This window comes from Phodopus roborovskii, unplaced genomic scaffold (genome assembly GCF_943737965.1).
Source record: "Phodopus roborovskii unplaced genomic scaffold, PHOROB, whole genome shotgun sequence".
Classification (NCBI taxonomy): Eukaryota; Metazoa; Chordata; class Mammalia; order Rodentia; family Cricetidae; genus Phodopus; species Phodopus roborovskii.
Window position 1 is genome coordinate 48707045 of NW_026126517.1, and position 63328 is coordinate 48770372.

Below are 63328 nucleotides of genomic sequence, written 5' to 3' on the forward strand. Positions count from 1 at the left end.
GTAAAAGCGGAGGCTGGCAAGATGGCCCAGTGGTTAAAAGCACACCTGATGTGATAACTAACGGCCTGAGTTTGATCCCTGGAATGCACACGGTAGAAGAAAATAGTTGCTCTCTGTTTGGCCCTGATCTCCACATGTTCACCATGGCATGTGTGTACCCGCACATATAATAAAATAAAAAACAAAATGTTGTAAGGAAAAGCAAGGACTGGAAAAAAATGACTTAGGGATTTAAAAGGTGATAACTGTTCTTCTAGAGAACTCAAGTTTCATCCCTAGCACCCACATTGGGAGGCTCTCAAATGTTTGTAACTCCAGTTCCAGGGGCATACACACAGAGAGACAAATGTACACAAGATAACAAAAATAAATTTTAGAAAATCAAAGTCAATGGCTGGAGAGATGGCTCAGAGCTTAAGAGCACTGGCTGTTCCTTCTAAGGACCAGGGTCCAATTCCCAGCACCCACGTGACAGTTCACAGCTGTCTGTAACTCCTGTTCCAGAGGATTTGATTCCTGCACATAGACATACTTGCAGGCAAAACACCAATGTAAGAATAAATAATTTTTAAAAACCAAAACAATCAAAGTCAAAGGAAGAGTTGTGTCATTTTAATCCTCGAGTCTCAGGAGTCTGACTTTTGGCAGACAATCTGTAAGTGTTCTCCTGACAGCTGGGAGCCTTTTCTCCGTCAGCCAGCCAGGCTCCTGGTCCCTACTCCGTCTCTTGTGACTAATAGTCCTAATAGGTGAGCTTGTGGGAGAGAATGGATTGGGAAGGAAGGTGAGACCCAGAGCCAGCAGAAAGACACTGGCTAAATCTCATCAGTGTGTCAGGACCTTTTTGACTAGAAGTTGACTCCTTAGAACAGATGAGTCATATTTGTATGGCTGGGGATGACAGTCACTTTCATACAAGCTCGTGCTCCAGATTGGAATTGTTACTAACCAAAACATGTAGGGGGCCAGTACCATGGCTCAAAGCAGAAAGGTGCTTGCCATCCAAATCTGGAGACCTATGTTTGAGCTCCAGAGTCCCCACAAAGGTGGATAGCACTGATCCCACAAAGTTGTTCTCTGGCCTCCACATGCATTCCATGGCACACATGTGTACCCGCAAACATCCTGGGGCACATACACATACATAAACTTTTTTTAGTTAAAAAACATTTAGGATTAAATGTACATTAAATTGAACTATTTGAGCTTTTTGGCCTTGACACAATATTTTTATACATTTCCAACTTTTAAAGCATTTTAAAAGGTATTTAATTTTATTTTTAACTCTGTGTGTGTGTGTGTGTGTGTGTGTGTGTGTGTGTGTGTGTGTATGTATGTATGCCCTGTGTATGTATGCAGTTACCTATGGTGGCCAGAAGAGGGTCGCAGAGGAGGAGCTGGAGGGTTTTATTTGTCTTTGTTTGCTTGTTTGTTTTCTTTCTGAGATAGGGTTTCTGTGGGTAAGCCTTGGCTGTCTTGAAACTTGCTTTGCAGACCACGTTGGCTTTAAACTCATAGATCTTCTGCCTTCTCTGGTAGTGGGACTCTGCACCACCACACCCCACAGAGCCGAAGTTCTATAAAGGTGGTTGTAGCCACCCGATGTGGGTGCTAAGAACTGAACTTCTCTGCAAGAGCACGAAGCATGCTTAGGCATCGAGCTGTCTCTCCTGACCCCTTTAAAGCAAATTTAACCCAAAGTTCAAATGCTACCTCTTTGCACCATTCTGGTGACTCATGCCTGTTAGTTATTCCAACTGCTTGAGAGGCTGAGGTATAAAGATGGTGAGTTCAAGGCCAGTCTGATCAACATAGGGGGCTCCACAGCTACACAGAGAAACCCTGTCTTGAAAACCCAAAAAAAAGAAAAGGAAGAGAGAAAGAGGGGGGAGGGAGGGAAGAAGGAAGGAAGGAAGAAAGAAAGAAAGAAAGAACAAAAGAAAGATGGAAAGGAAAATATAAAAGTATCTTGTGTTGAGTTTTGGGAACTGGTGTTAATTCTTTCTGTCCTGCCTCCTCTCTTCCTCCCTTCCTGAGAAAGCCTACACTGTCCTTTGTGGCTGTTCTAGCTCTGCTGCTTCGCCTCAAACCACATTGCCTTAGTTTGCTGAGTGTCATGAGATAAAGCACTGTGCATGTGGCAATACTTAACTCCAGCAGGGCTGTGTTAGCCTAAGGAGCTTTTTCCACGAAGCGTTCTAGTGTGGATCCTGTTCTCTGCTTCACCATCCGAGCCGAAGCCTGCAGAACTCAGGTTTAGAACTCCCATTATTTTGTTCAGTTTAGTCTCTGTGTTTTTGCCTATTGTTTCAAATGTTGGTTCTACATGCTTAACTTATTAGTTTGTTCCCTTCCTTCTACTAATGATGTAGCTTTATGTTTCCCTCCTTTGTGTGTGTGTGTGTGTGTGTGTGTGTGTGTGTGTGTGTGTGTGTGTGTGTATGTGTGTGTGATATGTATGTTGAGTTAGAGGCTGCCTTCTTCTGTTGCTTTCCATTTTGTGTTTTGAGACAGGGTGTCTTGCTGAACCTGGAATCCACTGAATGGGTTAGCTGGTTGGCCAACAAGCTTCAGGAATCCTGACTCTGCCTTCCCCGTACTGGGAATACAGGCTCAGTTGGTAAAATGTTTACCATGCAAGAATGATGACCAGAGTTAGGATCCCCAACACCCACAAAGAAGCCAGAAGTGGACTAATTCAAGTGGATCCCTGGAGCTCACTGACCAGCCATCCTAGCTGAATCAGTAAGCTCTAGGTTCTGTGAGAGCCCCTGCCTCAAAAATAACATGGAGAGGTAACTCAGGAAGGTACCCAGTGTCAACCTCTGGCCCCATAACTTCATACAAGACACATATTTGTGCATACTCAAATGCATGTATACACACACCATCCCAGAGATCAGAGAAATGAACTCTCCACTCATTCTAACACCCTCCTTAGGCAATATTCTATGAGAATGCCTATGCTGTGTTGGGCTCTGAAGCAAGTCTGCCTCATATTCTCTTTTCTGTGTCTACCTGTCCCTGGAATGGCATGCTACCATCAGCAGATGGTCCCAAAGACCCAGCCCCTGATTACAGAAAGATTTGCCAACATTGCCCTCTGAATTCATGGGAATCTAGTGCAGTGTTCCACTAGTCACAACACAGAGTACCTGCAGGGTGGAACCAGGAATTCAATTGATTGATAGATTCAATAGAAGGATGGGAAAGAAAGATGAAAATAGATCCAAATTTGAATAGTCATTAACCTGAACCAAAAATTGTAAATTATTTGGGTCATGAAATTCAAGTGCTCTTGAATAAAGTAATTCTGGTAATTACTTTATAAAATATTTGTCTGGGGCTGGAGAGATGGCTCAGTGGTTAAGATGGCTCAGTGGTTCTTCCAGAGGACCCAGGTTCAATTCCTAGCACCCACATGGCAGCTCATACCTGCCTGTAACTTCAGTTTCAAGGGATCTGACACTTTCACGAAAACATGCAAGCAGGTAAAGCATGAATGCAAATGAAATAAAAATATAAATTATTTTAAAAATATTTGTCTAATAGCTCTCAGTTGTGTGTGTGTGTTCTATTTTGAAATTGTTTGGAACAGACAAACTTTTTCTGATGTAGGAATGTGTATTTGTGCAAATGTAGAGGCCCTGTGCTTTGTCATAAATTTGTAGTCCAGGCTGGAGTGGTAGTACATGCCTTTAAACACTGCACTTGGGGTCTGGGATAGGAGAATTGTGAGTTCAAGGCCAGGCTGGGCTTCCTAATTTGGCTGCCTCCAAAAGGAACAGAGGAGAACATATGTATCTGTCGGTAAGTTCCCAGTTCTCAGTTAGCTTTGTATGGCCCTGAGCCTTCTTCTTATCCTCTCTAAAGTCGGTTTTTAGGTGGGGAATGTCTTTTGAATATTTTGGTTGGTTATGTTTGTTGTGGCTTTCTTTTGTTGTTGTTTTCTGGTTTCTTGAGACAAGGTCTCTCTGTGTAGTTCTGGCTGCCCTGGGTCTCCCTGTGTGAACTGGTTGGCTTTGAACTTACAGAGGTGTTTTGTTTTTTGAGGCATTGTTTCCTTTCCTACTGTGTGTGTCCTACCTTGAAGTTAGGTAGTCAGGCTTTACCTGTTGGGCCTTCTTGCCTACCCAGGATATTTTATAATATGATGTTCTGCCTACATGTATGCCTTTGGGCCAGAAGAGATGGTTGTGAGCCACCATGTGGTTGCTGGGAATTGAACTCAGGACCTCTGGAAGAGCAGCCGGTGCTCTTAACCACTGAGCCATCTCTCTAGCCCTTTTAAATATATTTTAACATAAAGAATTAATATATTTATAAATTTCTAATGTAGAAATTATAAATCTTAAAAATTACTTTGGAGAATTTCACAAATGTATTTTCATGTTTTAAATGAATTCACTATAGGGTTACTTTTGTTATTTTTAATATATGTGTGTGCCCTTAGGTCAGCTGTGAATTAATTCCTCAACTGTTCTATGAATGAGAGTATTTTTCATTTGCTTAAGGAAAAATGATTTGAATACCTATTCATATACATTGAAAAAACTGCATGGGATGGGTTCCTTTTTTTTGTGCTGTGATAGCTAACAGGCACCAGTAGAGGGCGCTCCAGCCCACCAGTCTTGAATTATATATGAGCTTGAAAATGGAGGTTTCTTGGAAAGAGACCCACTTAGAAATAAATACTCAGAGGTTCTACTGAAGGGTGTTTGTCCTAATTCTCCCTAACTGAGGGAGAAAATACTACTCTCGAATTTAATTGCCACAGCAAAACACATCTGTATAAAATAACCTTTGGGGACCCATCATGGAGAGGAGGCTGAGTCAGGAGAGGGTACAATTCCAAGCCAGTCTGGACTGTATGGGGAATTTAAGCCTAGCTTGAGTACATAGGCAATTGGAAGGCAGCCTGGGCAAGACCCTGTCCTTAAAAACACTGAGCCCTGATAGAAGTGATTTCCAGAACTCAGAGTGGAAAGAAAAACTGACCCAGAGTTGTCCTCTTCCCTCCATGTGTGGCAGCATGGACACACGAACATTCAAAATGAAGGAATAAAATGTAATTTATAATGAAAATAAAAATTTGGCCATTTGAAATGGAGTGTTTGTGGTGGTTTGAAATTGGGTTAAACACATCAACTTTAAAGATAACCAGTAATCCCAGTGGCAGTGTCACAGCAGATAGTGACAGCAAGAGAGTCTAGATTAGGAAAAAGGAAGGGGCATTGCTCTTAGAACCGTCCTACGTTCAGAAAGTGCCCATGCCAAACCTGCACCTCTGCCAGGGCTTCTGCCCGTAGCGGAGGGCTGGTCCCCATGAGTGATGCTGTGGAGGGCTGGTCCCCATGAGTGATGCTGTGGAGGGCTGGTCCCCATGAGTGATGCTGTGGAGGGCTGGTCCCCATGAGTGCTGGGCTGGTCCCCATGAGTGATGCTGTGGAGGGCTGGTCCCCATGAGTGATGCTGTGGAGGCCTGGTCCCCATGAGTGCTGTGGAGGGCTGGTCCCCATGAGTGCTGTGGAGGCCTGGTCCCCATGAGTGATGCTGGAGGGCTGGTCCCCATGAGTGATGCTGTGGAGGCCTGGTCCCCATGAGTGATGCTGTGGAGGGCTGGTCCCCATGAGTGATGCTGTGGAGGCCTGGTCCCCATGAGTGCTGTGGAGGGCTGGTCCCCATGAGTGCTGTGGAGGCCTGGTCCCCATGAGTGATGCTGGAGGGCTGGTCCCCATGAGTGATGCTGTGGAGGGCTGGTCCCCATGAGTGCTGTGGAGACCTGGTCCCCATGAGTGATGCTGTGGAGGGTTGGTCTCCATGAGTGATGCTGGTCTCCTTTCTAGATCCAAGAAGAAAATACCATGTGAGGCTGCTGGCTTACAACAACATGGAAGACGGCTACCAGGCAGACCAAACTGTCAGCACTCCTGGATGCGTGTGTGAGTGACAGCCACACAGCTTTGTGCTGTGGCTCAGATATACCCCCTACCCCACCCCACCCCCTGTTTGAAATTCAGCTTCCTTACTACTTGAAAGACTGGATGGGGCGGGAGTAATTTCTTTATATGCTCCAGCTGCTGGGCACGTCTTGTATAAGTGGGGACTCAGTAAAAGTGGGATGTTTCAGTTCTAAGTACCTGTTTTAATTTTGCCTGCAGAAGACTGTTAGAAGCTAACTGGGGGAAACACATAGGTTACCTACACACTGAATTTCCTCTTGTCTGCTTTTGCCTGGAGGCCAGTTTTTTCTTCAATTGTTTCTGTGTCTTGTTCTTCTAGCTCTGGCTTTCTCTACCTTTGGCTAGTACTTTGCTTTTCCATATATGGTCCCATACAGGGTCTTACTGTATATAGCCCAGGCTGTCCTGAACTTGTTATATAGACCAGGCTGGCCTTGAACTCAGAGATCTTCCAGGTGTTGGTGGTGCATGCTTTTAGTTCCAGCACTTGGGAAGCAGAGGCAGACGGATCTCAATGAGCTGGGGCCCAGCCTGGTCTACAAAGTGAGTTCCAGAACAGCCAGGATTGTTACACAGCGAAACCCTGTCTCAAAAGAAAAGAAAATGAACTGAACTCAGAGATCTGTCTCCTAAGATTAAAGGCATCTGCTATGATACTAGAGTATTTGTTTGGTTTTTTTTTTTTTTTTTTCCTTTTTTGCAGGGGAGTGGGGGAACATTTGGGTTTTTGTTTTTCCATTCTTTCTTTTTTTTTTTTTTTTTCAAGACAGGACCTCACTGTGTAGCTCTGGATTTTCTGGAACTCACTGTATAGACCAGGCTGGTCTTGAACTCACAGAGTTCTTCTTGTCTCTGAATGCCGGGGTTAAAGTCATGCGCTACTAAAACTGTCTAGAGCTATTGTTTTTCAGACAGTTAAGCGTTTGAGTCTTCATCTAACTCACAGAAGAGTTTGCTAGCTTGAGTAGTCAGGGATAGGCCATTATGATACCGGTGGGAGAAAGACCTCAGACCCACCGGCCTTGCAGTTTTCTCCTTTTCCGTTATACCGCTCTCTACAACACCCAACCCTTGCAGTGAATCCGTGTTGCATTTCTCAATAGCTGTTCGAGATCGCATGGTCCCTCCGCCACCGCCACCCCACCATCTCTATGCGAAGGCTAACACCTCCTCTTCCATCTTCCTGCACTGGAGGAGGCCTGCATTCACCACGGCCCAAGTCATTAACTACACTATCCGCTGTAACCCTGTCGGCCTGCAGAACGCCTCTCTGGTTCTCTACCTGCAAACGTATGTAACTCGCCTTCATGGTTGTTTCCTTTGCGATCCTGGCCGCTCACACTTCCGACTGCTGTCTTGGGCTCAGCTTGGGCTTCATTGAGGACTCTTTCAGAGCTGATAATCTAAAATGTCTGGAAGATTCGGTTCCCGTTGTTTGTTCGGTTCTGAAAACTGTGCTTCCTTGACATGAATTGATACACCGACTATTGCAAATATGTCACCGGTGCTAACAACCCCCTTACTCTTTAACACAGATCAGAAACGCACATGTTGGTCCAAGGACTAGAACCAAACACCAAGTATGAGTTTGCTGTCCGTCTGCATGTGGATCAGCTCTCCAGTCCCTGGAGCCCCGTGGTCTACCACTCCACACTGCCAGAAGGTAGGACCTGAAGCCACCCCGTGCATCCATCTTTTATTTGTTACATGATTGGGTGTTTGGGCTGCATTGTGTCTGTGCAGCACATGCATACAGTGTCTACAGAAGCCAGAAGACGGCATCAGATTCTCTGGTATAGGTACAGATGGTTGGACTGGGACTGCACGATAGCAGCAGATGGTACTCTTAACCACTGAGCCATCTCTCTAGTTCCACTATGGATTTTATATATATATATATATATATGTGTGTGTGTGTGTGTGTGTGTGTGTGTGTGTGTGTATTTATATTTTACATTTTTATTTTTGTTTTGTTTGTTTTTTGTTATTGTTGTTTCAAGACAAGGTTTCTCTGTATAACAGTCCTGGCTGTCCTGAAACTTGCTGTGTAGTCCAGGCTGCCTCGAACTTACAGAGATCCAGCTGCCTCTGCTTATATATTTTTTAAAAACTGGCTTTTGTTATTGTTGTTGTTTGGGTTTTTGTTTTGTTTTTTGAGACAGAATCAAAATGGCTATCATAGAACTCAGTCTGCAGACTAGACTGACCTCAAACTCAGAGAGGTTTGTTGTTTTTCAGGGGAGGGGGGCGTTGAGACAAGGTTTCTCTGTAGCCCTGGCTGTCCTATCTGTCACTCTGTAGACTAGGTTGACTTCAAATGTACAGAGATCCATTTGCCTCTGCTTCCTGGGATTAAAGGTGAGCACCACCACCAGGGGATAGATTCAGGAGGCTTAGAAATTGAAGGTTCTCCTCATCTACATAGTGAGTTCAAGGACAAGCCTAGATTAGAAGAATGGAAGTCTATCCGCCACTTCCCCTCATCTCCCCCAACTGATATCTGCTACTTAATTTTTTTCCCTTTTGAATTTTTCCCTATTATATTTAAGCACATCCCTCTCCGCCGCCCCCCCCTCCCCCGAACTAAAGCCGGTAAACTTTAGTTTCTGTCCCTTTGCGGACTCCTTTTTAATTTTTTTCCCCAGTTAGTCATGATGTTTGAGCCTCAGCATCAGCTCACTGAGAGCAGAAGAAGCTTATTAAGCCGCTTAGGACCCCACCCCAAACCGCACTTCCCTACATCAGCCTGGTGGTGCACCCAGTGCCACATGAATAGCTGGCTGTGCACCGACTATGACATCTGTGGCTCTGGTTACAGTGCTTTGTGTCCCTAGATCTGTGGTTTAGATGACATCCATAAAACACAGCATGAAAGCCTGTCTCTTCATACTCTGAGCTCTCGTTAAATGTGGAGTCAGCTGATACTCCATGTTACTGGCGTTCACACACACACACAGGCATTCTTATTCGAGTCTGATCTATAAACACAGATTCTGGCGTCTTGGGAAGTAACTAAATGCTTTAGTCTCTGGAGCATTTGCTTCAGGCTTTCTGGATCAGGTTATTGTTCTGAACGTTTTAGTAGTAGCTACAGTTTGGAGTCAGTACCAATAGGGCCTTTCTCTGGTGAATAGATGAAACAATAAACTGTACACCCTCCCTTCCCTTTCCGCTCTGTGCCAGGAAGTGTTCCAATGGCCTGGCTCATGCTCATCAGTTCCCTGCTTCCATGAGCCTTTCTGATCGGTACTTTTTTGTTTTGTTTCTTTGTTTTTTTTCGAGACAGGGTTTCTCTGTGTAGCTTTGGAGGCTGTCCTGGAACTCACTCTGTAGACCAGGCTGGCCTCGAACTCACAGAGATTCCCCCTGCCTCTGCTTCCCTAGTGCTAGGATTAAAGGTGTGCGCCACTGATGCCCGGCTTCTGATTGGTACTTTAACAATAACATTTTAAAAGTCCTGAAAATCCTGTCCCTCGGATCTAGGACATTTCTATGTAGAGTCTACCCTCTTCTTTATGTTTTGTTTTGCTTTTTAATGTAAAAAATTTTAATGTAATGCTTTTTAATTCTACCTGAAGGTAGAATTAAGATTGGGGAAATAGCTCAGTGGGTAAGGTAAGTGCTGGGCGATTGCCTAGCATGCACGGAGCCCTCGGTTTTACCCAACCAGATATGGTAGTACCTGCCTGTTCCGGGCTCTGGGGAGGTATTGGAGGCCAGCCTCAGCTCTTTCCTGTTATTGCAATGAATCTCAAAAGCTGTGATGTTTAGATTTCTTATAGTAGTTTCTGGTTGAGCAGACTTGTCCATGGTTCTCCGTCTCTCAGCCATCATTTGAGTGCTTGTAACTCCTCTAACCCTGCTCATACAGTATCATTCTCATGTCCCCACAGCACCCACAGGCCCCCCAGTGGGGGTGAAGGTGACACTGATAGAGGATGACACTGCTCTTGTTTCCTGGAAACCCCCAGATGGCCCAGAAACAGTGGTGACACGCTACACCATCTTATATGCTTCCAGGAAGGCCTGGATTGCGGGCGAGTGGCAGGTCCTACACAGAGAAGGTGAGTGTGATCAAGGAGGATGCCAATAAGGTATGTCAGTGTCACAGGGAGACCAAGGAAGTGATACAGAACTGGCATTGAGTTTACGTTCTTATGTAGGAAGTAACTGATTACTAAGGTTTCTGGTTTTGCTCAAAGACCATTCATTGGCAAGCCATCTGCCAGTTCCACTCAGTTAGTCAATGGTACGTGTGAGTACAGACATGCACGTGTCTCGCCTTCCACCTTGTTCAGGCAGGGTCTTATTTGTCTCTGCCTCTGATAGCTGACCCAGGAGCCCCTGGTCACTTCTCTTTGCACCTCCCATCTCACCATAGGGGTGCTGGGATTACAGATGTGTGCCACCACTTCTGGCCTTTGCAGTGGGTTCCAGTTAGGGTTGCTCAGCAAGCCCGCTGCCTTTGGAGCCATCTTGCTGGCCCCAGTTTTTTTAAGTATAGAGAAAACCTGGTCAGGACTTAATAACACTGTTAAAGGTCTCAAACAGTAGTCTGTTTTTATCTGAGGAATAATGAATTATCAAATTCTTAATATTCTCACTGCGTGCTTTTAACATTACATTCTTTTTAAAATTTTAAATCCCCCATTTGGACATGTTCCATATAGCAGTTTAGATGGGGAATTTAAAGTGTTATTCTGGCATGCCCTTAATTCACATGTGCTGGGAAAAGGAAGGTTTGCCAAGCAATTATAAGTTTAAGGATTTGGGGGTGGTGGTCCACATCTGTAAATCCTAGCACTTTTGAGATTTAAAAAAAAATTCCAATCTTATGGCCAGCACAAGCCTATCTCATGGAAGAAAACACAAAAAGCTTAAGGATTATAATAATCCCCCCCCCCTTTTTTTTTTTTTTTTTGGTTCCTTAAAAAAAACTACACAGGGTTTCTCTGGGTAGCCCTAGCTGTCCTGGAACTCGCTCTGTAGACCAGGCTGGCCTTGAACTTACAGAGATCCATCTGCATCTGCCTCCTGAGTGCTGAGATTTAAGGTGTGCACCACCATTGGCTGGAGAGTTTTCTTTTCTTTACAGATTTAAAATTTATTTTTAATTCTGTGTGACTGAGTTTGTGCGTATGAATGCAATTCCTCACATAGGCTGGAAGAGGACATCAGATTTCTCAGAATAGGCATTTTGAGCCACCATGTAGGAGCTAAGAAATGAACCTGAGTCCTTTGCAAGGGCAGCTAGTGCCCTTAGCTGTGGCTCATTCTCTCTAGCCATGTACCTGCAGTTTTTATGGCTGTAGATCCATGTTTTCTGTTCTCATGAGCCCCACTCAGGAGTAACTGGCTTCTGAGGACATTTGAAGGTAATTAAGAGTTGACAGTTATGTGTCTTGTTTGTCAGTGTCCCTTGCAGCTTCAAAGACCCCTCTAGAGCTTCAAGCAATTACTGCATTTTCTTACTGATTCCATGAACTGTGATTCTGATAGGGATGAGGAGTCTAGGGACAGTCGGGAGAGGTGTTTAGAGTCTGGATGGAAAGATAAAGCTGTGGAAACAAAGTGTCTCCAACCTTGGCTGTGTTGTTACATGTACTGATGTCCTGTTAGACCCCCCCTGTTAGGGGGGCTCAGAGAACAACATGGAGGGGTTGGTTGTCTCCACTATGTGGGTCTTGGGGATCTGACTTGGTTTGTCATACCTTTAAAACCTCTTTGCCTTTTTTGGGGGCCCTACCATGTGTCTCGTTTTAGATTTATTTTTGCCTTTGTTTGTCCTTGTCACATGTGTGCAGTGCCTGCAGAGGCTAGAGGAGGATGCTGAGTTTCCTAGAGCATGAGTGACTTGGGGTCCTCCAGAAGAGCAACATTTTTCACCCATGAGCCATCTCCCCACCCCCTACTGCAGTTCAGTTCCAGCCTCCTTTCCAAGATGGTTTATTGACACAATACTTAACCAAATGACAAATCTGATTTAATGAGGTGTCATAAATATTAATAAGGACCCACTTGAGCTCGTTGCTCTGAATTCCTCTTTCTTGCCTTCCTAAAAGGAAACAATAATTTCCTTTGCCTGTTTTCAAATTGACCCATTCTGGAGTTTGGGAAAGAGCTCAGAAATGAATATCTTACCTCATTTCTGGCTCCATGGAGACTCGGACAGTAATTGCAGGCTTTGCATCTCTGTGAACCTTCCTAACTACATAATTGTGTGCGGGAAAACATGATCTGTACGCTGCTTGGTGAGGTTTTCAGGAACATTCTTGTGAAAAGCTTTTGTCGTCTGTTAAATGGAGAGAGCTTTCTTTATGGTTAATGCTGTGGCTCAGAAAGAACAAGTAAATAATATAAGAAAAAGCCATCTAGTCCCAGTTTTGAGAGAGAAAACATAAAGGAGTCAACCTATAATCACTTAAGAAGCAAGAACACAGCCTAGCATAGAGAAAAACTCAAAGTGGAAAAGTGTCTTTTGTGTCTGATCGTAACAGTTTTGGAAAGGAGAGTATAGGAAAAGACGGGGAAGTAAGGGTTTTGTCAGATCTGATATATTTTTTCCCTTTTTTTTGAAAAACAAAGTTTGTCTGTGTAGCCCTGGCTGTCCTGGAACTCGATCTGTAGACCAGGCTGGCCTTGAAATTAGAGATCTGCCTTCCTCTGCCCCCATCCCGCACCTCCAGTGCTGGGATTGGCGCACACCACCACCACTGCCTGGCTGATAATCTTTAATGTGTGTAAATTGAACATATATATGTTCCTATTTAATACCAGATAGATCAAGAATTTATTTATTTATTTGTTTTGAGGATCAAAACACTTGTGGTAGTGGGCTGGCAAGATGGACCATCAGGCGAAGATGCTTGCTCCTGGGTTTGATCCCTGGGACCCACACGGTGGAAGCAGAGAACTGATGCCCGCAAGTTGGTGCCTGATCTCCACACACAAGCCTCATGTGTTCATGGGAGGCCAGAGTGTTACACCTTTTTCTTTTTCTTTCCTTTTTTTTTTTTTTTTTTTTTTTTTTTTGTAGCTGAAATCATTTTTGCTGGGTAGAGGAATTGTGTTTACATACACTGCTGACTCACAAAACTTAAATTAATTGGGCTGGGGGTGTAGTTCAGCTTGTAGGGTACTTGCTTAGCATGCATGAAAGCCTGGGTTTAGTCCCCAGCACTGGAAAAAACTGACCATGTTAGTGCATGCCCATATCTCAGCACTTGGGATGTAGAGGCAGGAGGATCAGGAGCTCGGGTACATAAAACAAAAGAAAAATTTCCCCTGAGACAGGATTTCTCTATGTAGCTCTGGCTGTCCTGAAAGTTGCTTTGTAGACCATGCTGTCCTCGAACTCACTGCATCTGCCTCCTGAATGCTGGGATTAAAGGGGTTCCCATCACTGCCCAGCCAAAGCTTTGGTAGTGGTAAGTTTTTGCCAAGCATTTTGAAATTTTAAATGTATTTAATGCTAAAGCAGGAGCATTATTTTCATCTCTACTTGTGAAGAAGTTGGAATGGCCCGTTAGCTAATTTTAACTTGTCACGGTACATCTTTGTTTTGTAATGCCTCTGCCTGTGTCCAAGGTACACAGTACAGACTCTTCCTGCTTCTAAATAGGGCTTCTTGTGTTTATTTAGCAGCTGGGTTATTCAAGTAACTCACACTCTCTTCAGGCCAAGTTGAAACCGGAGAACATGAAAACAAGTCCTGTTGGGCTCCTGGTACCTCACAGTGTGTGACCTGCAGAATGGCCGTGGTGTCAGGGCTTCAGCCATAGGATTGCCCACACTTCCCTGCTGATGAGGTGCACCCTAGTGAGTGCTCCAGAAAAGCCAGCCCTGGCTTTGCAGTTGACTAGAGTGAGCTCTTGTAAGCTTTCTGAAGTTGTTGTAGGCCCCTGTGCATCATGGGAAGAGGAGAATGCTCCCTCCCCATACCAGGAAAGCTAGGTGTCCCTGTTATGACAGCTGTATGGCTGACTCTCTTGAAGAGAAATTCTTTAAATGCAGAAACAAATAGTAAGGTTCAAACAGGAATCCTCAGTGACCATCGAAGAGAAAACACCCACAGATGCTAAACACCTGGATTCAAGTGATGGTTGCCTTCAGGCAGATGTATTCTTTTACAAAGAAGCATGGGCATCGTTTTAAAGCATTTTTTATTTATTTCCTGTGTGTGTTGGGTTGGTAATATGGAAATCAGGGGACAACCTGTGGGGAGTCAGTTCTCCTTCTATCCTGTGGGTTCCAGGGATCAAAGTCAGACTCTCAGGCTCAATGGCAAGCGTTTCTAGCCCTTAAGCCATCTTGCCGGCCATGGTCTGGTCACCTTGCAGGGTACAGGTTAACGTGGGGTTGAGAAGATGGCTCAGTGGGTAAAAGCACTCCCCAACAAGCTGGAAGAGTTCCAACCCCCGTGTTGGAAGAAGATAGCTGATTGCAGCACACCAGTGTGCACACAACCACACACATACAGCATACACTCAAACAGAAATGTAATAAAATGCTCTCAGAAGAGTTAACCTGTGAGGGGTCATCAGCCTCTGTGGTTCCCATGGAAACCTGTATTTTTAGAAACAAGATAATCTGTTGCTGAAAGATTCATTCAACATTTGGAAAATATTTGTCTTTCTCAATGAAATATGTCTTTTTATTGTTTAATATTTTTACTTTCATTTTTAAGTGTATGGGTGTTTGCCTGCATGCATATCTATATACCACTTGCATGCTTGATGCCTCTCTGTGGAAGCCAAAGAGGGTATTGGATCTCCTAGAATTGGAGTTAATAGACAGTTGTGAGCTACCATGTGGGTGCTGGGAATTGAACCCAAATCCTGGTAGAGCAGCCAATGCTCTTAACTACTGAGCTATCTCTCTAGCCCCATTTATTTTTATTTTTATTTTTATTTATTTATTTGTAATTTTTGTTTGTTTGTTTTTGTTTTTTGAGACAGGGTTTCTCTGTGTGGTCCTGGTACTGGCATTATAGACCAGGCTTGTCTCAAACTCAATTAGATCTGCCTGCCTCTGCCTCTGTCTCTAGGGTGCTAGGACTAAAGGTGTGTGCCACTATGCCCAGCTAATTGTTTTTAAGTAAGTGTGTGTAGTGTGTCTTTGTGGGGAGATGTGCTTGTGAATGCAAGTGTCTGCAGAGACCAGAGGCCCTGATCCCTTGTGCTGGACTAATAGGCAGTTGTGAGCCACTTGCCATGGGTGCTGGGGATTTAACGTAAGTCCTTTGCATGAGCAGTACATACTCTTAACTGCTGAGCCATTTCTCCGGCTCCTATTCTTGCGTCAGAAGGAAGAACAAGCTCATCTAAAACAGCTGTTACCTTAAGTAGTTGAAACGAAAGACTGGTCTTATGCTGGAATTGCTTTTTTTTTTTTTTTTTCTTACACTAGATTTTTAAAGTCTAATTCTAACTGTTGATCCAGGCTCATTACATTTGCCATTCTTTCTGTACAGGTTGAAATGGCCATAATTATGTGTCCTAAATGTCATGTGTATAGAAGGAGTAAAACATTATACAGGCATATACATTATAAGTAAACAGTATAAATTAAACTGATATACATTTTAAATACTCATATACACTGAAACAAAAGTATATGCTCTGTGTAAAGAGTTCCCTCTAAAGGGTTAGAGAGATGGCTTGATGGTTAAGAAAGCATACTGCTCTTCAGAAGACCCAAGCTCAGTGTTCAGAACCTGAATCAGGGCTGCTCATAACCACCTGTAACTCCAGCTTTGAGGTATGTGTAGGGGTGGATCTGATGCCCCTTCAGATGTCTATGTATACCACAGGCACATACCCCTTCCCCAAACATACATACACATCATTAAAAAGAAAACAGATCTTTAAAAAACCAACCAAACAAAAAACCTCCACCTGGGGTCTTTGTGGGTTGACTGCATATGCATAGTACAGTGTTAAGTGAAAACATTAAGCTGTGAAAGTGCATAAGGTGAGTATGTATTCGGGCTGTGGATGTAGCTCCATAGCAGAGCGCTTGCTTAGCAAGCACAAGGACCTGGGTTCAATCCTAGCACCATACCAAACCAAAAAAAAAAATTGTTTTTGAAAAAGCAAACGAACAGGAAAATCTGTGTCCCTTCATTAGTACACATGGAAATAATTTAAATGTCTGCAGTGGAATAATCAGTGTATCTATATTTAAATCTGTTTTCCAGGTGACAGTAATGAAAAAGTCACTTCTACAATTAGGGAAAAGATTTTTTTTAGATTTACTTCTATTTTTATTTATGTTTTTGTGCATGGCACATATATCTGGGGAATCCAGAATTGGACATTAGAATCCTTGGAGCTGGAGTTACAAGTGTTGTAAGCTGTGTGATGTGGGTGCTGGGAATTGAACTCAGGTCTTCTGCATGATCAGCAAACACTATTTGTTTTGTTTTTGTTTGTATGTTTGTTTTCCAAAACCAGGTTTCTCTATGTATCTTTGGAGTCTGTCCTGGAACTTGACTTGTAGACCAGGCTGGCCTCGAACTCCTGAGTGCTGGGATCAAAGGTGTGCGCCGCAACCACCAGGCCAGCAAACATGCTTAATTGCTGAGCCATCATCTCTCCAGACCCCTCAGAATAAATACTTTTTAAGTGCTGGTCCATGTTTGTATGGCTGTAAATGTTTACTTAATTTGTATGTCTCTAGGGGCAATGACCATGGCTTTACTGGAAAACCTGGTGGCAGGGAACGTGTACATTGTCAAGATATCTGCATCCAACGAGGTGGGAGAAGGCCCCTTCTCCAATTCTGTGGAGCTGGTTGTCCTCCCCAAGGGCACTTCGGAATCGAACCAGAGGCCCAAGCGATTGGATTCTTCTGATGCCAAAGGTCTGGATGCTGCCACAGTCACTGGGTTTTCATCCCTAATACTTGACTTCAGCTGCCACAATTGCCACACTCCTAACCCTACATTTGGTTTGCTGAATTGTTGCTTGTGGAGTTCTGGGTTTTCTGTAATGCATGGCTATCTGTGATCCTAGACACACCTCAGAACGAACTTTCAGCTCCCAGACTGCTGTGCTCCCAGACTGCTGTGCTCCCAAACCTCTGTGCTCTCAGACTGCTGTGCTCTCAGACCTCTGTGCTCCCAGACTGCTATGCTCCCAAACCTCTGTGCTCCCAGACTGCTATGCTCCCAAACCTCTGTGCCCCCAGACTGCTGTGCTCCCATACCACTATGTTCCAGACCACAGTGCTCCCAGACCAATATGCTCCCAGTTGCTTACCCAGCTGTGCAGCCACTGGGCTGGATGAGTTACACACTGGTGGGTGTGAGCATCCTGGAAGGTTCTGAGGAAATCAGCAGCAGAGGTGGTTGTGGTACCAAGGCTGGGAAGAGCCTGGATTTCATTAAGAAAAACAGCTTTCCCAGCCAGAAGTTTGATTTTACCCAGAAAAACAGCTGGGAGCGGGGGAAATGTGGCTTAGCCCCCACCTTTACTCAGGACTCTCAATTGTCCGCTGGTCTACAGGGAGCCAGTGCCTCCTTGGGGTCCAGGACTAGACACCTCACTCTGGTTTCTATAGAGAAACAGAATGGCTGTAAACAGAAACTGCCTGCTGAACAGAAAGGGTCCAGGTGTAGTGGTGGCCACGTTTTAGTCCCAGCATTCTGGAGGCAGAGGCAGGCAGATCTATGCAAGTACAAGGCCAGCTTTATCTACAAAGTGAATTCTAGGACAGCCACAGCTACACAAAGAATCCTTGTCTTGAAAAACAAACAAACAAAAACAGGCAGGGGGTCCTGCACGACTTTAATCCCAGCACTTGGGGGGCAGAGGCAGGCAGATATCTGAGTTCAAGGCCAGCCTGGTCTACAGAGTTTATTCCTGGGCAGCCAGGGCTGTTACACAGAGAAACCCTATCTCAAAAAACACAAATAAATAACTCAATAAAATTCTAGATTGATGCTCATTGTTTGATATAATAGTATGCTGTCTAAATGTGGCCTGGCCTCAATCTTCATACTAGAAGATAAATTGACTTCTGTAATCACTGGCAAGAATCAATTCATGACTTTTCTGCTTAGAAGGAATGTCTAAACTGTTCCTGTGAGGTGAAGGCAAGTTACAGAAAAGCAACTGTGTGAGCAATGATGGTGCGGATGTGGTTGTTTCTTCTGATTGAATAAACGTCTTCCCTCTCTAGCTTATTCAGGCTATTACCATCTGGACCAGAAGTCAATGACGGGTATTGCAGTAGGCGTTGGCATAGCCTTGACCTGCATCCTCATCTGTGTTCTAATCTTGATATACCGAAGCAAAGCCAGGTATGCTTCTCTTGCTCAAGATGCTAATGTAGGGCCTGGAGTGATGGACTCACAGGTAAAATGCCAAGTGTGAGAACCAAAGGTCCCAGAACCCACAGAGATGCTAGGTGGGTGTGGTGCCTGCCTATCATCCCAGCTTTCAAGAGGCAAAGGCAGGACAACCCCCTGCAGCTCCACAGCAACGTGGTAGAAATGGCGAGCTCCAGTTTCAGTGAGAGATTCAACCTCAAACGTAATGTGGGAAGTGATTGACACCTAGGTCAACCTCAGCGCTCCACGCACACACTGTTCGTATGTAGGCGTGCAAAGGAGAGATGCTGTAATGGTTATAAATATTTAAATAACAGCAGCTGCAGGAAACACATTGAAATCAAGCGCCTTGTGGAATCAACTGAGTAATTTTCCTCCTTAAAAGGAGTATTATGTTGTGGGGTTTACAGCTCAGAGTGTGCTGGATTTATACTGAGATCATTTTCCTGCCATTGGAGAGAAAAAAACTGCTGTGCCAATAAAAATCCCTAGATGGGGGTTTGATTTCTGCATTTCTGTATCATTTTGAGAAAATGGGCGATTGACTTTTCCTTCTGTGTCTCTTTTCATGGCACACCCCTTTCCCCCAGAGGATCCCTTATGATCTCATATCTAAGTATTGGTAGCAGACATGCATTAGGCACTAAGAGAAATAAAGAACAAGGGGCCGGAATCACAGGCTAGTGAAGTAAACAGATGTGTTAGCCATCAGCTATCTGGCAAATTGCAAACACTACAGCAGTGAGTAGAGCTAAAGATCTAATATTTAGGGACTGGAGAAATGACTCAATGGCTAAGAACCCTAACTGGTCTTCCAGAAGTTCTGAGTTCAAGTCCCAGCAACCACATGATGGCTCACAGCCATCTGTAATGAGATCTGGTGCCCTCTTCTGGGCTGCAGGGATACATGCAGGCAAAATACTGCATACATAATAAATAAAGAAATAAATCTTTAAAAAAATGTAACATTTATATTCCAAAGATATTTGAGACATAACCATTGAAGAAACCCTCTGTTTCCAAATCTGTGGGCTTGAGGAGCTGGCCCAGTTAGTAGTGTGCTTAGCATCACGTACGTCCTGGGTTCATTCCCCAGCACTACTTTAAGCCAGTGTGGTGATTCTCACCTCTCATGGTGGCACCAGAAGGACCAAGTTCAAGGTCAAGGGGCCGTCATACGTGTGATGGTTCTGGGTGGCTCAGTAGATACAGGAGCTTGGTCACAAGCCTGACTACCAAACTCCACCTGGTAGGAGCACACTGGATCTTGCAAATTGTTCCTTACCTTCACACGTACATATGCATGCATGTGAGGGAATGCACGCATTGGCACATTCAGTAAACAAATAAATGTAAAAATTTTAAGAGGAAAATGTAAATGCAAAGTCATTATCTTCTACAAGTTTGAGGCCAGTTTGGGATAGCTCAAAAAAAAAAAAAAAAAAAAAAAAAGTAAGAAAAAAGCTGGGCGGTAGTGGCTCACGCCTTTAATTCCAGCACTTGGGAGGCAGAGGCAGGTGGATCTCTGTGAATTAGAGGCCAGCCTGCTCTACAAAGATACACAGAGAAACCTTGTCACAAAAAAAGAAAAAGAGAGAGAAAGTTATGATTAAATGCCAAATTTGGTGCACTTGCCCATATGTTCTATGAGATGAGAAGACTTTTCTTTTTTTTTTTTTTTTAACCAATATTTCAGGAAGTCATCTGCCTCCAAAACAGCACAGAGTGGAACCCAGCCGTTATCCCGAGCCAGTACCTCTGTAGCTGCAGGGAGCGACAGGGGGAAGAACCTGGAGAGAGCTACCGAGAATGAAGAGTCCTTGGTCCCCATGATGCCAAGCAACTTCATTGATGCAAAGGTTTGATATGTAATGCTTCTCCTTGAGTGAAATGAGCGTAACAGGGAAGTGTGTTGAGTGTGTCCTGTTAAGTATAATTATATACTCCGCCCACAGTTTTGGGGGAAGAAGTCGAGGACACATGAGAAACAACAAAGAATGGAAGATACAGAAGAGGTGGGGACACAGATATTAGGCAGGGTTATGGGAGCTAGGATACACCATCATTAGCTATTATTTAGTATAATTGGGCTCCCCTGCACTTCTGGTGTAAGCACTTCTATTACATTATTTTACACTGAGTTTCACGGTTGCCTGAATCCATTCTCAGTGCACAGCAGTTACAGAGGTTTTAAGATTTACTTTTAAATAAATCTTTTACATGTATGTTTTGCCTGCATGTATATCTCTGCAACATGTGTGTGCCCAGTACCCAAGGATGGAAGAAGAGGGCACCAGATCCTCTGGAACTGGAGTTACAGATGATTGTGAGATGACATATGGATCCTGGGATCTTGTCCCTGGTTCTCTGAAAAAATAGCTTGTGCTTTTTTTTTTTAAGTACTTGTTTTTTGTTTTTTGTTTTTAGCTTATTTATTTTTACTTTATGTGCATGTTTGTTGGGTCCCCAGGAATTAAAATTACAGACAGTTGTGAGCTGCCATGTGGGTGCAGGGAACTGAACCCAGGTCCTCTGGAAGAGTAGTCAGTGCTCATAACCAATGAGCCACCTCTCTGTGATCATAATCATTGAGCCATCTCTGTTGCCTTCAAAGAATAGTTTTCTTTTTTGTTTTTTAAGATAAAAAAGATATGGGCTGGAGAGATGACTCAGAAGTTAGAGGCATTTTCTGCTCTTCTAAAGGATCCACAATCCATTCCCAGCACCAAGATGAGGCTCACAGCCACCTGTAACTCCTCCAAGGGATCTGACTCCCTTTTCTGACCTCCTCAGGCACATGGTACACATACATACACACAGACAAGACACATGTACATATAAAATATAAAGAGCCTTCTCTTGATGGCCGGAGAAAGTGGAATATTACAAGGAAGTATATCACCAGAGGGTGCTGCTTCATGTCTTTCTCAGGGTTTCTTAGAGCACCGTGGAAACCAGCTAGAACTGTGTTCAGCCTCCTCAAATTCTTTTGTTTTGTTTCTTTTTCCGAGACAAGGTTTCTTTGTGTAGCCCCAGCTGTCCTGGAACTAGCTCTGTAGAGCTGGCTGACCTCAAACTCACAGAGATCTGCCTGCCTCTGCCTCCCAAATGCTGGGATTAAAGGTGTGCGCCACCACCACCTGGCTCATCACATTCCTATAAGTAGCTCTATAACCAATGTGACACGTGTCAGTCACCAGTAACTGCAGACACACCCACAGCTTGGGATGTGTGACCACTGCCTCAGCAAAGAATGTTTTCTAGATTGTTTAAAAGAGTCTTAGAGAAGATGATGGTGTAGGGACGTCACTGTGTCCTGCAGAGCCAACCTCTCCCCTGTGGTCAGCCGTCCTTCACAGACCCTTTCCTGAAATTTACAGTGACAAAAACATTCTAAAGTTTTGGGAGAATGTGTATTAACTCTTTGCATTTCTTTATATTGTGTTTCTGATGTTTGTGGGTGTTTGCATGTAAGCATGTCATGGTGCTCATAGCACAGATTGTGAGAGTCAGTTCTCTCGTTGTGCTGTGTGGGTTCTGGCATAGGATCCCCTGAAGCTGGAATTATGGATAGTTGTGAGCTACCGTGTGGGTGCTGGGAATTAAATCCTATGGAAGAACACCCAGTTCTCTTAGCCACTGAGCCATCTCTTCAGCCCCAATATGATTCTGATGACAAACAAGTATGCTGAGTACAAGAGGCAGTGCCAAGGCTTTGGAGATGCTTCAGAGGTTAAGAGCACTGATGCTCTTCCAAAGGTCCTGAGTTCAATGCCCACAGCTACATGGTGGCTCACAAATATCTATAATGAAGTCTGGTGCCCTCTTCTGGCATGCAGGCACACATGCAGGCAGACATTGTATACATAATAAACCTTTATTTAAAAAAAAAAAGAGGCAATTGCCATATGTGATCTTTGTCTTCTTTAGACATTTACACTCTTTGTGTACTAATTGTGATGAACCCAAATCTCACAATTCTGAAGTATTTTCCCTTTGTATTTCCTCAGGGAGGGACTGACCTGATCATCAATAGCTATGGTCCTATCATTAAAAACAACACTAAGAAAAAGTGGCTTTTCTTCCAAGACACTAAGAAGGTGAAAGCCGAACAGGTAATCTACTCATGTGAGAATCCTTCACTGTCCATAGCATGAGGAAAGATAATTAAAAAGAATGGGGAAATGTAATGAATAGGCTTTGACCCACCTGGTTCTGTTCTGACAGTGGAGAAGAGTGATGAGTGACAACCAGAAAGACAGTTCAGATAGTAATCAGAGATGTGGGTCTTCAGTGGGGACATAAGGACCATAAGACAAGAGAGGGACGTGAGCTTATATCACAGTAACCAAGGTTTTGGGTTGGTGGGATTTTTTTTTTTTTTAAGATTTTTATTTTTATTTATGCCTGGGTAGCTGTATGTCATGTACATAAGTACTGCCCCTGGAGGCCAGAAGAGGGCGTTGGATCACCTGGAGCTGGAATTACTGATGTGGGTGCTGGGCACTAAAGGGTCCTTAAGCACTTAGCCATCTCTCCAGCCTCACCAAGGAAGGTTTTGGCATTTCAGTTGGTATAGTAGTTCAGAAATGCTCCCAGCTCTCTGTCCATTCACAATGGCGACCTTTTGTCCCTGCATATGAGTTATCTGCTGTCTCATTGCTACCTTTTCTGTTTTTGCCTAGACACAAAGAAGGTTTACTACCCAGGCCGTCTGTTTTTACCAGCCAGGCACCACAGTGTTGATCAGCGATGAAGACTCCCCCACCTCCCCAGGCCAGACCACCAGTTTCCCAAGACCCTTTGGGGCTGCCCTCGACACTGAGCATTCAGCCAACAGTGAAGGCAGCCATGAGACAGGGGATTCTGGACGGTTTTCCCACGAGTCCAATGATGAGATACACTTGTCCTCAGTCATCAGCAGCACACCCCGCACCTCAGATTCCCTGGCTGGCGGCGATTCTGATGGCGCTGGTACAGTGGAGAAACATGGAGACCCTGCAGAGCCCTTGCCGGCTGAGCAGACCTCCTCCCCAGCCGCACAGCCACCGTCTGCAGGGCTGCGCTTTGCTGCTGATGGGTTTCCCATCTAGACAGCCATGCTCAGGGATTTACAACAAGCATCTGTTCGAAGGACAATGAACAGGGAGCCAAAAAGCCTTTTTGTGAAAATCTTGATGTCTTACTGGTTTTTTGATCTTTTTTTTTTTTTTTTTAATTTTTATAATTATTTTTAAGCGCACGAATTTTGAATGTTTCAATTGTCAACAATGTGAAAAAGGGCAGTCAGGACGCTTGACTGGGTTCTATGATATATCACTGGAGCGGAGGGAAGACTGCCCGAGCCCTCTGCTGAATAGCTACCTCAGTTTGCTGTTGGCGGACTCTGAAGAAGTGTGTTGCCTCCTTTCCGTGCTGGTTTCTCTCAGCAGCATAGCCAGCGGGACTTTCTAGTGACGCCGTGTGTCCATTATGTGTGTGATGTATGTAACTGAGGAGTCCGATGGGTAGATGAGGAAGAACGTTGATCTGAAGCTCTGTGTTTTTTTTTTTTTTTTTTTTTTTTTAAAGAACTATGACACCTGCATGATTATTTGGATAATGTTAAGACCTCTGGCTGTGAGGAGAAAATATGGGACTATATTTATTTGAATGGATGAAACAAATATGTGTCTTTGGAAAAGAGAACCATTCCATAGCATATAGAGGAGCGTATCCTTGCAAGGCTGTTAGGCTGGGAGCACCAGGGCAGGAGTCCTTTGCTCTAGCCTGCACCTGCCTGCCTTCAGCCTGCAATAGCCACCTTCTGCTTGGCCCCATAGTCAGCCAAGGGCTGCGCTTTCGTAACATCTTCAGAGTTTCTGAGCTAACTGCAAAACACAATGTAGAAAATGGATTTTTTTTTGATGGTTCAGATTTTTCTCTTTTAAAATCCCAGTTGGGCTTCAAATGGGTTGAAGACATGTCATGAAGTATTAAGGATGAAGATAAACAAAGCAGTAGAAAATAAGATGAACTTGAGATTTTCGTAATAGCAGTGCCTTCCAGTATATTGAAAAGTTTTGCCTTATACCTTTTTAATATCCATGAAGATGTTTAGGAAGAAGGATACCAAAAATTTGCCTTAACAAAGCTTGGATCTTACTGATAGCCCTATTGCTATCCGGCACCTTGTTGGGGGTGTTCTCTTTTTGAAGCGCAGGTTTGCCTCAGGGATGTTGTCCCCCACTACCCCAATGGCCGAGCTCGTGGCTTACTGTTCATCTTCTGCCTGGTTTGAAATCAGCAAGCTGTTTACTTGGCACCTTAGACCTCTCAAACTGAGGTGCTGAGCCCCATGGGAGGGACAAAATATGAGACTGGTGAAAAAGAGGCACGTCCTTAACCTTTTAAAATCATCGGTTTTGTCCTCCCCCTCCCCCCCCCCCGTTGCATTTTAAAAGGAGGGCCCCATGTGGGGTTTTCCCTTGAAACCCCGCCTCCACAGATGAACCAGGTGTCCTAAAATCAAGGGAACTCTGCTGGGTAACCCAGTGCCGTCATCTTGATGACCCTACCACAGAGTTTTTTCATTGTGATTCTAGAACGTGCTTAGAACCTCTCCCACAGGATGCACCAGCTTCTGCTTCTGAGCGCTGTTCTGTCCCTTCCGTTGTGGGCTTTGTGGCAAAGTTGGGGGTGGAGGAAGAAAAAAAGAAAAAAGAAAGCAGAGCTTTAGGTGAACAATGGGAGGCAAGAAGAACCGGCTTCCCCTGCCTTGGTGCTCCTGTTTATACTACCTCTTTTTAAAGTTATGCTAGTGTTATTGTTCTTTCCTGTACTCAGGGAATTGTCTCGTTTTGTTTTGTTGTTTTGTTTCTTTTGAGCTCATGCCGAATGGGCAGGTGCATTGACAGGGTATGGTGTGGTTTGGTTCGTTGTAGAAGTGTGTGGGCCGACTTCTATCAGTGTCTACAAAGAAGAGGTACAATGGGATCAGTTGTTTTCAGTGTTCAAGAGCAAACAAAATGTAAAGGTGAAACTTCAGGCTTAGGGCCAGACCCGTCAGAAATGTGTTCCCTGCCTGGGCCATCTAAAAGGGTCCGAGGGGACACTGTCACAGAAGAAAGTGCTCAGTTTATTGATGAATAGACCCTTAGTTACAATAGACCTTTAGTTTATAACTATTTGCTAGTGCTTTTTTTTTTTTTTTAACCTTTTCATTCTATTCTTAGGCAGACTTTTCTGTCATAATTCTGTTACCAAAGAATTTCCAGTAGAAAATGAAATTTCTATTATATTACCCCAAATGGAATTCCCTAGAAACAGCTATAAATAGATCCAATTACAAGTAATTTCTAACCCTAAACTGTAGGATTTATATTGATAGTTACAGTTGATTAGAGTAGTGACATTAACTACCTTACTGTCACCAGAGTGTTTAAAATAAGTTGTAATTTCCTTATAAGCAGATAGTTATAAAATATTTCAATTGTAGAGTTTTTTTCCCTTCAGCAAGTAAAGAAATCTTTAACTCTATAGTATTAATGTATTTTCAATTTTTTTAAAATTACTTGTTGGAGAGGGGGAAAAAATCACTAAAAAATAAGTATTTTGATCTCATGGGATAAGGTATTTAATGTTCAACAGAGGCTTTTGGCTTGGTAAAAGCAAGCTTCTTTGAAGTCTGAAGTATGAAATTCTAACTAGAATGTGAAGGTTATCACTTCTTCCTCATGGTGCCATTAATTCATCATATTTCAACTCCAAATAAGCTGATGTACAAGTTGGTAACTGTTTCATTTCCCAAAGAAATATTTGCTAGAAGTGTTGATAACCTGCCTGTCATTTTTAATGTCAAATATTAAAAAATACTGCTCATCAGTATTTTCATACCAAAGACCATTAAAATATATAATTTAGCCTGTAAGTAAAGATGAGCAGATTTAAAATAAATTTATTTAGAACCAGATAGGGAATCTAGCTTTAGTGGCAAAAAGAAAATACCAAAAGGCTACGTTTACATAGTAAAGGCAATACAGTTATATTGGTTATTTATCAGTGTTTTTTATTCAAGTACTTTATATCAGCAAATTAAAAAGAAATTTAAAAAACCAAAGATATTTAAGGTTACCTCCGAATATAGGGAAATTTAGCTGTACATTGAACTGTTGTTTGTTGTTTTTATGTTAATGAAACATCTCTCCAGAACCTCTCCTCTGTGTCCAGAGGGCATCCTGAGGATTTTCAGTGAAATCTGCTGATTCAACTACAGGGATAGATTGAGGAAGTCAAATTAAAGGAGCTACTATTTGGGTGGCCAGTGCTTTGAGTTAAAAGGTGGTTCCTAAATTGTAAGGTTTTCATTGCATCAAAGAAGCTGGGCTTTAATCTCAAATGGAAACCTGCGTGAAGAAGAATGGCTTTTTTTTTTTTTTTTAACAGAATCTAGAGATTTGTAAAAGATAGATTTATCCATTAAATAGTTTTTAAAAGATATCAAGAGAATTAGATGCTGTGACATGTGACAGGCTTTCTTGCTGTTAACTCAGACACAAGCTACGCCAGCAACTCAATGGTGACTGGAGTATGGAACATGTCTATGCTTTCTAGAGGGCTTCTGCAAAAAATAATAATAATAATAATAATAATAATAATAATAAAAAGGCTTATGGCTGACAACTCAGAGCACTGTTTGAAGTCTTCTTTAGGAAGACACCACCATTGAGAATAGTTTTTCATGCCATCCAAAGCTGTCGTGGTACACTCCTTTAATCAATTGCAACAGTCAAAGGAAGGATAGCCCTGCTTTGCCTGCTCTACATAGCAAAGCAGGAAGGGGGGGTGTCATTTTAGGAAATATTGCTACATGTGGATCAGTCAGTGACTGTTGCAATTCGTGATTCCATTTTGTACATTTGCATGTCATCAAATGTCCAATTTGAATACCAGATGTGGAAAACAAGTTTGAACTGTATTGTAAAAAGAGCTGTTACTTTTCTGAGGCAGATTTTTCTGCCTGAAATTTTACTACATGTGTCTCTGATAAAACTGCTTTGGTAGAGGTCAAAATTCACTCGTGCGATCTGTAAGCACAGAGAGAGCATTGGTTCTGGAGACTACCCTGCACAGCCATTCGTCTCATTGTGAATCTTAACTGGTATTTAGCAGGCAACCGTAGATTCTGTGCTGGGTTGTTTATTCTCAGGATATAAGTTCACAGGCTAAGGCAATGTGTGTGTCACAGGCTTTTCCGGCAGGTGGGTACAGTATTGATTTTCTTGCAATGTCCTCTAACAAACGTTCACTAACTTAATGTCTGTAAACAGCAACACAACTATTTTAGAACTCTGTAGGTCAGAACTCTTTTTCTTTTTGAGGCGGTTTTTTGTTTTTTCTTTTTGCTTGGAAATTCTGCTGTCCTAAATTTTCTGCTGGCTGAGTAAGCCAGGCCAGCTTTGAACCGGTGGCAACCCTCCTGTCTCTTGCCCAGGATTAGTGTGCACCACCAGGACAAAATGGCGGTGCTAATGAAGCTGCATTCCTCCTGAGGTCTGAGAGAAGAAACATTCCTTTGCCTTCTTCAACTTTTAAAGACTGTGAACTCAGTCTTTCTAAAGAACCAGCAACATAGCCCCCTCTCCTCTTTCTCTGATCCCAAGAAAGAAAGATGCTTCAATTCCAAGTTTTCATTTGGTTAGATTATTCTGACCATCATCTAAGATGATGTCTTTATATGAACCATGTCTGCCAAGTTTCTTTTGTCATATTATTGTAAGATTCTTGCAGGTTCTGAGGATTTCTCTGTAGACTTTTGTGGGTGGCCATTATTTTTCCTACTACAGAGCCATCAGTTCTGTGGAATTCTTCTCAGTAGCATGGTACTAGGTTTTCAAGAGGTAGCAAATCTGATGTTCACTTGCTCCTGGGAGACCTTTATAATTTCAAAGACTGGAAAAACCAGTTTGTTGAAAGCATGTTAAAATCTATCTCTAAAACCCTTCGAAGACAGTTAAGCTTTAAGCATTTTTGGAAAATGAGCTTCATTCATGTCCTAACTCCAGTCTTTTCTTGAGGGGGGGGGAGGAGAGGGGTCGGGACATGGTTTCTCTTTGTAGCCCTGACTGTCCTGAAACTCTCTCTGTAGACCAAGCTGGCCTGAATTCCGAGATCTGATCTGTCTGCCTCTGCCTCCCAGGTGCTGAGATTTAAGGTGTGTGCCACCACCACCTGGCTCCTGTTTTATAGGGAAAATCTCTTAAATGTTCACCTCCAGCAGTGTTGGACTTCATCAGAAAGATCTGAAAAGCCTTTTTCATGTTTGTTGCTGGGAAAGGGCTGAGGATCCTGGGTAGATGAACAAGACAGGGCAGATTCATCCTTGGTTTTCTTTCCAAAGCACATTGGCATGTACAACCTTGCAGCCTGGTTTTCTGCCTTCACAGTGATGGATGTTCAACCTTCTGATTGGGCAACTCGGATGCTTCCCATTGCCCTTGCCTCTCCTCACTCCATCAGCTTATGTGTCTCCTAGGATACTCTAACCTACTTCACCTGCTTCATTTTGTTCTAAAGCTCCAGTTTGTTCTGATTTCTGGATCATTTCAATACTGGCTTTCTTTCCATTTGGAAGGATGTCTTTGAATTCAACCCTAATGTTCAGCATTTCTTCAGCAGAAGAGAGAAAGCTGTTTCGGTTCACAGGATGAGATGCTGACTACGAAGAAGCTACGTGTCCTTGAACTCAGCCTCTGGGTGCTGAAATTAAAGGTGTTACATCCCCACCCCACCTCTGGCCTCATCTTTCATTATTAACAAAGGAGCCTTTCCTTGGCATCAGCTGTCTTCACTCCTTCTATGAGATGCCAGATGTTACAGACTTCCTCAAGTTTCTGTCTCAGCCATATTTTATGACAGAGAAATACACCTTTAGAAAGAGTGTTAGTTACTTTTGTTATTGGTCACTTTAAAAAAAAAAAAAGAAAAGAAAAAGAAAAGGAACTACTCTTTATTGCCTATGTCATAGAGTTTCTTACTTGCCACATTCTATGTTATCTCTTCCATTCCCAAACTAAAACCCTTCCTGGCAATAAGCCTGAACACAGACATTGCCTTAGCCACCTGGTAGAGTGTAGAACAGGTATTAAGAAAATCTGTCTGTTACTGTCATTGGACAAAAATTTGTGTCTGTATGTGTAGGAGTTGTGTTTTCTATTTCAAAGATGTGAATTTAATGAAGTGTGGGAGCCAGTTAAGTTATTTTATGTAGTGGGTGCTCTGGGTCCTGCCACTCTCTGCTTCCTTGTAAGGGCAGCATTTGCTGGCTTCCTGGTGGACTGTGGAGCTGAGCTACATTTGATTTCTATTTCACTCAGGGGACCAGCTCCGCAGATTCAATCACACGAAGAAAGTGAATGTTTGCCTTGATTTTTGAATGTACTTTTTAAAATGTCTTTTTAAAACATTTTTTTGTTGTTGTTTAATAATGTGGGTTTGTTTTCTTTTCCTAGCATAATAGCAAATATTTCTTAAAATCCCTACCCACCCCGGGTAGTTTATATTCTACCCTACAGGTCATGCCAAAAAGTGAATAAAAGTTTAAATGCCAAAATGTTTATGAAAACTGCTGTCTACATACTGATTGATTGCACATTTTAAATAAAACTTTTCCTTAGTTAAAAAACGAAGGCATGTGTTTTCCTTCTTTGGGAGACTAGAGAATAGACATCTGTGATTTACAGAATACATGGATAGGATGACATATTATGTGTGTGCTTAAGGCCTCCCTCTAAGAATGGAAGCCACATGGCATTTTCTGAACACCAGCAAGAGCATATGCCTTTCCCACTCCTGTTGATTGATGCACACAGTCAAGAAGCAAGCATTAGGTGACCAGAGGCCTTGGGCGTGTTCATGTACACAAAGCAATGCCTCCAGATGAAGATGCTAGTGAGAGTTTGGAATGACAAAAGGAGGCTGGAAACCTTCCCATTGGACAGCTAGAGATGGTGCTAGAGAGATGGCTCAATCGTTAAAGGTGTACAAGCCAGATGACTTGACTGTAATGCTGGAATCCATGGGAAAGAGAAGGAAGAAATGGCTGTATACAGTTGTTCTGACCACCACAGGTGCGTACTTACATCTTAAACACACAATAATAACAATAATTTTTTTGGATTTGGGGGTTTGTTTGTTTGCTTGTTTTTCAAAACAAGGTTTTGTAGCCCTGGCTGTCCTGAAACTCACGCTGTAGATCATGCTGGGCTTGAACTCAGAGATACACCTGCCTTTCCCTCCCAAGTGATAGAATTAAAGGTATGTGCCACCAACTCCCTGGCAAAATTTTGATTTTTTTTTAAATGTAAGTATAGAAATTTTTAACAAGCTTGAATTAATGAAGTGAAGAGAAAAGACACTCTTTACTATTTTTGTTTTTTTAAGGATACATATCTTTTATTTTATATGTATGAGTGTTTGTCTGCACGTTTGTGTGTGCCTAGTGCCCAGAGAGATCGGAAGAGGGAGTCAGATCCACTATAATGAATTACAGTTAGTTGTTAGCTACCATGTGGGTGCTGGGCACTCAACCTGGGTCCTCTACAAGAGCAGCCAGTGCTCTTAACCACTGAGTGTGTGCACAGGCTTTTATGTACAGGTGCCCGTGTAGGTCGGAAGTGTTGGGTCCCCTGGAGTTAAAGGTAAAAGTAGTTGGCTGTCCAATGTAGGTGCTGGGAACTTAAGTTGAGAGTTCTGCAAGGGGATGCTGAGTCACCCTTGCTAGAAGTCTGAACAAATGTCAGGGTGAAACTCCTATAGGCCATGGTCTTTAACCCCAAGGTAATGAGCTGCAAAGTTAATTATGAAAAGAAAGGTGCTAGACACTTTGAAGTTTTTACACCTTTCTAAATAATTGATGAGTTTAAACATCAAGATGAGGATACAATAGAACTCAAGTAAACTAAAACACCAGAGGATATATCATCAGAGCAGTGGCTGAGCATGTGCAAAAAAAGAAAAGTCAAGAACTCATGGGTACAGTAAAATAGTAAGTACCTAGGCATACAGCACAAACACGTTAGGAAAAAAAAAATGGGGTCTGGAGAGATGGCTTAGTAGGTGAAGGTGATTGCTGCCATCTCGATGATCTGAGTTCAGTCCCCCAGGACCCACACAGTGGGAGGTGAGAGATGACTCCTGGGCTTTGTCCTCTGGCCTCTCCACGTGTGTGCAGAAAGAAGCTAGAAAAGTCAATAAAGCATCAAAGTGAAAAGGTTGGAAGAACAATCGACACACCAGTGATCCCAGCACTTGGGAGGTGAGGATCAGGAGTTCAGGATCATCCTGGGCTACATATCAAGTTCAAGAACAGCCTCAACTACATGAAAATCTGTCTCTAAATAAATAAGAAAAGTGAATGTACCAGTCTGTGTACACAATGGGATATTACTCAGCCTCCAAAGAAATGAAATGTTGATGCATGCACTATGAGAGGGAACCAAACTGCAGCCATTTTGAATAGAACTTCCATTTTGAATAATGGTCAAATAAAGTCTGAGTTCCTAAGACCCCCCCCCCCCAAGGTAACTGACAACATCCTGGTTGGCAAGATGAGACAAGAATGATAGGCAAGCCACCTCAACATAGTTGAGTAAACCAGCCAATGAGGACAAGTGTACCACAGAAAAATGTTCCTAGGAAAGTTCCTAATCTTTGATTCCTGATTGGTCAAGAATGTAACTGTAACTTGACACAGATGTTTATGATTTTCAGGCTTAAAAGCTCTGTAACACTCTGACTTGGGGTTATAGTTGAGCTTCTGAGTCTGTTCTGAGGTCCTGATTGATCAGTAGTGACTTGATTGCAGTAAAATTTCCTTTTCTACATTGACTTGGTATATGAACTGTGTAGGTAGGCTCCAAGGGGACGCCCATAACAATACAATATGGATGAATCCTGAACACAGGCTTTTAAAGGCTTAAAATAGGCACATTTCCTCTCTCTTAAAAGAGATTTTGTAGCCAGGCAGTGGTAGTGCATGCCTTTACTCCCAGCGAAGCAATTAGGAGACAGGCAGGCGGATCTCTATGAGTTCAAAGCCAGCCTGGGCTACATACAGAGTTCCAGTTCCAAGACAGGCTCCAAAGCTACACAGAGAAACCCTGTCTCAAAAGAAAAAAGAAAAGGAAAGATTTCGTAAGCCACGGGACAGTGACCCATGCCTTTAATTCCAGTACCTGGGAGGCAGAGGCAGGTGGATCTCGAGTTCGAGGCCATCCTGGTCTACACAGCTAGTTCCAGGACAGCCAGGGCTACACAGAGGAACCCTTTCTCAAGGAACAAAGAAAGATTTCATAGCGTGCTGATCGTGCCTTACTCAGCTGCTGGTTTTCACTAAACCTTGCTCTAATTCCGCCTTGCTGTGCTTCATTCACAAATACTCATACAGCTTGCTTACTTAAGACATTTTCTCAAGCTGCAATCTACCTATGCCTTTTACTATTGCTGCAAAACACAGCAAAGCAAGGCAAGAACCCTACTTGACTGCCATATTGATGTCAGCAGTGGTCACGCATAGAGCGTATGTTGTCTTCTCTCTTCTCTTTAATTTTTTTTTACATTGTTTCATGCAATATGTTTGATTATACTTTTTCCCCTCCCCTAAGTCCTCCCAGGACCTCACAATCTCCCCAGCCACCACCCACCCAACTTCATGTTCTCTCTCTCTCTCTCTCTAAAAGAATGAAATCAAGAAAGGAAGACAAAATATGAAACAACAGCAACAACAACAAATCAAAACAAACAAAAAAACCCAAAACCAACAACAAAAAATGTGCTGTCAGCTATGCTGAGCATGAGCCTGCCTTAGAGTATGGTCATGCCTTTAACAACCTGCTTTGTGATTTCCCATTTCCTCTTAATTTCCATAGGTTTCTCTATCTCCATCTAACTCTGAAAACGTATGTGGGACTGAATTCTGTTCTTGGCCGTCCTCATTGGCTCTGCCTGACTCTTCATTTGTGTCTGTAGCCTGGGTCTGTCCAAGCATTGAGTTTGTTGCTCTGAACAGTGGAGCCCATTTACTTTGTGCACCTCTCTGAGTGAGAAGTTCAGTGCAGATCAACTCTGGGACTCATAGCCAAGGCTTGTGGATTTGACTACAGCAAGGTGAATGAACATTTTTGAGAGGAATTCTGTTGTTTTGGGAACACGAGGAGATTAATAGGGTTGGGTGGGAAGAACAGTGACTTGTGTATGCTGTAGCAAAATGCCTAACCAGAGCAGCCTAAAGGAAGGCATGCTGGGCAGTGGTGGCACACACCTTTAATCCCAGCACTAGGGAGACAGACAGGCAGAATCTCTGAGTTCAAGGCCAGCCTGATGTACATTGTGAGTTCCAGGACAGTCTCCAAAGCTACACAGAGAAACTCTGTTCCAAAAAACCGAAACAAACAAACAAAACCAAAGCAACAACAAAAAGGAAGGCAGGATTTGTTTTGGCTCACAGGCTGAGAGTACCATCCTTCATAGTGGATGTCACCAAGCTGGAGCATGAGGCACCCAATCCAATCACATCCTCAGTCAGGAAGCAGAAAGACAAGCTGGTGCTCTGCTCCCTTTCTCTTTCTTCGGTCCAAGACCCTGGGGGAGTAGGGTGGTGGGTCTTCAGCCTTAGTTAATGTAATCTAACTATTCCTCACATGCTTGCCCTGACGCTTGTCTCCTTGCCAACCCTAGATCCTGACAAACTGACAGTTTCCTCCATGTCTGCATGACTGTGTAAATGTGATGCTATTTCAGTTTCCCTTTGACATTTTAAGGTTTGTATCCATGATGTTGGATCAGTGTGCTGAGGCATAGTGACAACTCTTCATACGGATTCGGCATTTCCCAAGGGAACGAGAGTGAAGAACAAGACAGACATGAAAGTGTGAAGGGTATGTGTAGATTTGTGTAAAAGCACTATGTCTTCCTGTCTGCCTTCCCTATTCCCAAGAGCCTCGAGGGAAAGGACACATGCATGCTTTCAGTGACAGACCCAATTTGCTCTTCCTATTTTGTGTGTCCGTGTAGTAATGCACTCCTACAGTGATTCTAGCATTGACCAAATACATTGCTTTAACCAAAGAGACATAAGCCAAGACTTGGAAAGTGCTCACATAGTAGGGTTTGCCCTCCCTTGATACTCTAGAAATTCTTATTATCATCTGAAAGAGTATGGCCTGACAGGGTGGATGCTACCCCACAGCCCAGGTATGATGTTTGCTCATCAATCCTGCTCAAAGCCATCGACTCAACACATGTAAGGGCTTTGACCACGAACTGACCACAAATTCTGAATCACTTGGTGGTACTACAAAAAGCCATTCTGTCAGAGTCCAGCACAGATGGCCTGTACACGGAATTATAAACAAGTAATGATAACTTAAACCACTGAGTTTGGGGTCATTACACAACACTGATATACAATTACTTATAAATGCATCAATGCAGATGTGACCCCTAAGTACTGGTACACATATGACCTGAGGTATTATGAATTCATAAGTGTATCTCTCTGTCACCCAACCTCAGACCCAGGCCGTCCAAAACTCAGCTCACCTTCAGCCCGTCACCCCCCACTGTCTTCTCTCCAAGGCTGGAAGCCAGCTCATGACTGGTGCCTCATGTAACGTAATTGTCGATTTGTGCAATTAATTCCATGAACTCCTTTACCCCACCTCAGTGTATGTATGAGGCCCTCACTCACTCCTTGGATATCATTTAATAATTGTTATTGTTAGAATGTGTCTCCTTCATAATTCAGGTGCCATTGTAATAGCATCAGGAGGCTTCCTGCACAACTCAAATTAGGTTCTGGCTGTCTTAGTGATAGTGCTATAATAAAATGCCCTGACAGAAGCAACTTGAGGAAAGGAAGGTTAACCCTGGCAGTGGTGGCACACGCCTTTAGTCCCAGGACTCAGGAGGAAGAGGCGGGTGGATCTGTGTGAGTTCGAGGCCAGCCTGGTCTACAGAGCTAGTTCCAGGTCAGACTCCTAAGCTATAGAGAAACCCTATCTCAAAAAAGCAAAGAGTACTTGCCTAAGATTAGAAGTGGAAACAAATCGGTTTTTTTTTGTTTGTTTGTTTTGTTTTGTTTTTTTAACCTGATGGAATAGTCTGCACCTAGTTCCTCTTAGTACAGTAACTAGAAAACCTAACAACAGGGGAAAACTCATAAAAGTTCATCAAAGAATGTCAGAGCTAGAAGACACCTTAGAGATGAAATCCCACTCACTTGATAAATCAGAAACTGAATCTCAAGAGTGTGTACACCTCAGTTGTCTCGGGTCACACAGCCCAAGGGAAGTATGTGGACTACCAGTAGAATCTAATTTACAGTCTCCTTGGGTTGTCATGGGGAAATCTCCCTTCAGCTTGTCCATGTGACATCCCCTTTCCCAGTGCTCTTCAAAGTGTTAATTCCACACGCTGTTTTCAACAGCCCGTTATTAAATCTCCAAGGCAGGGGGCGTTGTACAAACACGAGTTCGAACCACGGGCATGGGAAATGTGGGATGTTCACACCCCCACCTAGAACTATGCCGCTTTCTTTGACAAAGTTTTCCTGAAATCTAACTGCGAGGCCAAGATGCCTGCCGGGACTGGGATGAAGTTGGGAGCTGTTGATTTCCTTGGGGAGGCTGGGGCTGGACTGGGATTGCAGAGATGCGTGGAGCTGGGGGTATCTTGAGGCCTGGAGGGCAGAGAGCAGCCGGGGGCGCAGAGGAGCTGGACTCAGAATTGGAGGATTTCAGGCCTTGGAGGGCGGCGGGGAGCGCAAAGCAGGACGTTGCGCCCTTGTGCCCTGCACAGGGTGCGAGGAGCCAGGGAGTCTTGGGCCTTGGAGGGCAGCGGAGAGCGTGGAGCCCAAGCTGCGTGGCGCGTACGGGAGACGCAGGGCTGGGGGTACTGGGCCTTGGAGGGCGCGGGGACCCCGGCGCATAGGGGCGCGGGGTGAGCGCAGGGCCTGGCGCGCACGGCCCCCGGAGCGCAGTGCAGCGCAGCCTCCCAGAGAGGCCGCGTCCCCGGAGCTCCGTGCGGGTGCGGGTGCGGGGCTCCTTGCGCCCTGGGTCCCCGCCCCCGAAGCTGGGTTGTGGAGCACAGGCGGGGCGGGGAGGCCGCGGGGCCGCGCCACGTCCCCGGAGCGGCCGCTGCAGGCCGGGGGCTTTTGTGTCCGCGGAGGCCGCGTCTCCCCCGCGCGCGGGCGGAGCGCAACGCAGCGCGGCCCAGGGCGCGCGTATTCTGCGGGCCGGGCGCGGGCGCCGCCCCCAGGCCGCGGCCCTGAGCCCAGCTGAGCCCCGCGAGTGTGCGAAGCCCCGAGGCCTTGGCCGCCTCCGAAACTTTTCAAAGTCGGCCCGCGGCCCGGCCGGCCTGGGCTCGGAGCTCGGCCGGGAGGACCCCGGGGATCAGCAAGAGGACCCGGAGGACCAGCAGGAGGACCCAGAGGAGGAGGGGCCACCGCATCAAAGACGCCGGCTTCCCGCGGCCCGGGGGCGAGCCATGCGCGGCGGTCGGTAATGTCAGCGGAACAGGACAAGGAGCCCATCGCGCTGAAGAGAGTTCGAGGTAACCTAGCCGGGTCGGGAGGACCGGGGTAGCGCGGGCCCACGGGAAGGCCACCGGGGCGGCCCGGGCCTAAGTGCGCGGCCCCAGGCGCGCGGGGTCCCCACTTTGTGTGCAGACGTGCAACGCTCAGCATCCCTTCCTACCAGGCTCCTCTTCTGCTTCCCACCACATAGCACAATAGACATCTCGGGGCGAAAAAGAGACACCCCCTAACAATACCCCCCCCCCAGAAAACTAAGTTGCACTGCTAGAGAGTTGAGACGCTTTGAGGAAGCCCCTCCCTCCAAAAGGCAACACATATTCACTATATTTTCCTTTAGTTTAAGGAGAGAAAAACTAGACACATTCAGAAGGCATCTTCTTTATTAACCAATAAGATTAAGAATCAAATCATCCAAAATCAGCTTTCTGCATCATTGGTTTTCTTCCTTGCAAACTAGTGAGGAATTTGAATGCCTCTGAGTGTCTCGGGGAAATCAGAGAGAAGGTTGTACTGAACAAAAGGTACTGCATGTAAGTTTCAAACACATACATGCCACCAAATACCATCTGGGAATGTGTGGATGTCTGCCAGCTCTTATTTCCAGCCCCGGATGGGTTTCTAAGTCTGTGAGTCTCAAAGTTTGTTCCTTGTGCAAATATTTGTTGAACATGTACTGTGTGCTAGGTACTGTTCTTGGCACAGGTTGAAACAGTGAATAAAGACTGTAGATAGATCTCCACACAGGAGTGCACACACTCAGTAAACAATATACATGGTACTGTGCAAAATATGAAACCACACAATGAGGGTGGCAAAGACCGGTGGGGGGGTGGTCAGGGAATATATAGAAGGCGACCCACAGGCTCACTTGAAAGATGGGTTGAAAGGAAGATAGCACAATCCCTGTCATACCTGGGGAAAGGGCACTCCGGGCAAAAGGAACCAAAGATACAAGGAACTTAAGTCTGGGTAGCTGTGTGTCCCAGTCGTGGTGAGGAAGCTGTGACAACTGAGGCAGTGTGAGCCAGGGCAGTCACAAGTTCCAGGTATGATGGGCTAAGGTTAGAGGAGTGTGTCTTGAGAGTCATTAAGACTTTGGCGTTTGATAGGTGTGATTGATAGGCCTTTCATTCCAACACTCCAGGGGCAGAGGCAGGTGGATTGCTGTGAGTTTGAGGCTAGCCTAGTCTACGTAGTGTGTTCCAGGCCAGCTAGGGCTACATACTGCAGTCCTGTCAAGAAAGAAAGAGACAGACAGACTTCGAGTTTTACTCTGAGATCGGACTGGACAGTTTTTCCGAATAAAGCAGCAGTTGAGTTTCTCACAGGAGTTTATCTGGTCGTTGTATACAAAGTAAGACTGAGGGAAACAGCTGGAGCAGAGAGGCTACTGCAATAACCCTTTCATCCAAACAAAGGTGCAGGTAAATCAGTAACTAGGAAGAGAAATTTCCATCTGACTTACTGACTAAGGCATCCATTGATGTTCTGGTTTAGTGTGACTACAGAGTGAGCTTAACGGGACAGCCTCATGGCATCAATGCCATGGGATCCAAAAGATGTTCTCTCAACCATTTAGGTAGAATTTCCCTTCTCTAGAGCTTGGGGGATGGTTCGGTGGGTAAAGCACTTGCCGAACAGACACCTCGGTAAATGCCAGGCAGGTGTGGCAGCTTCCCTGTCATCCCAGCAGGTGGGAGGGGAGACAGGTGGTCCCCATAGCAAGCTAGACTCAGTGAGCTTTGGTTTCGGGTGAGAGATGCTGCTGAAATCAGCATAAATTAGAAAGCAATCAAGAATCCCTCCCTGGCGCGGTAGTGGTGGCACCCACCTTTAATCCCAGCACTTGGGAGGCAGAGTCATCTCTGAGTTCAAGGCCAGACTGGTCTACAGAGCAAGTTCTTCATAGTCCCTTAAGCAAAAGTTTTAACTTAGAGTAGAACATTGATTTTAAAGGCCTGATGTCCAGTCCAGATAGCCTTCCATTTGGTGAATTTTGTTGTAGCTGTTATTGGTGTGTGTGTGTATGGGGGTTGTTTTCTTTTCTGAGACAGGGTTTCTTTGTGTAGCTTTGGAGCCTGTCCTGAAACTCACTCTGTAAACCAGGCTGACCTCAAATTTACAGAGATCTGCCTGCCTCTGCCTCCCCAGTGCTGGAATCAAAGGCATGCACCCCCCCCAGCTATTGTGGGTTCTTTTATTTGTTTGTTTCTGTTTTATTTTTTAAAGACAGGGTCTTACTATGTAGCCCTGGCTAACTGGGAAATGACTATGTAGATCAGGCTAGCTTGAAACTCACAGAGAGATTCACCTGCCTTTTGCAGGGAGTTGTGGGATTAAAGGTGTGTACCACAATGCTCCGCTTGGTGAAATACTGTAGCCCTGTTTTGTTTGTGATTATGAGTTGCCAAAGTCTTTAAGGCTTAGGTCTTTCTAAGATGCACTTTTCCCCTGAGATTTTTGCAGTACAAGTTTTCCTATTATTATAAATTGCTTTGGGCTTAAAGGAAAGAGCTCTCAGGCTTATGCCTTTGATCTTAGCTGTCTATCCTAACCAAATGTAATGCCAAGTAAAATTTGTCAGTACCTGATAGCATGGGCAAGAACACAGGAAATCCTTCATATTGTTGCAGTTGCAGCATTCAGTCCTACGTCAGCAGTGGGAAATTGGCTCAATTTTCAGCCCAGGAATACTCTCAATTAGATCCCAGACTACAAGAATCACTTTTAAAAGTTCAGTCAATATATTTACTTCGTGGAGAGTGTCTTTTTAAAATTAATTAATTTATTTTTATGTATAAGTGCTTTGTCTGCACAAGTGCCTGCATTACAGAAGAGGTCATCAGATCCCATTACAGATGGCTGTGAGCCACTGTGTGGTTGCTGGGAGTTGAACTCATGACCTCTGAAAAAGCAGCCAGTGCTCTTAACCATTGAGCCATCTCTCCAGCCCCGTGGAGTGTTTTTAATAACTTATTTCCAAGTACATTAATTTAACAGACATTTTGGTATTAGTTCATAATCCATAAAGGTTTTGTGGAGTTTTTTGTTGTTTGTTATTAAAAACAAAAACAAAAAAACTAGGTTCATGTTATGTGGTTCAAGTTGGTCAAACTCCGAGCAGTCCCCCTGCCTCAGCCTCTTGAGTGTGATGACTACAGACATGCATGAGTACTATCTGAGCTTGTCTGAAGCACAATTCTATTGAAAGTAGCTGTGCTGGTTGTTGTAACTATACAATTTTTTGAGACTTTGCAAGCTGTGGCTTTTGTGGGGCATAGACTCTTTTTTTTTTTTCTTTTTCTGAGATAGAGTTTCTTTGTGTAACAGCCCTGGCTGTCCTAGAACTCCGTCTGTAGACCAGGCTGTCCTCAAACTCACAGAGCTCTGCCTGCCTCTGCCTCCAGGGCATACTCTTGAGCATAGCTTCTCACAGTGTTTCATCCACTTGTTCATTATTTATATAATATAATACAATATAATATAATATATGTACATATATATATATATATATTAGTTGCTGGCAGACTATTTGTAATGGCCATTTGTTTATTTCATGTATATTACAAAGAGTTCATGAAATCCCTGGTAAGATTTACATACATACATATATGTATGTCATAGATATACACATATTTCAATTAAAATGGATTGTTTTTTAAAGTTTTATTTCTAGGTATGTGTATATGGGGGGGGGCTCTGTGCGCATGAGAACCAGTGATTGTGAAATCAGGAGGGCATGTGATGGCCCGGAGCTGGCATTACAGTTGTGAGTGACCTGATGGATGAGGGGAACTGAACTCTTGTCCTCTAAAAGAGCAGTGTATTCCCCAAACCACTGAGCTATCACCCAGGAACCCTAAATGAATTGTTAAGAAATTAATATAGAGCTGAATATTGTGGCAAATGCCTTTAATCCCATCACTCGGGAGGCAGAGGCAGGTCAGTCTCTGTGAGTTTTAGGTCAGCCTGGTCTATAGAGTGAGTTCCAGAACAGCCAGGACTATGCAGAATGACCTTTGTTGTAAAAGAAGCCTTTACTGATATTTTTTTTAAAAGAAAGATTGATTTCACTCATAAATGAGTCTGTTTCAGACAAAAGCTGAAAGTAATATAGAATATAGGAGTATAGGGGCTGGGTAGGTGTTGAGAAGCTACAAGGGCTCATTGCTTTTGCAGAAGACTTAAATTGAGTTCCCGGCACCCACAGTGGATGGCTTACAAGGGCCTGAAATTCTAGCTCTCAGGGGTCCAATGCCTCTTGCTTCCCAAGGGCATCTACACTCACACACACATACACATAATTTAAAATAATAATAAAAATAAATATTACAAAAACCCAAGCTGAGCAGGTGAAGGTATTTGCAATATAAGCCTGGTGACCTGAGTTGGGTTCATGGAACCCATGGATAGAAGGAAGGAAGAAAACTGATTTTGAAACCTATCCTTTGGCTGATGCATGTGTGCTGTGGCGCATCTACTCCACACACAATGAACGAATGAATAAGAAGCTACTATAGGTAGAACTTAGGTTTGACAAGAATGAGATGTTGGTATGTAAATCCAAAGCATCACAATAAGCCTGGTGTGGTGGTGCAAGCCTTTAGTCCCAGCACTCTGGCGGCAGAGGCAGGTGGATGTGTGGGGGTTAGGGCTGAGATTGGAGATGTAGGAGCAGAAGAGCTAGTAGAACAGCAGAGAGGCAAAGGTTTCTGTGTTTAACATGGTTCTGTGTACAGCCCAGAACATCTGAGCTTGGTTCTAAGTTTATTGACTCTGTCTCCCCCACCCCACCCCACCCCACCCCATCCCTAGGGTATTCCAGTGCATGCAGTGAGTCTGCCTGACTGTGGCTTGTAACTGAAGCCAATCATTTAATCCAGAAATAGACATCTGGAAGTCTAGGTAAACAGGTGAATGCTAATTAACATCTTGGGAACATACAAGCATACCCGAGAGAACGAAGGAGCAGTGAGAAGAGCCCTGAGGTCACGAACTTGGAAAACACTAACATTTGAGAGACAGATGGAGAAGACTCAGAAAGGCAGAGGGAGAGCGCTGCCGGAGATAGAGAAATGCTAAGAGAATGACACGTGCATAGAAAAAAGAGTGGTTGAGACCAGCCTGGTCTACAGAGCGAGTTCCAGGACAGCCTCCAAAGCCACCGAGAAACCCTGCCTCAAAAAAACAAAACAAAACAAAACAAGGAGTGGATTTATGAGGGTTACATAGATGAGTTTGGGTGTTTTGTTTGGTTGGTTGGTTTGGGTTTTTTTGTTTGTTTGTTTGTTTGTTTTCCCGAGACAGGGATTCTCTGTGTAGCTTTGGAGCCTGTCCTGGAACTCACTCTGTAGACCAGGCTGGCCTCGAGCTCACAGAGATCCACCTGCCCCTGCCTCCCCAGTGCTGGGATTAAAGGCTTGCGCCACCGACCTCCGGTGAGTTTGGGTGTCTTAAAAAGATTTATTCATTATTATGTGCAAGTATGCATGCCTGTGTGAATTAATGTGTACCAGTGCAGAAGGCTGCAGAGGCAAGAAGAAGGCATTGTACCCCCTGGAACTGGGGTTACAGGCTGCTGTGAGTCACCATGTGGGTGCTGAGGACTGAAACCAAGTGATCAGGAACAGCAGCCAGTGCTCTTTTTTGTTTTGTTTTGTTTTGTTTTTTGGGATAGAATTTCTCTGTGAAGCCCTGGATATATCGCCCACAGTACAATCTGCTCTACTAATCTGGTGAAGGCCTAGAGATTGAAATAAGAGGCAAGGCAGTAGGTCATTCGTGCAACAGCAATGTTGGAATGCCCAGTGCCATTTATTGAGGGAATGGAGTGGGCTTACGTACTGACTCACAGCACAGTGGAAAACAACAGGGTTTTCAGGCTTAGCTCCTCCCCAGCAGATGTGGGTTAGCAAAACAGGAAGAATACCAATAACAACTCTGACTCTGGGGCAAGATGTTCCAGCCAACAGCTTCAGGCTTGCTCAAGGTGCCTCTGGGATCCATGCAGGGCCCTAAGGTCCCCCTTTCTTTTAATATAAACTAACAACACTCTTAGGTGGCAGAGGATGTTAGCATAATTCCTTACCCATCATTGGAGAGGTCACCCAGGTCTATAACATTCCTATCTTAGGTTGGGTATTTGCCCCCTTCTGCCTTATCCATCTCTGGTGATTAGTTCCTCTGTAAATTCAGCCATACGTGGGCAGAGGCATTTTCTCTTGAGCCAAAGACAGTAGAATCTATCTTGTTTGAAAGTTGGCCTGGTCCTGTTAAGGGCAAGGGCTATGATCCCCAGTGAGAGAGAGCTTGCCTATTCTCTAATCTGCCGGCAAGTTGAAGTCCTTGTAAAAGGTCTTCTGCACTGGCAGGTGGTACTCGGGTTTCATTGATGTTAATGATCTGCATGGCTAAAGCATGCATATGATTTAAAAACTGATCACTCCAGGATCCCTGGAGAAAAGTAACTACAACTGATGCATTCTTAGCTTTAGCAGGTATTACACAGATATGAGTGAAAGAGAGAACAAGAAGCCATATGAACCTCCCATAATAAATCCAATTGTTCCTATAGGAGACTAGTTTGTAGATAATTTTTAAAATGCCAATTTGTATTAGATAATTGAATGTGTTTTGGGTTGCTGTGGCTTCAGCCAATTCACCTGATAGTTGATCCACTGTGCTTGCAGTATTCACAGATTGGAAGAGGGCTTTCCTTGAAACAGTTGCTGCAGTGGCAGAGGTTGTAACAGTAACAACAATCACAGCCTTGATCCCAAAATCTCCTTTCCTTTATGCTGCACAAGTTGGTCATCTGTAGAGGAGGCCTCAGGCATAGGTACCACCTCGGCTACTCGGACCATGGCAGCTGTTACTTCATACATCCAGCAGCTAACCAGTCGGCAGACCTGCTGAGAACATTTGAGACTTCCTCCAACATTAGTAGCATTAGTTACAACAAAAAAGGAGGGAGCCAGAACACAAGTGCCTGAAATGAAGGTGAAATTCTTATCATTTGTACCAAAGTGTAAATTTATAGCTGCTTTACCCAAATTATAATTAGTGGTCAGGAAAAGGGGCCACACATGGCTACTCAGACCCACAGGCATCAGAATGGGTGAATTCTTGATGAATACCTATCGGACCATCTCGATGGCTGCTACCATCATGGTCCCTCCCCACAGGGTTATATGCATCTTGTGGAAAGACACAAACTGATCCTTAGGCCCATACTAGAACCTGGTTGGGGCCACAACATTGTGACATTCTTCCACATAACTGAGCTGTATAGTCAGATGACTGGGGTCACCAATGCCTGTAAATTCCCCTTTTTTTGTTTTATGAAGATAGGCTTTAATTGTGCGACGTGCATGCTCCACTATGGCCTAACCTTGAGGTTTATGAGGGATGCCTGTCTTATGTGAGATTAAAAAAATTTTTGCAAAAAGAGTTGAAACCCTGACTAATATAAGCAGGGCCGTTAGCAGTTTTTAATTGTCTGGGCATTCCCATATAAGCAAAGGCTTGCAAACAATGGCTCTTAACATCCTTAAGCCTTTCTCCAGAATGGGCAGAGGCAAATATGAGATCAGAATGGGTATCCACAGATACATGAATAAATTGTAGTCAGCCATAGGAAGGAACATTGTTAACATCCATCTGCCAGATATCATTAGGCGTGACACCCCAGGGGTTAACTTCAAGGTGTGGAACAGGTAAGAACTCTGCACATAGGGGACAATTTTTAACTATATTAATAACTTGGTTTTCAGTAATTTCAAAATGGAATTTAAGTGACCTTGCTTATAAGGTGGAAGGTTGTATGGGCTTTGCAGGCTGTTTTATAACCAGACTCTCTCATTATCGTGATGGCACTATCTGTTTTAGTATTAAAATCGGCAATGGCGTTTCCTTCACTCAAGGGCCTGGCAAATCCAAATGCATTTGGAGATGTCCTACAAAAATTGTATGACAGCACCTCCGTAGTAGGCTTTGTATGGCTAGTAAGTGTTCCTGTATATGAGAGACCGGAGCTATGTAGCCAGCAGTTTCTAAGGAGGCCAATATATGATACACATATCTACTCTCAGTGTATAAGTTAAACAGCTCATCAAAAAGATGCTGAAGGGCTAATTGTACTGCAGCTGGTTCAGAAAATTGTGCAGTGTAGAGCATTTACCAACAGGAAAGGAAACAACAACTGCACAACCATTTGAGGAGCCATGTGTAAATACATTGTGAGTTCCCTTCAAAGGATTTTTGGAAATAATTTTGGGGAAACACACAGGATGATTTTTTTTAAATGAGCTTATTTATTGGAAGGAAAATGACTATCAAAGTGGCAGGGTGTGGAAAAAATGAAATGTGCTGAATCCTCATCAAACTGTTGAAGCTGTTGGATCTGTTGTTGAGTATAGGAAGTGACAATTACATCCTGGATCTTGCCAAAAAATGTGAAGACTCATTTTGTATGGCTTTTGAATAATGGAAAGCATTGCCTGGGGGATAAGATTTAACTATTTTTCCTGGGGATGCATGTTCATGCACCCATAATATAGGATCAATTTGCCAAAACACTCCAGTAGGGGAATATGCTGAATCAAAAGTAATAGCATCAAGCTTTGAGAGTCAAGTGTCCAGATTGGAGGTATTCTTGACAAGTTGTATACATTCGTGAGTAGCAGATGTTAAGGTGCAGGGGAAAGTGATCAGAATCTCCATGTAAAATAATCAAGTCTAAGTTGTCCAGTGGTTAGGACCAAACTATATCGAACCCAATTTATATCTTCCAATAATTTTTGAAAATCATTAAGGGTGGTCATTCTGAGGACAGATACCAGAATATAACAATTGATGACCCATGTATTAATAGGAAAATTCTTGTTATACTTTTTCTGGTGCTATTCTTAAGCCAGCTAATTGAAGATTATGTTCCAATTCCCCCAAAGTCTCATTTACTTCCTTAGGATCTGGGCCGGCTAAAAGAATATCATCCATATAATGTGTGATATACAAGGATTGAACTTTTTCCCTAATGGGGGCAATGGCCAAATATACATAAATTTAACAAATAGTGGGACTATTGGCCATTCCTTGAGGCAACATCACCCATTGATATCTCTTATAGGGCTCTTTAAAATTAACAGAAGGAATGCTAAGTGCAAATCGCTCATTATCCTGAGGATGCAAGGGAATGGTAAAAAAGCAATCTTTTAAGTCTATAACTAATAAATGATAGCCTTGAGGAATACCTACAGGGGAAGGTAAGCCAGGTTGTGTGTCTCCCATAATTTGCATACAATCATTAACAGCTCGGAGATCTTGTAGGAGTTTCCATTTTCCAGATTTTTTCTTTATAAAATTGGAGTATTCAATGGGGAAGTAGAAGGAACAATATGCCCTGTCTCTAATTGTTCCTGAACAAGTTGATGTGCAGCCTGTAATTTCTCAATAGATAAGGGCCATTGCTCCACCCAGACTGGGTTATCAGTTTTCCAGATGATAGCAATGGGGTCAGGCTGCACAGCAATAGCCCCTAAGGAAAATATCCCAACCCAGAGCAATCTCCAGCTCTTTTGATAATTACATTTTTGGATGCAATAGATTGAGGGACACCTTGGTGAAACTTATCCAGTCCTTTTCCTTGTATTTAACCTTGGTCAGCTAGCATATTTTTAACAGGCTCAGTAGTAAGGACTGCTCCCATGGCCTGAAGCATATCTCTTCCCCAAAGATTAACAGGGATATGACTTAACACAAAAGGTTGAAAAAGCCCTGTATGTCCATCATCTGACCATTTAAGAAGCTGAGTACTACATTCTGGAGCCACAGCAGTACCCACTCCTTGTAAATGAGTGAAGGCCAGCTGAAGGGGCCATGCTTGTGGCCAATGTTTTTTTGCTATTACTGAGGGAGGAGTCAGCTCCAGTATCTACTATAAGTCCAGAAAATTGTCTGCCTCATATGGTAAGGGTAAGCATGGGGTGCTGTTCAAGACTTGATACCCAAAAGGCACTCATGGAGCCTGTGGACCCAAAATCAGCAGATCCCCTGGTGTTCTTTAAAAAGGGATTGTTGGTTTTGAACATAGGGAGAAGAACTAGTTGTGCCCTGTGGTATCATTAATACCCCCACTTTTGCCCTAACCATGATTTTTACTTCTTGAAAATCTGAATCTATTACTCCTGGAATGACACTAATTCCTGTGTCCTAACAACAGCCCTATCACTTCTGGGGGAAGAAGCCCAAAAACTCCTGTGATTAAAGCTTGAGTGGCCATTTGTGGTGTTAATATTGCTCGGATGGCGGAGCAGAGGTCCAATCCTGCACTTCCTGGGGTACCTCTGATAAGGTCCTGGACATAAAGGGGTTTCTGTGAGGGATCGTCTGTATTGGGCGGGTTACAGGTGTATCCATTGCCCCGTAAACCTGGGCTTGAGGGGCCCGAGGCTGGCCCCACTTCCCATTTCCTGGAGCTGGTAAAGGATCACGAAGGGCATCTGTTTTTGATCTATATTCATTGCTCCAGTGGACCCTTATGGCAATGGGGGCAAAGCCCCAGCCCAGGACTTGATTGCATTGTGGCACTCTGGGGGAAGTTCCTTCTGAAATGTCCTGGCTGTCCACATCCAAAGCAGGTCTTTGGCCTGGCTCCTCCATTGTTCCCATCTCCTTTCATGACTGAAGCTATAACTTGGCCCATAATGTGATGACCATCTATGTCCCCATATATGTGTATATAGTCATGAAGACTTTTAGCCTTATGAGGACGTAGAGCCTCTTTACAATACTTGTGTGCATTTTCAAATGCGAATTGTTTAACTATGGGCATGGCATTTTCAACATTACCAAAAATGCAACCAGCCAGCTGTAGAAGGCAGTCTGCAAATTCTGAATAGGGCTCAGATGGTCCCTGTAATACCTTAGATAGTTGATCCCCTGAGGTCTTATTAGGCAGGGCTTTCCAAGCTCTAGTAGCAGCAACAGCAATTTGTGCATAGACCACTAGGTCAAAAAGAATTTGAATTGCAAGGGTAGCATATTGCCCAGTGCCTGTGAGCATATCTAAATTCCTAGCAGGCAATCCGGCAATGACATTACATTGGGCGGATTCTTTGCAATATTTGTGAAATTCGCCTCTGCAGAGCAAATGATCATCCTCACTGAGCGTGGCTCTACAGAGGTGCATCCAATCACTAGGGGTGCAATTTAACACTGTGAAAGACTCAAAAATTCCCTGAGTGAAAGGAGCATGGGGCAATGACAGACTCTTTAAGTTGTTTTATATCCTTGAAATTTAGTGGGCTGTGTTCCCTAACCCTGTTATCCTGAGGATCTACTGTCTCAATCACAGGAAAAGCTTGTCTTTCATTTTCTAATGCTTCTACCTTGGTTATTAAATCTTTGACCTCTTCCTCTATCCCTTGAGGCCCTACTAAAAGGATCACAAGAAAAAGGGTTGTGCCGTGGCAGATGGCATTTGTTCTTATCAGCATCAGCAATTCTTTGTTTTAATTGTTTAATTTCTGCTTTCAAAGTATCTTCATCTTCAGTTATGTTAGGACTATCATCTCCTAGTTGAGATCTCTCTTGTTCCCTGATAGATTTCACAGATTCTAAATCTTGTACTTCCTCAAAAGTCCTATTCATGTCTGCCATTGTCCTTTTACTTAACATTGATGCTCAGGAGTGCATCTATAACTAGATGCCACAGGGAAAAGGTGGCGATGAGGAAATTATCAGACCCTCTTCTTTATAAGCCTTTTGGAGATCTCTCTTTACCTGTTCCCAGTCGGGGATGTTGAAGCCTCCAGAGTGCATAAACCAGGGACTATGTTTCTCTAATATGGCAATGAATTCTTTAGCTGCCTTAGTTTTAATCCCAATGCCCAGTCTTTTCAATGGGGCCACTAATTGCCCACTGAGAATTTCCTAAGAGTTACTGGCACCCACCCTACAATACACCCTCATTCACTTATTTTGCCAGCCCACTTCCAAGGGCTATCTCTTCTTAGGTGATCCTTTCTTCTCTATCTCGGTGGGACCTCTACTTGTAGAGTCTGTGCTATATGATCTGCTCCACTAATCAGGCAAAGGCCTAGAGATTGAAATAAGACACAAGACAGCAGATCATTTGTTCAACAATAATGAAGGAATGCCAATGCCAAATGCTGAATGCCGTTTATTGAGGAGAAGGAGTGGGCTTATATACTGACAGCACAGTGGAAAACAAAAAGCTTTTCAACCTTAGATCCTCTGAGGCAAATGTGTGTTAGCGAAACAGGAAGAGTACAAAAAAACAACTCTGGGGGCAAGATGTTCCAGCCAACAGCTTCAGGCTTGCTCATGGTGCCTGGGGGTCCATGCAGGGCCCTACACCTGGCTGTGGTAGAACTCCCTGTGCAGACCAGGCTGGCCTCCTGTCTCTGCCTCCCTAGTTCTGGGATTAAAGGTGTGTACCACCATCACCTGGCTAGTAGAGTCTTACTTAACTTTGGCTAGCCCGGAATCCACTATGTAGAACAGCCTGGCCTGGAACTTAAAGAAATCTACCTCCCTTCTGCCTCTGGAGTGCTGTAATTCAAGGTGTGTGCCATCTTTCCCAGCTGAGGCATTTGAGTTTTTTTTAAGATTTATTTCTCTCTGTTGTGTCCCCTCCCCCACTCCTGTGCATGGTGTGTGTATGCACACAGGAGCCTCTGTGGCCAGAAGTGGGCATTGTCTACCTTGGAGGAGGAGTCACAGGCCTTTAAAGCCACCTAGTGTGAACACTGATCACAAACTCCTGTGCTCTGACAGCAGTTGGCACTTTCAACTGTGATGCCATCTCTCCAGCCTCTGAACTCTATCTTTAAAGAGTTGAATGGAAGTTATGTGTTTCACTTTATAGTTGTATGACAAGACATCTGACAGAACCCTTATGGGATGACAGGTTTGCTTTGGCTCATGGTTTCAGGCAGTCTCACAGTGAGGAAGGGACACCAGTAGGTGGCTGTGGTGGAGCCTCTGTCACATGGCTGCAGCCAGAAAGCAGAGAGAGGTGGACCAGAAGCAAAAATGCGCAGAAGCTTTAAAAGGTCAGCCTCACCGGGGGGTGGTGGCACATTTAATCCCAGCACTCAGGAGGCAGAGGCAGGTAGATATTCCAGTTCAAGGTCAGCCTGATCTACAGAGCAAGTTCCAGGACAGCCAGGGCTACAGAGAAGGGGGGGCAGCACACACATGCACGTGCGCGCGCGCGCGCGCACACACACACACACACACACACACACACACACACACACACCAATCTCTAGTGACCTATTTGTGCCAGCAAACTCAACCTCCTCAAGGCCCTTCCACCTTCAGCACAACACACAAGCTGGGTGTCATGGCACAAACTTGTAATCTTAAGGCTGAGGCTCAGCTACATAGGGAGATCCTGTCTCAGAACAAAACCCATGAGGCCCTGCAGGGGATGTTTCCAATTCAGACTGTAGCAGTGTCGGTCTGTGAGACACACCGGGTGTTCTTTTTTCCTGTAGCTGAAAAGCACCCTGTTCGCTTGCACACAGTGTGGTCACAGTCTCACTGGAGCCTACTGCCTTCCTTACCCTCCCCAAACCAATTCTCTACGTCAGGTTTTGCTTCTCCCTTTGGTTGTTGGCGAGCCTTGGGCTCCCCCTTGGCCCGTGTTTATCCCATTTGCAAAGCCACTTAGTATAGTGGCACCTGCTATGACTGAGTACCAAGTGCTCCATCAATGGCTTAAATGGATGGTCCTGAGTTCAGTTCCCAGCACTGTGCAACCTAGATTGGCTGCCAATTCGGGATCTTCCTACCTATGTTTCTCAAAGTGTTGAGATTATAGGTGTGTGTCACCATGCTAGGGTTTCAGCATGTGCCATATGATACAAACTAAAATGGGATGTGCTTCTGGTATAGTTTAGTCTCAAGGAAAGCAAAGTGAGGAATGCTGTTTGGGCTCCTGCCTGTTAATGTTACATGGCTTGAGTGTCTCTTGATAGACTCAGTACAAAATATGCAGATTACTGATTGGGAGTTTGTTTGTTTGTTTGTTTGTTTATTTCAGAGCTGAGGTCCAAACCCAGGGCCTGTAGGCAAGTTCTCTACCAGTGTGCTAAATTCCCAACCTTCTGATTGGGATTTTAACAAAATTTTATATGTGGGAATGTTTTGCCTGGATGTATTTATACCACATGGATGTCTAGTGTCCACAGAGTCAGAAGGTGGCATTAGATTTCTTGGATTACAAATGGTTGTGACCCTCACATATGGGTGCTCATATTGAACCTGGGTTCTCTGCAAGAACAAGTGCTCTAACCCACTTAGCCATCTCTCCAGCCTACACCCTCTTTTATGACAGGTTCTCGCTATGTAGTCCTGATTAGCCTGGAACTCACTGTGTAGACAGGCTGGCTTCCACCATGATGCATTGTAAGGTGTTGGGAATTGAACTCAGGACTTCTGGAGGAACAGCCAGTGTTTAACCACTGAGCCATTTCTCCAGCCCTCTACATGCTTAAAAAAAAAAATACAAGACACAAGAAATTGTGTCTTGATTGTGTAAAAGTGTCACTGTGTATGTATCTGTGTATGCAGGATGAAAAATAGATCCACGGATGGCAAGCCAGGCATCTGAGGCAGGTGAACTTCATGTCTGCGTCTGGCTGGTGGGACTTGATGCTTTTTAGTTGGTATCTTATCTGGAGACAGAAACCACACCACTGTTTAACAGTCATTAACAGATGGCAAATGGAAGTGACCACAGTAGGCTATTAAAGTCTTCATGGAGGTGGCAACTATAGGAAACAGCTGCCCATCCCTGAAGCTTTCAGACAAAACAGAAGAGTCTGTGGTAACTAAAATACATGAACTCAAGAAGGCAGCATGTGGAGTGTAACACAGACTTCTGAGAAAAGGGTACCTCTACTTGGAGGAGGTTGAAATTCTGAGGACCAAACTCAGGTGCTAGGCCCTGGGTGCTGGGCACATGCTAGGTAAATGCTCTACTCCAGCCTAAGCTCTCTGAGATTTAAAAACAAACATTTATTTACTGGGTCAGGGGTAGGGATGAGGGTTGCCAAGACACAAGTGCAGGTCAGAGGACAACTTTCAGGAGTTGGTTCTCCTCTTCTACCACACAGGCTTTGGAGATAGAACTCAGATCATCAGGTTTGATGGCAAGCACCCTTACTCACTGAGCCATCTTGCTGGCCCCTATAATAGTAATTATTTTTTTCAGACTTTTATTTCTGTGTGTGTACAGGAGTCTGAGGAGGCTGGTAGAGGGCATTGGATCTCCTGGAGCTGAGTTGTATAGGTTGTGAGCTGCCTGATGTAGGTGTTGGGAACCAAACTTGGGCCCTCTAACAAGCCATAAAACAGGAAAGCATTTTGTCTTAGTTAGGGTTCCTGTTGCTGTGAAGAACATCAAGACCACAGCAACTCTTACAAAAGAAAATGTCTCATTGGGGCTTGTTCACAGGTTTGGAGGTTTAGTCGTTGTTAGCGTGGCTGGAAGCAGACAGCGTACAGGAAGGCAAGGAGCTGGGGAAGGAGCTGAGAGTGCCACAGCTGGATCCACCCACAGCTGGATCCACCCACAGACAGCAGGGAGAGAGTGACACTGGGTCTGGCTTGAGCATCTGAAACCTCAAAGCCCACCCCCAGCGACACACTTTCTCCAAGGCCACACCTACTCCAACAAGGCCACACCTCTTAATGACCCATTCCCTATGAGCCTACTGGTTCCATTGTCATTCAGATTATCACATACTTTATGGAAGAGAAAATAATGGTGAATAGCTCAGAGATTGGTAATAAGAGCCAGTGTGGTGGTGGCTCAGGCCTTTAATTCCAACAATTTGAAAGCTAAAGCATGCTGGTTACTTGGCCCATGTGGTCAACACATATGTTTGGTACATAGACATACATGCAAGTAAAACACTCATACACAATAAAAGTAAAATACAAATCTCTTTAAAAAACAACAAAACCTCATGGAGTTGGGGGTGTGGCTCAGTAGAATGCTTGCCTAGCAAGCATGAAGTCCTGGGTTTGATCTTCAGCACTACATGTATTGAATATGGTAGCTTCTTTCTCTGTCTCTGTCTCTGTTTCTCTCCTGTCCTCTCCTCTCCCCTCTCTCTCCCATCCTTTCTTCTGTCCTAAAACTATGTGGAGCAGACTGGCCCTGAACTCACAGAGATCTGCCTGCCCCTGCCTCCCAAGTGCTGGGATTAAAGGTGTATACCTGGTTGTGTGGTGATGGCCTTTTAAAAAATGATTTATTAACCAGGAGGTGGATTTATTAACCTTGGATCCCAGCATTCAGGAGGCAGACACAAGGGGCTCTCAGAGTTTGAGACCACCTTGGTCTACAGAGTAAGTTCCAGGACAGCCAGGGCTACACAGTGAAACCCTGTCTCAAAAAACAAAACACAAAGAAAGGAAAGTTATACTTTGTTATTTGGTTTGGTTTGAGACAGGGTTTCAGTCTAAAGCTGAGGCTGGCTTGAAACCTGCCTCAGACTTCAAATTCTGGGGCTGCAGGTGTGGCCTGTAGCTACATGATGATGATGATGATGATGATGAAAATATTCTAGCTTTGTTAAGTTTTTTGTCTGCATCATGTGTTGACGTGATCATGTGAGGGTTTCCTCTCTTTATTCTAAAACAGTTTATTACATTGTTTGATTTTCATCTATTGAATCAACCTTGTATTTATGGTGAAAATTTTACTGCATCACGATGTAGCCTTTTGATACACTACTGAATTCAGTTGATAGCATGGATTTGAAATGGTTTGTGTCAATATTTCTTTCTTTCTTCCTTGTTTTGTTTTTTGTTTCCTTGTTAAGACAGGGCCTCGAACTCACAGAGATCTGCCTATCTCTGCCTTTCTAGTGCTGGGATTAAAGGCATGCACCACCACCACCTGGCTTGTGCCAATAATTCTAATAGATGTTTGTTTGGTTTGCTTTTTTCTTGTTACTTTTTTTTTCCTGGTTTTGGTATCAAGGTAATCTCAGCCTAATGGAAGGAGGCAGTATGTATTCTCCCCATTTGTTTAAATGGGGTTCATGGTGATCTAACTCAGTGCCTTGCACGTGCTAAGCCTCTGAGCTACCCCCTCCCCCACTGAAGTGGTCATTGTTTTAAATATTCAGACATGGTAATTTACACTACAGGAAATTACAGCAAGTATAAAGGAAAACATCTGAGGTCAGTGAGGTGGCCCAGCAGATCCAGGTGCTTATGAACAGGGCTAAGGAAGGACCCACGTGTGGTCCCAAGATCTCACAAGGCAGCAGTAGAGAGCGGACCTCTCTCTGAGAGTTGTCCTCTGACCGCCACACATGAGCTGTGACATGTGCATACTTGTACTCACATCAGTTTAAAAACACAACAGAAATGCCTTGCCTGCTGATGGAATCGATCGCTATATGTTTGACAAACTTGTGAAAACAGGAACTTAGTATGAGCAAGTACCTTGTCTTCCAATTTACAGGAAACAAAAACACGTCATACTATCTCCAGGGAACACAGCCTGTGAAATCGGGTACCTTCCAGGCAGGGAGATATTCATTATACCTATAATTTAGCTTATTACATTTATGTATTTGTGTGTGTGTGTGGGTGTGTGTGTGTGTGTGTGTGTGAGATGTGTGAGATGTGTGTATATATGTCTGGTGTGTGCTGTGTGTGTGTGTGTGTGTGTGTTATGGTGTATTAGTGGCAGCACCCATGTGAAGGTCAAAGGATAGCTTGCTGGAGGGAACTGATTCTCATGTTCTGTGATGTAGGTCCTGGGACTCCTTTGCCTGTTGAACCATCTTCCTGACCTATAATTTAACTTACAATATAATTCTGTGTAAGGAATTGACTAAATGAGTGTTGATCTGAAGCTCCAGGTGTATGACACATGGAAGGCTGAAGACTGCAAGTTCAAGGGCAGCCTGAGACATCTAAAATAAAAATAAAAAAAAAGACAGCCAGAAAGAGGAGCTAACCATAGAGACATAACTATGGAAAGCAACTTCCACATTCAGGATTCAGTGAACAAAAAAGGGAAAGTTGTGGTCACTGGAACCTAGAGGGTTGGAGGAACCACCCTGTAAATTTGAATGCTTAGAGACCTTGAGATTAAGAGCTATATGGGCTAGGCTCATGTGTGGAACTCTTGGTCCCTAGCTGGGAGTGCTGTCTTGGGGGTGGGGCCTAATGGGGGCTGTGCATTTGAGAGCTGTACTGATCCTCTTTCTCTCTCTCCCTCTGTCTCTCTTTCTATCTCTCCTTCTGTCTCTCTTTCAAGACAGAGTTTCTCTGTGTAGCTTTGGAGGCTGTCCTGGTCTACTTGCTCTGTAGACCAGGCTGGCTTTGACCTCACAGAGATACTCCTGCCTCTGCTTCTTAATTGCTCTCTGCATCTTGCTTAAACCCTTGGAGTATACTGTTCCCTCCACCCCACCACCATGGTGAAGGAATGCATGGGCCAAGCAGCAGAGGCTGAGCCTCTGAAACTGAGCTGGATACGTCAGTCTCACCCCTTCCAAGTCATACAGTGGGTTAAATGGGTTAAATGTAATAGATACCGGCAGTTGGTGAGATGGCTCAGCGAGTTAAGGTGCTTGCCGCAGCCTAACAACCGGAGTTTGATCTCCTGGTTCCACAGTGGGGAGAACCAACTCTCTTTCAAGTTGCCATTTGACCTTCATCCACACACATCCAGTGGCATAGCTTCAGACCCCTCCAAACATAAATATCACACACACAGAGACACACACACGTAATAAGAACAAAACAAAAATGATAAATAAAACAAGCCAGTTGTCTCATGGACGATTCCTGTCCTTTAATCTTTTAGGGATCTCCACCTAGGCCAAACTGGGATCAGTGGCTTCGATGCTGAAAAGGATTTTAGGGGCTGGTGAGGTGGCTCAGAGGTTAAAAGCAGTGACTGCTCTTCCAGAGGTCCTGAGTTCAATTCCCGGCCACCACATGGTGACTCATAACCATCAATAATGAGATCTGGTGCCCTCTTCTGGCCTATAGTGACACTTGCAGACAGAACACTGTATACATAATAAATAAATGTTTTTTTTTTTTTTTTTAAAAGAATTTCGGGACTAGTCAGCATGAAGTAGAGTTGTGGTTTTTTTGTGTGTTTGTTTGTTTTTTGTTTTTGTTTTTAGAGACAGGGTTTTTCTGTGTAGACCTGGCTGTCCTGGAACTTGTTATGTAAACCAGGCTGGCCTTGAACTCACAGAGCTCTGTCTACCTCTGCCTCTAGGGGAGCTGGGACTAAAGATGTGCACACCACCACAGCCCAGCTAGTTGGAGATTTTTACTAAAGCTATTTTAATGTAGACTGAAGTGTGAAAGTTAGGCAAAAAGAGATCAGAGGCTGGAAAGATGGCTCAGTGATTAAGAGCACTGGCTGCTTTTCAGAGGACCTGGGTTCAATTCCCAGCACCCACATGGCAGCTCACATCTGTCTGTAACTCCAGTTCCAGTGTATCTAACACCCTCACACAGACGTACATGCAGACTAAACACCAATGCACATGAAATAAAAATCAATAATTTTTACAAAGAGGCACTCAGAAAAACTCAGGAGAGAGTATAATTAATTGTTTTGCTTTAGTTAATAAACCATTTTAGTGGCTCTCAACTTATGTCTCAGTAGGTTGACTGCAACCATTCTGTTCATCCCTTTTCCTTTGTCTTTTGTAAGTGAAACTGTAGGATGCTCTAGAGATTCCTTGGATGAAATTATACTTTGATGAGGGGAAACCAGGAGCCAGTACAGTAGCAAAAGGGTTGAGAGCTGCAAGTTTAAGGCTTGGAAAGAAGATGGCCCACAGCAGTTGATTCCTGGGGGAGGGCTCCTTCTCTGACCCTCTAATTTTCCCTAACGTTGTATGTTGCCTTGACAATGTTACTGTGAGATAACCTGGATAGTGGCACATGCCTTTAATCCCAGCACTCGGGAGGCAGAGGCAGGTGGAGCTCTGTGAGTTCAAGGCCAGCCTGGTCTACAAAGCAAGTTCAAGGGCAGCCAAGGCTATTACACAGAGAAACTGTATCTTGAAACAAAACAAAATAAATTACCATGAGATACATAAAACAGTTTCATTTCCAAGTGGGAATGTTATCAGTTTTTTTTTTTTTTTTTTTTTTTTTTTTGTAGGTGGTGACAGTGGACTGGATGGGTTAGGAGGACCAAATATACAACTAGGAAGCCCAGATAAGAAAAAACGCAAGGCCAGCACACAGGTAAATTGACTTCTTTTTTTCTTTTAAAATTTTATTTGTACTGATGTATTTTTCAGACCTGTTTTGTTTGTTTACTTGTTTGTTTCTAATTGTGTATCTAGTGTATGTGAGGGCAGGTACCCAGGCAGGCCAGAAGAGGGCGCCCTGTCTCCCAGAGCTTGTTACAGGGAGTTGTGAGCCACCTGAAATGTGTGCTGGAAACTGAACTCAGGTCCTTTGGAAGAGCAATAAGTGCTTTTAACCATTGAGCAGTCTCTCCAGCCCCAGTGTTTTCCTTAGGAGCAGCAATTTTCACTTGTTGGTATGATCAAGTGGATAAGTGAATTTTTACACACACACACACACACACACACACACACATATATATATATATATATATATATATATATGCTTTGCTGTCTGCTGCTTCTGTTTCAGTGCCTAATGAAGGGTTCTGCATTCAAGTCTAAGCCTTAGTTCTATTTAGAGATTTTTAAAATAGTTTTATTTTGTATTGCTCTGTTATTACAGTCATCAGTATTGTTTGGGTATTATGAAGTGATCATAGTGGAAGTGTCCCTTGTTATAACTTGTGCTTGTAATAAAAAATTATACATATAGGCCTTTATGGTTTTAAATTGATTTGTTCATGTTTTTATTTATATGTGTATGAGTGTTGGGTTGCCTGCCTGCCTGTGTACTGTGTGCATGCAGTATCCTGGGAGGCCAGAAGAGGGCACTGCATCACCTGGAACTGAAGTTACAAATAGCTTTGAGTGCTATGTGGGTGTTGGGAACTAAACCCCAATCCTCTGCCAGAGCAGCAAGTGCTGTTACCACGGAGCCATCTCTCCAGCCTTGCCTTGTTGTTTTATTTGCTGTGTACCGTTTTCAATTTTGTGTCTATGTGATAATGAGTGTGAGTTACTTTGATAGGCATCTAAATTGTATTTCGTTTATTTTGGTCACTGTCTGTTAAATCTGAAGTGTATCCATTATTTTTCTGTTAAGAGATGTAGAGATTAGAACTTGGAGAATGCATTAATTATAGCTCTCTTGACATTAAGAAAACCACTTGGAATCTGCTTTATCATTTTCTAGCTTTATGGCTATGTGGGAAATCTAAGAAGAGTTGTGATTAGAATACTTTAGTTTTAAGAGAATTTAGCTACAGGCTATCACACACATGAAAGTTGTGGTAGCCTTTTTAAAAATGACGTACTTATTTTTGTTTTATGTGTATGAGTGATGGTTTGCATAAATGTCTGTGTACCATGTGCATGTCGGGTGTCTATGAACCAGAAGAGGGAATCAGATCCTGTGGGTCTGGAGTTACAGGCACCTGTGAGCCACCACATAAGTGCTGGGAATGGAAACCCAGGTCTTTAGAAGAGCAGCCAGTGCTCTCAGCTGTGGAGACGTCTCTCCAGCCCCATGATAGGCTCTTTTTGAGAGTTAAATGGAGTTTGAAGTAGCAGTGGGTTTGAGCTGCAAAAGCATGCCTCATTTCCATTCCTTACTGAGAGAGACCTGTGTTTTAAAAATGATTTTATTTTACTTTAAAGCATTTATATATGTGTGTGAGTATTGTGGGTGTGTGCCCCAGAGTGCAGGAGCTGTAGAGGCCTGAAGAAGGCATCAGCTCCCTGAAGCTGGAATTACACATAGCTGTGCTGCACATGCTGGGCACCAAATTTGGGTCCTCTAGAAGAGCAGTCGGTGCTCTTAACCCCTGAGCCAGCTCTCCAGCTCCAGATATATATATTTTACCAAGTATAATTTAAATATAAACACTAGGAAGGGCAATTGAAAATATCAAGTTTTCTTAGTACTGTAAGAGAAAGTTGACCAAAGCCAGGTTCTGGGTGCTGAGACCAACTGTTATACTGATCTCTTGCATCAAGACTGTCTATTTTTTCCTTTAAATTCTCTTTGCAGGGACCTTCCTACCCTCCATTGTCTGAGTATGCACCACCACCAAATCCAAACGCCGACCATCTAGTGGCTGCCAATCCCTTCGATGACAACTATAATACTATTTCCTACAAACCACTGCCTTCCTCCAGTCCCTATCTTAGCCCTGGTTATCCTGGCTTTGGAGGCTACAGCACATTCAGAATGCCACCCCACGTGCCCCCAAGAATGTCTTCCCCCTACTGTGGTCCTTACTCACTCAGGAATCAACCACATCCATTTCCTCAGAACCCTTTGGGCATGGGCTTTAACCGGCCGCATGCTTTTAACTTTGGGCCACATGATAATCCTAGTTTTGGAAGCCCACCTTACAATAACATGCTGAGTCAGGACATGAACATGCCCGGTCAGCACTTTAGACAAAGCCCTGCCGAAAACTTCAGTCAGATTCCCCCACAGAATGCTGGCCAAGTATCTAACCCTGACCTGGCATCTAATTTTGTCCCTGGAAATAATTCAAATTTTACCTCCCCTTTGGAATCGAATCATTCTTTTATCCCACCCCCAAACGCGTTTGGTCAAGCAAAAGCGCCACCTCCCAAACAAGACTTTACCCAAGGGGCAACCAAAAGCACGAATCAGAATTCCTCTGCTCACCCACCTCACTTAAACATGGAGGACACGGTCAGCCAGAGCACCGTGGAATTGAAAAATGTCAACAGAAACAATGCCGTCCAAGAGAACAGCCGCTCGGGTAGTGCAGAGGCCACCAACAGCCATGCCAATGGGACCCAGAGCAAGCCGCGGCAGCCCAGGGGCGCAGCCGACTTGTGCACCACAGACAAAAGCCGCAAGTTCTCCCTGCACCTCAGCCGCCATGGCCATTCATCTTCTGACCCGGTGTACCCGTGTGGGATTTGTACAAATGAAGTGAATGACGATCAGGATGCCATCCTATGTGAGGCCTCTTGTCAGAAATGGTTTCACCGTATCTGCACTGGAATGACCGAAACAGCCTATGGGCTCCTGACGGCCGAGGCCTCCGCGGTGTGGGGCTGTGACACATGCATGGCTGACAAGGATGTCCAGCTCATGCGCACTAGAGAGACCTTTGGTCCACCTGCTGTGGGCAGTGATACCTAACCGTGGCTGTCACCTAACGTGGGTTCGTTTCTGTGTAGAGCAAAGATTTGGTGACATAGGATTTTAATGTTTGACATTTTTGAAACGGCACACACAGACATGCTACATCTTAGTTCTTACTAACATTTTATTGTTTTGTTTGTTGTCTTAAATGAGATTAATATGTGTGGGGGTGCTATAGAGATACTTATAAATAAATGTTCGTTGTTATTTATCATAAACCTAAAAGCCTCTTGGAGCTTCAAAATAATATATGACAAAGATAGGCAAGTTTGAACTTTTAAAATTAAGTTAGTCATTAGCCGGGCATTGATGGCACACGCCTTTAGTCCCAGCACTCGGGAGGCAGAGGCAGAGGCAGGAGGATCTCTGTAGGTTCGAGGCCAGCCTGGTCTACAGAGTGAGTTCCAGGACAGGTTCCAAAACAATACAGAGAAATCCTGTCTCAAAAAAAAAAAAAAAAAAAAAAAAAAGAAAAGAAAAAAAGAAGTTAGTCATTTAAAAAATGTCTATTTCAACGCTAAATTTTGACCATATGACAGTACACATTTAGTTCAAGAGTAGATTGATTTAACGTGTTATCTGAATACAATCTGTGTAGCGATAATATGGTGGGGGGGTATGTGGGTATGTTTAACGGATTTTAATGTTTTTTTTTTATTTTAATGTTAGAATTTGACACCCGATATTTCCTCTGCTAGAGTCTTTAAAATCTGTGAATTTCATTGTTCAAATCAGTCTTTTCCAGGATGTCTATATAGGTACAAGACAGTCATGGATTGTAGCATATAGTCTCTTCCCAGTAGTATTTCCCAGTGGGTTGTGCCTCAAAATTGCTAATATCATCTCTCACTGGTTCTAGTAAAGTTGACATAACAAATGTCTCCAAGTGTGCTGTTTAGAATTATGCTGGCACTATGCTCTCGGTTGTTTTTGTTAATGTTCTCCGTAATGCAGTGTCTTCAGACAGTGACCTCTTCCTTCTGTGTGCTTTTTATGGACAGACTGCCCAGAGAGAGACAGAGGCAGCAGTGTGGTCTTGCACTGCTGCCCTGAGAACTAAGCAGTGGTGGCTTGAGGAAAGATCTGGAGATCTGAGCTTGCAAAAGGAACCTAAGGGAAGTCCAAAATCCATTTGAAGTAAAGGCCAGTGAAGAGCCAAAGTCAAAACTCAGGCGTACTCGTTTCTGCTGTGACTGTGTGAGAATGCATCTGAGAGGAATTCCCCTCTGGAGGGATGCTGTAAGATCCAAAATCACACACACACACACACACACACACACATTTTAGGAGTGGGTCACAACCTGTGACCAAAATAAGCAAATGGTCTATATGACAGTAGGTAGCAACTTAGACAATGGTGGGGTGTTGATAACCATCCCCAATAATGCTTTGGCATTCATTCATTATCAGTGTGACCATAAAAAGTTCTAAATGTGGGACTGGTGGCCTGCCTCTGCAGACAAGAGCCCTTGCTGTTCTTGCTGTTCAATTCCCAGAACCCAGATTGGTCAACTCACAACTGCATGTATCTCTGGTTCCAAGGGATCTGATGCCCACTTCTGGCCCTTGTGGGCACTACGCACACAAGGTGTACATACTTAACTCAGGCATGCACAGATGCACATAAACTGAAAGCATCTTTTAAATGCAATGAAAACATTTAAAATGTAAAACTCTGACTACTGTGGTGATCAGATAATTACTACAGTAAGCTTCAAGGGATGGAGAAGAGTGGCAGCAGTCATACATTCTCAAGAAACTTAAACGTGTGTGAAGCTTTTTGGCATAGGGCTGGGGAGATGGCTCATCAGTTAAGAGAACTAGCTGCTTTTCTAAAGGACCCAAGTTTGATTCCCAGCACCCATGTGGCACCTCACAACCATTTATTATCCCAGTCAGTTCCGGAGGAGCCCATGTGTTTTTCTGATCCCTACACCAGGCATCCATGTGGTACACAGCACTTAACACACATGCAGGTAAAATGCCCATTTGTATAAGAGTAAATAAGCTAAAAGGATATTTTTTAAATGTGCTTTGGTGTTTTGACATGGGTGTCAGGCGCCCTGGGACTGGAGTTACAGTTGTGAGTTGCCATGTGGGTGCTGGGAATTGAACCCTGTCCTCTGGAAGAACAGTCAGTGCTCTTAACCACTGAGCCATGTCTTCAGCCCCTGTAAAAAGGTGTTTTAACTTAAAAAATCTGCTAATAGATCGAAACCATACTTTGACACCATAGGCCTGTACTGTCTCAAAGCACTGAATGAAACACAGTTGACTGACTTAGACTGTGAACTACATCCCTAGACCATTATTTAATGGATGGCTCACTTTTCATCATTCCGGCCCATTTTCTAAGAAACAGAATTCCGCAAATAAGAAGAAGTAATTATAGGATTTGAATGATGTATGTATATGTTAAAATGAATTTTTGAATATTAGAATTTAATATCCTGTTGGTAGAAAACATTGTCTCTGATATAGATTGTCATTGACTTAAACTTTTAAAAAAATACAGTGCTTTGGGGTAGGGAAAAGTACATTTGTATAAATACAGTGCTTTAATTTTGACATACAAGACAGTTTCATACAATACAAGGTAATTCAAGGTCTTCTCTATCTACCTTTGGGTAATCCTATAATGCAGACCTTCACGGTTTTAGGAAATGAAGTTACAATGAGTTTTGTAACTAATGTTTCTTAGTGTGTAGACTTGAATAGTTGCAGAAGACTAAGGATAGGATGGGGGCTGCCATGTGCTGGTGTTCAGGACAATGTGATCTTGTGTTCTTGGGCATTATTTTCGTTAGCGCTAAGTTTCTCAGTGTTTAAAGATCTGGCTTTGTTTTTCTTGACATTCGTCTGAGTGCTGACTTTTTAAAGATTTATTTTGTTTTAATTTTTATTTATTTATATTTTATATATGAGTGCTCTGCATGTATACCTGCATGCCAGAAGAGGGCATCGTATCCTATTATAGATGGTTTATGAGCCACTATGTGGTTGCTGGGAATTGAACTCAGGACCTCTGGAAGAGAGCAGTCAGTGCTCTTAAAACCGCTGAGCCATCATTCCAGACCTTTATTTTGTTTTTAATTGTATCTGTGTGTATGTGCATACACATGCAGTACCCATGGGGGCCAG

General features: G+C 43.8%; 3 protein-coding genes across 3 annotated transcripts; all 3 read left to right on the forward strand.

The window, feature by feature from the left end:
• The first annotated feature begins 5812 nt into the window (after positions 1-5812).
• Positions 5813-18340, forward strand: LOC127231698 (protogenin-like). The gene is made up of 6 exons (XM_051197408.1): positions 5813-5942; positions 7067-7253; positions 7499-7626; positions 9857-10027; positions 16644-16826; positions 18147-18340. The coding sequence occupies exons 1-6, from the start codon at positions 5828-5830 to the stop codon at positions 18338-18340; spliced, it is 978 nt and encodes a 325-aa protein (XP_051053365.1). The 5' UTR covers positions 5813-5827.
• Positions 18341-20046: 1706 nt separating this feature from the next.
• On the forward strand, positions 20047-23858 carry LOC127231966 (protogenin-like). The gene is made up of 3 exons (XM_051197931.1): positions 20047-20156; positions 22308-22412; positions 22983-23858. Exons 1-3 carry the CDS (start codon positions 20127-20129, stop codon positions 23388-23390), a joined length of 543 nt encoding a protein of 180 aa, XP_051053888.1. The 5' UTR covers positions 20047-20126; the 3' UTR covers positions 23391-23858.
• A 12521-nt stretch (positions 23859-36379) lies between these two features.
• On the forward strand, positions 36380-60277 carry Pygo1 (pygopus family PHD finger 1). Its single transcript, XM_051197934.1, has 3 exons — positions 36380-36885; positions 57063-57148; positions 59066-60277. The coding sequence occupies exons 1-3, from the start codon at positions 36837-36839 to the stop codon at positions 60182-60184; spliced, it is 1254 nt and encodes a 417-aa protein (XP_051053891.1). The 5' UTR covers positions 36380-36836; the 3' UTR covers positions 60185-60277.
• The last annotated feature ends 3051 nt before the right edge of the window (positions 60278-63328 follow it).

Coding starts and splice junctions, on each gene's coding strand:
- Pygo1 (XM_051197934.1), top strand. CDS start 36,837: ATGTCAGCGGAACAGGACAAGGAGCCCATCGCGCTGAAGAGAGTTCGA. Junction 36,886..57,062: donor CGCGCTGAAGAGAGTTCGAG/GTAACCTAGCCG, acceptor TTTTTTTTGTAG/GTGGTGACAGTGGACTGGAT. Junction 57,149..59,065: donor AACGCAAGGCCAGCACACAG/GTAAATTGACTT, acceptor TTCTCTTTGCAG/GGACCTTCCTACCCTCCATT.
- LOC127231698 (XM_051197408.1), top strand. CDS start 5,828: ATGCTGGTCTCCTTTCTAGATCCAAGAAGAAAATACCATGTGAGGCTG. Junction 5,943..7,066: donor CAGCACTCCTGGATGCGTGT/GTGAGTGACAGC, acceptor ATTTCTCAATAG/CTGTTCGAGATCGCATGGTC. Junction 16,827..18,146: donor GGATTCTTCTGATGCCAAAG/GTCTGGATGCTG, acceptor TTCCCTCTCTAG/CTTATTCAGGCTATTACCAT.
- LOC127231966 (XM_051197931.1), top strand. CDS start 20,127: ATGATGCCAAGCAACTTCATTGATGCAAAG. Junction 20,157..22,307: donor GCAACTTCATTGATGCAAAG/GTTTGATATGTA, acceptor GTATTTCCTCAG/GGAGGGACTGACCTGATCAT. Junction 22,413..22,982: donor AGAAGGTGAAAGCCGAACAG/GTAATCTACTCA, acceptor GTTTTTGCCTAG/ACACAAAGAAGGTTTACTAC.